This window comes from Homarus americanus, unplaced genomic scaffold, assembly GCF_018991925.1.
Source record: "Homarus americanus isolate GMGI-L3 unplaced genomic scaffold, GMGI_Hamer_2.0 scaffold56388, whole genome shotgun sequence".
Lineage (NCBI taxonomy): Eukaryota > Metazoa > Arthropoda > Malacostraca > Decapoda > Nephropidae > Homarus > Homarus americanus.
In genome coordinates, this window is record NW_024712990.1 from 287,028 (window position 1) to 359,116 (window position 72,089).

Consider the following 72,089-nt stretch of genomic DNA (forward strand, 5'->3'; position numbering starts at 1 on the left):
CGAGAATCATGTGTCTCACATTAGCGACGCTCCTTCGTATTACTACCAACCAAAACTTTCTAACTATTTTCATTAAGATCACGTTTTATCGCATATCTGTCCTCTGGTTTTTATGGCGAAAAGGAGAGAGAGAGAGAGAGACAGAGAGACAGAGAGAAACCTGTGACAAAATAATAACTTTTTCTGGGCCTTTCTTTCCCAGCCTGATACAATCTCCCGCCACGTAAGAAAAAAATGGGAGGGTGAGGGATTACGACTGGATGTCTGTGTGGCTGTCTGGTGTAGGTGATCCTGACCTAGACAGTCCCAAAGGAGAATGGTCAGACAGGTTCTGACTTTTCCAAAAGTCTTACAGCTACAGATTCTTTAGTGTGAGAGTGAGGAAGGAGATATCTGGTGAAGTGGCTTACGGGGTTTCTGTCCGACACACCTTTCTGGTAGAGAAGATTGGAGAATAATTGAACAAAACTTCCGTTGTCTGACAGCGGCTGAATGCTCCATATAGTAATTATAGTGACGGCTTCACTATGTAGGGGGAGGAACCGTCTGGAGGAGGGATTTAAGGGCTTTCAGATATAATGCCAGGTTGTGGTAGAGACTGGAAACTCATTGGGAAATCCCGTTCTCTGAAAGCTTCTGACAGCTCCGTATAGCCTTACAACTAAGACCTTTTATAATATTAGAGGGGAAAGATTTCTGTCGGTGTGGTCTAAGGGTTTCCTGGGATCTATTAAAGTGTTGTGGTAGATCGACTGGGGAGGCTAACTGGGGAAGACTGTTGAGTAGAGCTTTGAAGAGGAATGTAGAGAACAACTAACGTTACTAAAAATTGCACCATTTATATCAGAAATTTTTAATATCACTGACTTTACTATCATTATTGGCACCACTAACAGTACTAAATGACGTCACTGTCAGTCAAACCACCAGAGCCATTCACACTACAAGCACCAATGACATCACAACCAACGCGAACACCTCTGCTCTCATGATTAATTATGAATATCATCACAAATAAATTCAGCGTCACCATTAACTTTACTCTCGCTAACATCACCATCACCACTACCTCACTCGCTAACATCACCATCACCACCACTCCCCACCAACATCACCATCACCACCACCTCACCTCGCCAACATCACCACAACCCCACCCCGCCAACACCACCACCACCACCACACCCCACCCCTGCCAACACCCACCACCACCCCCACCCCACATCACCATCACCACCACCCTCACCCGCCAACATCACCACCACTATCTCACCCCAACATCACCATCACCACCACCCCCACTCGCCAACATCACCATCACCACTCACCCCCACCTCACAACATCACCACCACCACCTCACCTCGCCAACACTCACCATCACCACCACCTCACCTCAACATCACCATCACCACCACCCCACCTGCCAACATCACCATCACCACCACCCTCGCCAACATCACCATCACCACCACCACCCGTTAACACCATCACCACCACCCCACCTCCCAACATCACCATCACCACCCACCTCACCTGCTAACATCACCACCACCACCCCACTCACACACATCACCATCACCACCACCCTCACCTCAACATCACCATCACCACCACCGCCAACATCACCATCACCACTACCTCACCTGCTAACATCACCATCACCACTACCCCCACCCTGCCAACATCACCATCACCACTACCCCACCTCGCCAACATCACCATCACCACTACCCTCCTCCATAATCACCATCACCCCTACACCTCAACCCTCCTCAACATCATCACCACCACTACCCCCCTCCTCTCACCCCAACATCACCATCACCACTACCCCACTCTCCCAACATCACCATCACCACTACCCTCCTCTCCTTCAACATCACCATCACCACTACCCTCACTCTCGCCAACATCACCATACCACTACCCTCACCTCCCAACATCACCATCACCACCCTCACTCTCTCCAACATACCATCACCACTACCCTCCTCCCGCTAACATCACCATCACCACTACCCTCACCTCGCTAACATCACCATCACCCTACATCACTCTCATCACCCCTCCTCTCTTCTTATCACCATCACCACTACCCTCACTCTCGCTAACACATCACCATCACCACTACCCTCACTCTCGCTAACATCACCATCACCACTACCCTCACTCTCGCTAACATCACCATCACCACTACCCTCACTCTCGCTTCTAATAACACAGTCACCACAAACAACACTAACCACCACTCTTAACAACCCTCAGTATAATGATTTCCTTTAGCTTTGGAAATAAAACTTGTTCAGAATCGAGTCTGTTTTATTTTTTGAGTCTAAATAAATAAAACAAATATATAACTTGGTTTAACTAAATTCAGAGTACTGTACATAAAAAAACAACATGTAACGTGTGTGTGTGTGTGTGTGTGTGTGTGTGTGTGTGTGTGTGTGTGTCAAATAGACGCATTAATAGGTTGGTTGTCCCAACAAGGCAGATGAGGGAGCCGTTCTATGAAGGAAACCAGGCCAGCGTGTCAATACAAATTTAATGTCAACAAGTCATTCCCTTTTGTGTGTGTGTGTGTGTGTGTAGAGACGCGTATCTATATGAACATGTACTACTATGGGAGTGACACACACACACACACACACACACCTATATATAAAGACAAACACATATAAACTGTAAAAAAAAAATACATATCCCACAACGAAAAAAAAAATCATTAAACAAACTTTCATTCTACATTTACTGAGGACAACAATGACATATCTCCAGTCACTAACACGAGCACTATGGTCCAGTAAACACCATCAACAGTTTGGATCATACATGGGTGCTATTTCCCTCTCATGAAACTGATACATATGACACCAATTCTATAACACCGCCATAGGAAAATAGGTTTGAGTCCCCCCTTACAATGCAATAGCTATATAGGGAGGCTCACACTAATCTAAATTGCTGGAGTTGCCATAATATAACTTTAAATAAGATAGAAATATACGATAACTTTAGGGAGTTATTAAGTAGAAGCAATAATGATAAAAAAATTGATAAACAACAACAACAACAAAATAACAGGTAAAGAGAAAATTAAGGTGAAATAAATTGAAATTATTGACTAACAAAGAGAAACTAAGCAGTATGGAGAAAGAAAAAATGGTGAAGATAGTTAAGACAATAAAGGATGGCGAAGATGTAACACAGGATATAATATCAAAAACAATGAATATAATCAAATTTTACCATTAAAGAAGAAGCCCTTGACGCAGACATGAAAGGAGGGAGGAGGGAGGGAGGGAAGGAGGAAAGGATGATAAATGGAGCGTATAGCAAAAGAGGGAAGTACAATGGAGGAGAGTAAACGACCTGACACAAAATATAGGTTAATATAATGCATAGGAAAGTGGGGAGGACGGACGAGGGGCCACGGTGTGTAAGTATAGATGGATCATGGAGATATGTGATAGCCAATGTATATAGACTGATAAAAAATAGATACCTAGTTTGTGTGTGTGTGTAAACGTTTGTGCGTGTGTAAACGTTTGTGTGTGTGTGTGTAAACGTTTTGTGTGTGTGTGTAAACGTTTGTGAGATCATCCACTTCTAGGTAAAGGTATCATTAATATTATAGTAAGCGTCATTACCTATGATACGCGATACTAAATTTGCTTCGTAACTTCAAATCTTTTAAAGGTTTGTGCAGCAAGGTCCAAGTTTCGACGCTTATCATGTTTCCCAGCCAAACACGGGCCACTACCACCCTCTCCTGGGTATATTCACCCGAGGTTGGTGAATGATATATTGGTGATAAAATTGTTAGTAATGGTAGTGGTGGTGATGGTTAGTAATGGTATGGTGATATGTGTAATAGTAGTGGTGATGGTGGTAGTAATGGGAGTGGTTTCAGGATTCAAGTCAAACTCACCTGTAAACCCCAAGTAAGGCCTTCACGTACACTTATGTAGCTCCACACTTAACACTTCCACACTTAACACCTCCACACTTAACACCTCCACACTGAACACCTCCACACTTAACACCTCCACACTGAACACCTCCACACTTAACACCTCCCTGAACACCTCCCACATAACACCTCCTGAACACCTCCTTAACACCTCCACACTGAACACCTCCACATAACACCTCCACTGAACACCTCCACACTTAACACCTCAAACACCCCCACAACCCCACAAACACCACCCACCCCCACTTAACACCTCCACACTGAACACCTCCACCACCATAACACCTCCCACAGAACACCTCCACATAACACCTCCACACTGAACACTCCCTACCTCCACACTGAACACCTCCACCTTAACACCCCACACTTACACCTCCACATAACACCACCACCCACCACTCCTAACACCTCCACATAACACCTCCACACTTAACACCTCCACCTTAACACCTCCACACTTAACACCACCACTTAACACCTCCCACTTAACACCTCCACATAACACCTCCAACCCCCTTAACACCACCACATACACCACCATACCCACCACCTCCCTTTACAGTTTTTACATTTCACCTCCACACCTTCTGCAAGACCTTGGAAAAACACCAAGAGACATATGTGGTGTTTCCAAACATATGTGCTTGCTTTTTCCTTCTCTAATTTCTCTCATTATTTTCATTCTCTTTTAATCTTTGTTTCATTCTTATTCCAGTTTTACTCCCCCCTCTCTCTCTCTCTCTCATCGAGGTTCCACAGGTCACGCAACTATGAAAACCATTAATTTTCTAATCCTTTGTTCACTAATGAAACTAAAATTAATCATGTGGGTAAAGAAGTAAAAGAAGGTAAAATAAGAGAAGAAGAAAGAGAATGAAGAGATAACAAAAGGAATGGGAGGGAGGATGAAGAGGGGCAAGGGAAGGAAGGGGAGGAGAAAACTAACATCTACTATATTTAAGCAATTTATGTATTTCTCTTTCTCCCAAATGGAACACTAATTCTACTCAGAACTTGGAGAGGGAGAGGAGGAGGAGGAGGAGGAGGAGGAACAAGAGGAGGAACAGGGGATGGAAGCAAGAAAGGTAGTGAGGGGTGGACTTGCATGGAAGAGGATGATGAAGACGTAGGGAGGGAAGACTGTTAGATGGAATAGGTTCAAGGAAAATAACAGAAAGGGAAGAGGAAAAGCAGAGGTGGTGAAGATTGGAACGGAATAGGAGGAAAGGGGAGGACGAATATGTGGAAAAGGGGCGTACAAAAGGAGGTGGAGGAGTAGGGAAGAGAAGTGGGTAGAGAAGCATAAGGAAAGGGACAAGAATAGAGGAAGTGTGGTTGAGAGAGGAAACGAAGATTAAATGAGGGATAAGGAAAGGATGGGCGAGAGGAAGAGAGGCAGGGATCGGGTGTGATAAAGAAGGTGGGGGAGGAGTAAGATGAGGAGTGGGATGGGATGGAAGAGGAGGGTAGGGGTGGGGTGGGATGGAGGAGAGGGAGTAGAGGTGAGGGGTGGGATGGAAGAGGAGGGTGGGAGTGGGGTGGGATGGAGGGGGTAAGATGGGGATGGGATGGAAGAGGAGGGGGTGAGGAGTGGGGTGGGATGGAAGAGGAGGGTAGGGAGTGGGGATGGGATGGAGGAGTGGGGAGTGGGGTGGGATGGAAGAGGAGGTGGGGAGTGGGGTGGGATGGAGGAGGAGGAGTGAGAGTGGGGATGGGATGGAAGAGGAGGGTGGGGAGTGGGGTGGGATGGAGAGGGAGGGTAGAGTGGGGATGGGATGGAAGAGGAGGGGTGGGGAGTGGGGATAGGATAGAGGTGGGGTGGGGAGTGGGGTGGGAAACAGGTGGGTGGGATGGAAAGGGGTGGGATGGAGGAGGCGGAGGGGAGGAGAGTAGGGGTTGGGACGGAGGGAGGAGGAGGAGGTGGAGGAGGGTGGAGGAGGAGGAAAGGGAGATTATTGTTAAAATCTTTTGTTCTCTCGTCTGGGGTAAATGTGTTGTGCTGCGGGGAATGAAGTCCTCTTTGTGAGACCCTACTGAGTACAGGACCCGTGGAGGTGGGGTGGGGGGTGGGGTAGGGTTGGAGGGAGATGTGTGAGAAGAGGGTTGGGTTGGAGAGGGTGAGGGTTGGGTTGGAGGAGAGGTGAAAAGGTGGAGGTTGGAGGGAATGGGGACGAAGGAAAGGGTTAATGGAAGGAGGAAGGGTGGAATAGGAAAAGGAAAGGAGTTAGAGGAAAATTAAGAGACAGGTGGGCTGAGAGAGAGAGAGGGGTCATGATACAACTAATGTAAAAGGAAAAATCATATGTACGTTCTTAGCCTCGGAGTTAATCTTGAGTATGTACAAAATGTATTAAAAACGTACACCATGTATGTATCTTCATTATAGCTTAACTACTTTATTTCCACGTAACACAAGATACAAATTTACTCTTTCGATTACAATAATTTTGTTGAAGTTTATATCCATTGTGTAGACACATTGTAATGGGTTCGTCAGTTGTCAGCGGTGTTATTGTGTTTTTGTCGTGGTTAATATCTGTCCTACACGAATGAATCACTTGATTGAAACCCTGAGATGTGACCTCTTCCATGGGCCAGATAAACAAAATGAAAGCTAAAATTAGACTCTGAACCACATATGAATAACAAATGAGCACTTGGGAACTGGCCGAAATATACACATTTCTCCACCATTCCGCCACCGATTCTAAAATTTGACAAGAAGAAAACACACTGAAGATGATGGTGACGAGGATAGAAATAGATTAAGTTTACTATACCACAAATGTTATTATAAAAACAGACAGACAGAATCATAGGCTGTCTGTAGCGGGCATAAAATATATCAGGGAAATAATGGATAGAAATGCTAAAGAAATATGATTGGTGTTCTGTTGATGTCATTTGGAAAACTTTTGCATCTGTACATAAAAATCATTAGAGAGAGAGAGAGAGAGAGAGAGAGAGAGGAGAGAGAGAGAGAGAGAGAGAGAGAGAGAGAGAGAGAGAGAGAGAGAGAGAGAGAGAGAGAGAGCAACATGTAGAATTGACCCTTACAATACCACAATATTAAATGCTACGGTGATGTTGTATTGGGGAGACACACTTAAGATTATGTACTGTGTGTGTGTGTGTGTGTGTGTGTGTAAGTCGCACTGGGGAGCCGTAACCTACACTAATTACTGCACCGTGTAAAGTTTCAGAGCTGTTAACCTTTTAACTGTGGGTCCAGTCAGGCGCATTATCCCCTTCTTTCTCGTTGATTATCTCTCTTTACTCATTAGGTATCTTTCTTTCTCATTACGTTCCTGCCTTTCTCATTATGGTCTCACTTTTTTCTTTCTCTTACCTCTCTCTCTCTCTCTCTCTCTCTCGTGTTACACAGATAAAAGGAAAGTTAAACACATGAGAGAGATGTATTATGACCAAGACGCCTTCACAGCTCATGAGAGAGTGAGAAAGGGAGACAGACACACAGGCAGACACACAGAGTAACAGATAAACAAAGATAAAAGAGAAGGAAAAAGACAATAAATTGCTGAGAGAGAGAGAGAGAGAGAGAGAGAGAGAGAGAGAGAGAGAGAGAGAGAGAGAGAGAGAGAGAGAGAGAATAAAGAGAGATAAAGGAAGAGAGAGTAAAGAGAGACCTTGATATACCTGTCTATCACCCACATTCAACCACTTTCAACCAACAGCTTAAAGTCGTATCTTACGGTTCCTTCCCATCAGATTCTTTGCTCACTGTCCGCCATGATGTCACACAAAACTCTACAGTGTTACAGCCTAGAAAGCAAACAACAGAGAGAGAGAGAGAGAGAGAGAGAGAGAGAGAGAGAGAGAGAAAGAGAGAGAGAGAGAGAGAGAGAGAGAGAGAGAGAGAGAGAGAGAGAGAGAGAGAGAGAGACCTTGAAATGCATAATTTATTTTCCTTGCTCAGGTACAGACGTCAACAAATCATTGCACACACTAACTTTTTCCAAACTACTTCATATGTTCTTGATCTTAATTTTCACTGAGGACAGATTACATATCAGCATTAAGCAGTTCTTGTTTCTTTCTTACACTTGAGGTAGAAGTTCTGGGTCATCTTTTGTTTATTCCATCTTTATCATTTATTGAACTCAAATTCAAACGAAAAACAAAGAATCTTTGCCTTCTTCCATATGAGTAAATGGTTCAGTACCTTTCGTCTCCACCTATTCCTCATTCTCTAATCCGCCCTTTTCTTTCTCTCTGTCCTTCCTCCTCCTCCCCTTCTCTCTGATTTCTGCTTTTCTTCCCTCCTTCTCCTTCATCCTATTCCATTCCTCCCTTTCCTTCCTCGCCCTACGTCTCTTCCTTTACTCCGTCCTACCCCTCCAAACTCCCTTCACCGACACCTCTTCCGCCACTCTTCCTCCACCTCCTCAGCCTCTTTCCGTTTCCCTCCTACTCACTTCCTCCCTTTCCAAAGTTTGACTGAGAGAACTTGTCTGAGCCTGTTGGTGAAGGAAGGGAGTAAAGGAGGAGGAGGAGGAGGAGGAGGAGGAGGAGGAGGAGGAGGACACAGTTACTCACACAGCTCAATTACCTGCCAGAGTGAGGCTATTGATGGAGTTACCTTCTCTTGAGTACACGAATTGTCCAGTCAGAACCTCTCTGATAGGCCAGAATCCAGTGCCCACACCCTGATAGACCAGATACTTCCACACTCTGATAGGCCAGATACTTCCACACCTGATAGGCAGATACCACACCCTGATGGCAGATACTCCACCTGATGCCAGATCTTCCACACCCTGAAGGCCAGATACCTCCACAGTCCGATGGCAGATTCCCACCCTGATAGTGCCAGATACCCCACACTCCTGATGGGGCCAGATACTCCACACCCTGATAGACCAGATACCTCCACACCCTGATGGGCCAGATACTTCCACACCCTGATAGTGCCAGATACCTCCACACCCTGATGACAGACTTCCACACCCCTGATGGGCCAGATACTTCCACACTCCTGATGGGCCAGATACTTCCACACCCTGATAGACCAGATACTTCCACACTTCTGATAGGCAGATACTTCCACACCCTGATAGTGCCAGATACTCCAACTCCTGATGGGCCAGATACTTCCACACTCCTGATAGACCAGATACTTCCACACCCTGATGGGCCAGATACTTCCACACCCAACACCCTGATAGACCAGATACTTCCACACCCTGATGGGCCAGATACTTCCACACCCTGATGGGCCAGATACTTCCACACCCTGATAGTGCCAGATACCTCCACACCCTGATGGGCCAGATACTTCCACACTCCTGATAGACCAGATACTTCCACACTTGATAGGCCAGATACTTCCACACCCTGATAGTGCCAGATACCCACACCCTGATGGGCCAGATACTTCCACACCCTGATAGACCAGATACCTCCACACTCCTGATGGGCCAGATACTTCCACCCTGATAGTGCAGATACTCCACACCCCTGATGGGCCAGATACTTCCACACCCTGATGGGCCAGATACTTCCACACCCTGATGGGCCAGATACTTCCACACGCCTGATAGACCAGATACTTCCACACTTCTGATAGGCCAGATACTCCACACACTCCTGATAGTGCCAGATACCCCACACTCCTGATGGGCCAGATACTTCCACACTCCTGATAGACCAGATACTTCCACACTTATGGACCAGAACTTCCACACCTGATGGGCCAGATATTCCACACTCCTGATAGTGCCAGATACCTCCACACTCCTGATGGGCCAGATACTTCCACACTCCTGATAGACCAGATACTTCCACACTTCTGATAGGCCAGATACTTCCACACTCCTGATAGTGCCAGATACCTCCACACCCTGATGGGCCAGATACTTCCACACTCCTGATAGACCAGATACTCCCACACTCCTGATAGGCCAGATACTTCCACACTCCTGATAGTGCCAGATACCCACCCTGATGGGCCGATCTTCACACCCTGATAGTGCCAGATACCTCCACACTCCTGATGGGCCAGATACTTCCACACGCCTGATAGACCAGATACTCACACCCTGATGGACCAGATACTTCCACACCCTGATAGGCCAGATACTTCCACACTCCTGATAGTGCCAGATACTCCACACCCTGATGGGCCAGATACTCCACACCCTGATAGACCAGATACTTCCACACTTGATAGGCCAGATACTTCCACACTCCTGATACAGATACCTCCACACCCTGATGGCAGATACTTCCACACTACAGACCAGATACTTCCACACTCTGATAGGCCAGATACTTCCACACTCCTGATAGGCCAGATACCTCCACACTCCTGATGGGCCAGATACTCCACACCCTGATAGTGCCAGATACTCACACTCCTGATGGGCCAGATACTTCCACACTCCTGATAGACCAGATACTTCCACACTCCTGATAGACCAGATACTTCCACACTCCTGATGGGCCAGATACTTCCACACCTGATAGGCAGATACTTCCACACCCTGATGGGCCAGATACTCACACCCCTGATGGCCAGATACTTCCACACTCCTGATAGACCAGATACTCACACCCTGATGGGCCAGATACTTCCACACCCTGATGGGCCAGATACTTCCACACCCTGATAGACCAGATACTCACACTCCTGATAGACCAGATACTTCCACACTCCTGATGGGCCAGATACTTCCACACTCCTGATAGGCCAGATACTTCCACACTCCTGATAGTGCCAGATACCTCACTCCTGATAACAGATACTTCCACACCCTGATAGACCAGATACTTCCACACCTGATGCCAGATACTCCACACCCTGAGGTGCATCCACACCCTGATGGCCAGATACTTCCACACCTGATGCCAGAACCACCCCTAGGGCCAGATACCCAGTCCTGAGGGCCAGATACTTCACACCCTGATAGTGCCAGATACCCACACCCTGATGGGCCAGATACTTCCACACCCTGATGGCCAGATATCCACCCTGATAGACCAGATACTCCACACCCTGATGCCAGATACCCCACCTGAAGCCAGAACCACACCCTGATGGGCCGATCTCCACACCCTGATGGCCAGATACCCACCGCCAAACCCACACTCCTGATAGACTAGATACTTCCACACTCCTGATAGACTAGATACCTCCACACTCCTGATGGGCCAGATACCTCCACACTCCTGATGGGCCAGATACTTCCACACGCCTGATAGACCAGATACTTCTCACCACTGCACGAGAACCTTACCCGTTATCATGATGTACACCGCCTCTCCTCCTTATCAATTTTTCCCAGTATAAAACATGCATAGTGACACCCTTTAAAATATTCGTGATAAGATAACATAAATGGCTGGTTATATCACTGCAATTTGTGGGACCCAAACCAATCACTGATACATGACTCATATTAGAGTATTTCTTTATAGTTTGTTTTTTGTCTGTATCGTAGGTTATTATTACTGTAAATGACTTATACTGCCGGAAGTATAACAAGGGTCAAGGTTCAGTAAAGGTTATAACAATATGTTTACATAACCCATATAATAGAGAGAGAGAGAGAGAGAGAGAGAGAGAGAGAGAGAGAGTCAAAAGCTTTTACATGACGTGGTGTTAATTTTACAATGAATATATTTTAAATTTGTATCCTAATTGGTGCTTGGTGAATATGTCTGGCTAAAATAGGCTTTCAAGTGTAATTTCCGTGTTATTTTTATCGTTATTTTAGGCTTTAACATAAATCAGGAAACTAGATGTATCCCAACATCTCGTTACGATCGAAAATTTCAACTCACGAACCCTTCTAAATCTATCGTTGTATCACAGCTTAAATAAACCAGTTAGACGAATTCTTACATCTCAAATTACGAGGAAAACCCAACACGCTAAATCTTTAAGAATCTACCTTCGTAACTATACTTAAGTGGGACTTTTCAATGGGTTGGTGACGGGAGAAAATGTACCAGTGAACCTTAGTGAATCCGGGACTTGGGGGAGATCAGAACATACTAAGAACAAGGTCAGTAATTTTTTTTCTTTAGTAATTTATAAACTCCTACAGGGTGTGACCTTGAATCTCCCCAGGCGAGGCGTGAAGAAAATATATATAATGAAAATCGATACTTCAGTTGATCCTCATCCAAGTTGTTGGAGACTGAGGAGGAGGAGGAGGAGTGTGAGAAGTGAGAAAGATAGAAAACCTGTGAGAAAGTTTGAAAGTTTATAGGTAGAGTTAGGAAGGGCTGGGAGGAGGAGGAGGAATAGGAGTTGGAGTTAGCTGGAGGAGATGAAGAAAAAGGGAGAAGGAAGCAGGAGGAGGAAGTGTAGGCGGAGGAGAGGGAGGTAGAGAAGAAGAAGGAGGAGGAGAAGGAGGAGGAGGCGAAGAAGGAAATAAAGGAACACGAGTAAGCTTTTTACACTGTATATCACAGATAAAAATAAATAAAACCAAAGAAAACCAAAAGGAAGATCCAAGTACAAAGAAACATAAAAGATAAAGTCAGAAAGGTGAAAGATTATCAGTCATAAGAGAGAATCACCAGATACAGGTAGATAATTAATAATAGATCTCTTCCAACCTTCACCATAAAAGACTTACTAATACTTTTTTTCCTTTCTTGCAGAACCTGAAAAACCAAATTATGACAACGAACGTCTGGGTGGAACAAGTAAGTACGGTCTGAAATTTTCTCTAACCATAAAAAAAAAAATCATCTAAGGAATTTTGTTTTCAATATTCCTCGTAAGTTCATATAAATAGTGTATTTCGTTAACGTTAAATAATATGCCTATGTATTCCTAATGTATTAACCAGTCTATATCACTAGGCATTTGACATTAAGTTCAGAAACTCGCAATAACTCTGGACGTTGTGAGGTATCGATCCCAAATAGTTGCTTAATGGCCCACCTCACACACAATATATACGATGTAAAAAAAAAAATTCAAAATAAACTTCATCGTCATTGTCGTCTTAAAGTCTTTCTCTGCACACGTCCCCTAGATCTATTGTTCCTTCCTCTTTATCCATTGTTTTATTGCCTCTTACCTCACGCACCATTTACCATCTCTTATTTTTATGTCTCTTCATTCAGTTACATTTATCTCTCTCTCTCTCTCTCTCTCTCTCTCTCTCTCTCTCTCCTATTCCATACATCCTTAATCATCAACCGACTCTTAATTTCACTCTCACTTATTCCCTCTATATTATTGCCTCTCTCTTCATCTACGTTCTTTCATTGCCTTTACATTTATCATCTCTGTTCCTACCTCAAAATTCATTAAGAAAAAACTTTAAGTCAGAGTTTTTTTAGAAGAAACAATTATATATGCATAAGATTTATTATTGTTTTTTTACTCTCTCTTTACCAAGTTTCTATTTAAAAGTTAAGAAAGATTTAAAGGCATCCATGAGTTATTTTTCAAGTCAAATTAAATAGAAAATTTAATAGAAAAATGAAAAGACGAGAAAATAAAACAGTGTGAATTAATAAATAAAATTGCGAAAAAAGAAATACATAAGTGAATAATGAGGAAATGAAGGAAAAGAAGTGAAGAAACTACAAAAATAGAGTAAAGAAGAGAGATGAACAGATATAAAATGAATAAATGACAATTATGAAGAGAAATAATATACAAAATCATTGAAAAACAAAGAAGGAAATAATAGAAGGAAGGAAGGAAGGAAGGAAGGAAGTGGAAACTATTGAGGAAGAAAGAGGGAGAAGAAAGGGTGAAGAACAGAGAGAAATGGAGAATAAGAATAATAACTACACATCAGAGATTGAAATACAAACAAAGACAATTGAGGAAAGCTTAAACGAATGACGACAAGAAGAAAGAAATAACAAATAGAAAATAATATATGAAAAAAAACAATTAAAGACAAAAATTAAAAAAAAGAGAATAGAAAAAATATAGAAGAAAAAGAAAAGAAAGAAAAATATTGAATAAACAATAAGTTAAAGTAAATGATGAAGTAATTTTTTTTACCCGAATGAAAGAAAATCCTAAACGCACTTCGTATTTTTTTTTGGTGGGAGGGGGGGAGGAGCTGAGTATCGGCGGCTGGTATTGTACTAACTAGATGTGTCTTTCGCTGGGAATCAAGACCCTGATGTATGGACTCTCTCTATGACACAAGAAACACCAACAGCACTAAGACCCCTCTGTGTGGACTCTCTCTATGACACAAGAAACACCAACAGCACTAAGACCCCTCTGTGTGGACTTTCTCTATGACACAAGAAACACCAACAGCACTAAGACCCCTCTGTGTGGACTCTCTCTATGACACAAGAAACACCAACAGCACTAAGACTCCTCTGTGTGGACTCTCTCTCTGACTGACCCTCTATGACACACAGAAACACCAACAGCACTAAGACCCTCTGTGTGGACTCTCTCTATGACACAAAAACACTAACAGCATAAGACCCTCTGTGTGGACTCTCTCTATGACACAAGAAACACCAACAGCACTAAGACCCCTCTGTGTGGACTCTCTCTATGACACAAGAAACACCAACAGCACTAAGACCCCTCTGTGTGGACTCTCTCTATGACACAAGAAACACTAACAGCACTAAGACCCCTCTGTGTGGACTCTCTCTATGACACAAGAAACACTAACAGCACTAAGACCCCTCTGTGTGGACTCTCTCTATGACACAAGAAACACCAACAGCACTAAGACCCCTCTGTGTGGACTCTCTCTATGACACAAGAAACACCAACAGCACTAAGACCCCTCTGTGTGGACTCTCTCTATGACACAAGAAACACCAACAGCACTAAGACCCCTCTGTGTGGACTCTCTCTATGACACAAGAAACACCAACAGCACTAAGACCCCTCTGTGTGGACTCTCTCTATGCACACAAGAAACACCAACAGCAGAACCCTCTGTGTGGACTCTCTCTATGACACAAAGACCTTTTCCCTCTGTGGACTCTCTCTATGACACAAGAAACACCAACAGCACTATGACCCCTCTGTGGACTCTCTCAGCAAAGCACCACAGCCCTCAACCCTCTGTGTGGACTCTCTCTATGACACAAGAAACAAACAACAGAACTAAGACCTATCTCTGTGTGGACTCTCTCTATGCACTATGACCCTCTGTGTGGACTCTATGACACAAAAAACACCAACAGCACTAAGACCCCTCTGTGTGGACTCTCTCTATGACACAAGAAACACCACAGCACTAGACCCCTCTGTGTGACTCTCTCTATGACACAGAAACACCAACAGCACTATGAAAGCCCTCTGTGTGGACTCTCTCTATGACACAAGAAACACCAACAGCACTAAGACCCCTCTGTGTGGACTCTCTCTATGACACAAGAAACACCAACAGCACTATGACCCCTCTGTGTGGACTCTCTCTATGACACAAGAAACACCAACAGCACTAAGACCCCTCTGTGTGGACTCTCTCTATGACACAAGAAACACCAACAGCACTAAGACCCCTCTGTGTGGACTCTCTCTATGACACAAGAAACAGCGACACACAGTTTAACTCTTTGACTGCAAGTGACGGACGTGTTGCCTACAGAAAAAGGAGACTGGAGTATTAATGTTCTCCTCCTCCCCCCACGCAGCCTTTACAAGCAAACTCTTGGCTAAGTACATTACTCCTCACCACCGCACCTAGCATGGCTAAGTTGGGTTATCCATTCACATCAGCTGTCGTCGACGCTGTAGACTCCTCTTTCTCCTCATCCTCCAACTCCTCTTCCTTCTTCTCCCGCAGTCTCGTCAGCAGTGCTCCTCACGTCGTCAGCAGTGCTCCTCACGTCTTCAGCCTCCCTCCACCCCCTCCTGCTCCCCAGGCTAAGCAACCCTTCTGCACTTCGTCTCTTCTGATGAAACTTTTTCTATTTGTCTTCTTTCCTCAGCTCGTTCCTCTAATTTTTTTATCATAATTCTTTTTGACTTTCTTAATAATTTCTTCCTCAAATTTTTGTGTCTGTGGTAAGATTCCTTAAAAAACTACATGACTTTATTTTCTTACGTAGGTGGAAGTCGTCGCTAAAATTGTAAATTCAAGAGTTTTAAAGAATGATAAGTGCAGGTTTATTTAATAGGACAAATTTTCATATTTTAGTATATAAAAATGTGGGTGAAGTGAGTGGAGACATGTTGAGGCAAAAGAGTGGGATGTTGCGCAACTAATGTCATGCAATATGCATGAGGGCCTGGTGAATGAAGAAAGTGTACTCCATAAGTGGATAGTTGCAGTGATTGCATATTTGTGAGCCTCCGCTGTTGTATATATATATATATATATATATATATATATATATATATATATATATATATATATATATATATATATATATATATATATATATATATATATATATATATATATATATATATATATATATATACAGGGTGAGCATAAAGTCTTTCCCTGATTATGTTGGAGCTTTTCGTTGCACCTCAGTTAGAAGAGTTTCAGCCATGGGTAGTTTTCCAACAAGATGGAGCACCGCCACACTGGGGTTTAGCTGTCCGTCAGTTCTTGAACGCAACCTCTCCAAACCGATGGATTGGGAGAGATGGTCCAACACCAGACATTACCCTTCTTGATTTCTTTTTATGGGGGTATACGAAGGACAAAGTGTACAGTTCACCAGTTCCTGATCTTGAAACTCTGAAGGCAAGGATAACGGAGGCAATAGCGACGGTGACTGAAGAGATGCTGCAGAAAACATGGCATGAAATCGAGTATCGGTTAGATGTGCTCCGGGCAACAAACGGAGCACATGTTGAAGTTCACGAGTAACGAAACAAAAAACTTCTTGAGATAAGGTATAAGCTGCAAAAACTGTATGTTTGTACCTAGCATATGTTTTGTGTAATGAATGTTTGTAATCAGGGAAAGACTTTATGCTCACCCTATATATATATATATATATATATATATATATATATACTTCTACTGAACGACGAAAAATTATATATTGACTTCATTTTGTCCGCGGGTCAGTAACTTCTTCAGCATGTCGCAAGATGACCCAAGAGCCATGAGATGCAGTGTCGAGGGAAGGGAGGGGAAGGATGGATATGGGAGGGTGAACGGAGGGGAGGGGAGGGGAAAGGAGGAGGTGGTCGATGGATATTTTACGAGGTCGGGCATATAACCATTCCCTCCATGGTACAGCTTTTCCCCACTACTCTCTCCCCTTTATGGACGGACCCGCATGTTCCACTTCCTCTTGTTCTTTTATTTTATTTTTCATAGAGGGTGACAGGATTAGACAGACAGGCTGACAGATAGACGTTAAAAAGGACAGAAAAGCAGACAAATGGATGGATAGGCTGTCATAGACCTAGCCAATATAAAGAGAGAAAAAACGGAGAGAAAGAAAACGGTGCATAGAAAGTGACTAGAGAGAGAGAGAGAGAGAGAGAGAGAGAATGATACATGCCCCAAGAGACAAAAGCTGGCATTTGGCTGGAAATCTCAAATCCTCGCCACAAGACTTGCTAATGTATTTGACACAGTGTAAGCGTCGCCTTCCATGAATGAGAAAATATTAGGAGGGAAAAGACGAAAAGAAAACAGAATTCTCTCTCTCTCTCTCTCTCTCTCTCTCTCTCTCTCTCTCTCTCTCTCAATAGGGATCTCCCCGCTGGCCTCTCAGTATTCCGGTCATTGAAAGTCGATGAGGTTATTCAAGTGTAATTTAAAAATCACTATCGGCGATGCCCAATATGTTGGAGTCGTTCGTTTCTGTGGACGAGCGTGTTCCCTTATTTCTTTAGAGCCTCCGGGACTTAAAACTTCACACACGCTCCAAACTTTCCCGTTTTAGGTTTAGCGAGTAAGCAGTGTTTTAAGACTTCAAGTCCTTGGAGGTTTAAATGTGCCTGCAGGGTTTAAGCTTTCAATGCGGTTTAAGAGAACCTTGGTTATTAAATCCTCTTGTTTGGTTTAACTGCAAATTTTAAACCTTAAGGTAGAGAGAATTTCAATCCTTAAGCCTTTACCACAGTTGAGGATTGACAAAGTTCACTATAAAGTCATAATGCCTCGACCCGACTTAATGACACAAAAGTCTCCACCACACCTCTAATTATCCAGATTATGTACACCTGTATTATTATCTATTTATATGTGGCAGGAAATATAATCTTTAACAGAATTATTACCTGATTTTTGCCAATGATGTTAAAAAAAAATATTAATTATACAGTTTCCAGCATAAGTAAATGTAATGCTTTAGGTAGGAACTAAGTAAGTTTTAACATACATTACATACATCGAAGTAATTAGGATAACGAGCTGAAAAAAATACCGTTCACGTATCCTAAAAAATCTGATCTGTTCTAATTAATTTCACAATACACCTCTCTCTCTCTCTCTCTCTCTCTCTCTCTCTCTCTCTCTCTCTCTCTCTCTCAAACAGCAAGATAATACCAATGTGAGCCGTTAGCCACCAAGCACACAGAGTCGTAATTCCCGCTCATTTTCCCGTGTAAATCGATTTCTCTGTTCCTAGACTTTGCTGGTCCGAGTGTTTTCTCCTCCCTTGACGCGAGGTATTAGCTTGTTTACACTCGACCTTCCTGTATCATCCAGTATTGTGCCTCACCTCCTCATAAACTGTTGGGAGCCGCTAGGAGCTGCCGTACACCATCATCATTAGGGAGCACAAAGGTTACTGGAGTTTTTGTTGTTGTTTTAATCTGTTTAGGTTCTTCAGAGGTGAAGGTTTTTAACCTTTTGGCTCTTGGAGGTTTCTCTAAGCTGAATAAAATCGTCTGGTGGTGGTTAAGATAAAATTCTAAAGTGCAACAGTCGGCGTCAAGGGTTGTCTGCACCGTTAGTAAGCATAAAGAGAGAGACAACTTCTACACTGTTACTCTATAAAAACCACAAGACGAAGATTTCCAATAAAACAACAAACCTCTTGATCTCGAGCTTACACACACACACACTAAACAACCTTCAAATCTTCTCTAAAGACGTCGTTGTTCTGGTCATTCCAACAAAACCGACAAACTTTCCAAAAACCATAAAAATATCCCCGTAGCGACAAGAATTTTCCCCTCCGCCAGGAATACCTGGGAAGTTCCGAATTGTGATAACAACGTCACTCCTCGTTTCTCCCCCCGCAAACACCGAGAAAGTCCCATAACACCTTTTTCCCCTCTTCAACGAGATACTCTAGAAAAAAATTCTTATCTTTCGAAAACAATCCATAAAATCGATTCTCTGTCCCCGTCACATCTCATTTCTTCCCCAACAATACGGAGGGTTGTTTTCCCTGTCTCTGGTAACATCCTCGAAAACTTCCCTCTCCTGCAAAGAATTTTCCGCTTCCCTCCTTCCCAGCACCATAGAGACCTTCCCTTGGTAGTTCCAGATCCTCCCTTCCCTTTCTCCTCCCCTTTCCTAATACTCTAGGAAGCTTCTCGACAACATAATCTTCCAATTCCCCTTTCCTCTTTCTCTCAAAAAAATAAATATAAAATGAAATACGCGGTGCTGCAACATAGCACTTTCCCCTCCCATTCCCCCCAATGTCCTCAGTATTCCCCAATGGAAACTCACCCTTCCCTCCCCCACCAAAATCCTGAGCAGCTCCCTTAAAAGAACAGTTTTCTTTCTTCTCTTCCTCTTCTCCTTAACACCCCTCCAGAAATCTCCCTAATATACCACATTTCCCTCCTCTCCTCCCCAACACCCTAGGCAGCTTCCTCAGTGGGACGACATCAGCTCGGTGTGAGAGTTGAGGAGTGTGGAGGGTCGTGGGGGAGTTAGTGGTGGTAATCTCTGCCATTCTCCTGTCCAACTTTGTCACACTGGGAATTAACACGTCGGTAGTTACCCTTCTCCTGTGTCTTTGTTTAACTTGTCAGGCAGTTACAGTAAGTTACGAAGGTGAGACATTAATGATAAGGTGAGACACTGAATCCAGCCAATGACAGTGAAAGAAGAAATGGATACATTAAAACCAGCCAATGAGAATAGACGGAGAAGTCGATGCATTAAAACCAGCCAATGACAGTGAACGGAAAAACTGATACATTAAATCCAGCCAATGACAGAGGCCGGGAAAGTTGATACATTAAAACCAGCCAATGACAGAGGCCGGACAAGTTGATACATTAATACCAGCCAATGACAGAGAACGGAGAAATTTATACATAAAATATGGAGTCACAATCAGTATTTACATCGTGGCAGGAGATGAGATGAGGTGTATCTGAGTGTATTTTGTTTCAACCTTGATAACCCACACAAGTACGGCACTATACATATACACAAGTTGAATCAAATGACGATGCTCAAAGGCATCTCCACTATTTGTCTTTATTGATGACAGTAAATAACACACATATACCAATCCTCTACGACGAGTGTGAGTGAACACTGGTTAACATTTGGTGGTAGTCCTGGTACACTACTCCTCTGATATATTCACCAGCTGACGGAGAACATTGAGAATCAGTGTAGCCGAATTAGAGCGGATATGTTAAACAGTGTGCAATCAAGTTTGTATTACAGAATTGTTGAGTGTGGGAAATAATGATATACACATTCAACATTTGGTGAAATATACGAAAAAATAAACCTGTCTTGGAATCTCGATTTGTAGACGTAGATTTAAATTAAATAAAATTCTTTAAATAGATAACACTTAACTTTGGTTTATCTTCATTACGATATTTTTTTCCTCTTTAAAGATCAAATTGGCTAAGTATCATAGAGAATATTGATCAAATGATAGTTTTAATACACACACCTGTACTGTACCTGAACTAGAGGTTGTTACTATTATTAAACATTATTTCTAATTTCCTTATTATAATGTGTATTCCATTTATTGTGTTTGATGTTCCATATAAATTGTTTCTGTAACACATCAACAAAGACCGACAAGTGACAGGTATTTTGTTCAGGTTTGACACTTGCATGACGAGAGATAAAGTTCCCTTCTTATTTTGAATTCTCTCCGAAAGTTGCTTGACGTGGAGTGTACATCAACCGAAACTTGTGTCAAATATAGAAGAAATACCTTGTTATTGATTATAGATCGTTCAGGCACACATTATTGTTTCTCCCCTTGTCCACTACCCTTATCCACCACAACCCTTATCCATCAACCCTTATTCACCACCCTTTTCCATCCTCCAATAGCTACACCACCAGTATCTTTACGCCTTATCCTTCACCCATGCTCCTTTCTCCTTCATCCATCCGCTCTCCTCATCCCATCTCCTCCCCCCCCCCCTGGTCTCTTTCTCTATTCCCTCTGTACACTCTTTTATTTACGTTCAGTTCTCCCTCACCCTTCATTCTTCCTTGTCTATCCTTCTCCCTCTCTTTTGCTTTTTTGCTTCTTTTGAAATTCACTTCTTACTCTCTCAGTGCTACTTAAATTTCCTTCGACCCCTTCACTCTCTTTCTCTCCCTTATTCACTATCTTTCTCCTTTTCATTTCACTTCCTCCTGTTTTTTATTTACCTTATTTCTCAACACTCTCTCTCTTCGTCAACCTGGGTCACTCACACAAAAAAACGTGTGTTAAGTGAGCCCTCCTCCCACTACCACCACCACCTACACCCCTACACCACCTACACCTTACTGATATCTTCCCTGTTTGATTTCCGTTAGTAATGAGGGCCCTTTGTTCCTTAGCGACACACAGGAGACGTTGCCCCATTGTTTCTGTGACCCAGCTAAGGCCGTTGATGCTCTGGGCTGGCCTAATGGATGGCAGAATCTTTATACGCGGCTGACAAGGAAGTAAAGACGGTAGTGGGGGAAGAAAGGGTAGGTAGGTAGGTAGGTGGGTTCCTCGTTTGATGCATAATGGAGGGTTTCAGATATTTCCCCCGTGTCTCTCTCTCTCTCTCTCTCTCTCTCTCTCTCTCTCTCTCTCTCTCCTTATATTAAGGTATTTAGGTAAAAATAACGTTTAGCTATTAATAAATTACAGTACAAAAGATAATTTTCGGGAATATAAAGTGGAGGGGAGACTTCAGATGGCCACACTGTACCACCGTCGTGATGGTGCTTTGTATAATCTGGACGCAGTGACTGACGGCCATCTATTTCACATTTATTTATTCAAAGTAATCAGGAAAACTTGTATTGCACTGTAAATTCGTCTCTGCATGAATATCACACATATGATGCAGCATCGTCGTGTTTACAAGTCGCTGAAACTCGTCATCAATCTTTAATCAGGACGCTGTCAGCCGCCTTCGACACCTGGACACTTTGTCGATAAAATGTAAATTCTTTAAGATATTTTTACTCGTACACGATGAATTTTGTGTCTCAATATTTCTCGTCTTTCAGAGCAAAGATATTCAGTAGTTGCGGCGAGGGAGTTCTGTATCGCCCAATACGTCCACGTGAGCAGCAGTTGTGTCTCTGATAGTCGCAGGTCAACAAGTATCTTTACGTCACACAAATAGGCGATTATGACTTCGATAATCTACGCTCGTTGCAGGTACTGAGGGAGGCGTGTTAGGACAGGTAACATATCGGGAAGAGATCAATTTCAAAAACAATCTCGTAGGGCCGCTGCTGGAAGATAATGTCTTACGATCAAGTTTAATGTACACACACACACACACACACACACACACACACACACACACACACACACACACTACTACTACTACTACTACTACTACTACTACTACAACTTTGCTGTCACTCGGAATCGAGTATGACCATCATCCAGCTATGATACAATAATATGAGTTAATAGGGATGTCACCTAGGTTGGTGAGTGTTTGGGTGACTAAAGAGGCCGATAGGGGACCGGCAAAGCCGTTCACATCCGTTGCACATGTGGAGGGCTGCATCTAGTGCGGGAGGGGCGGGTGCAATGTTTTTTCCGGCGTTGGCGTTTGTCTGCCTCGGTTTACAGTCTGGCTAACTCGAAAGTATTGACACCTTCTCGTGTGGTGCTCCTCCAAGCGTTACGATGTGGAGTAATCGACTCCCAGGTGAGGGGGTCGATGTGGCACTTTTTCAGGTTTGTCTTAAGACTATCCTTATACCTTTTCAATGCCCGCCGGCGTTACGTTTACTATTCGTTAGGTGACTGTAAAGTAGCTGATTTGGCAGTCTACTGTCATCCATGCGGGTAACATGACCAGTCCAGCGTAGTTGTTCATGGATAATGGTAGCCTCGATGCTCCTAAAGTTGGTGTCAGCAAGAATACTGGCATTTGTTCTCTTGACTTCCCAGCAAACAAGGAGGAGGGAACGTAGACTACGTTGGTGAAAGTGCCTTGAGGTGCCTCCTGTATGTGACCCATGTCTTACTGCCATATAGCACGGTGGGGAAGACCACTGATCGATATACGTGTAACTTTGTAGATAATTTCTGCTCCCTACAGCTGAAGACACGGTTTCGAAGTCTGCGAAAGACTTGAGATGCACATGTAATCAGATGCTGAATCTCTTCATCGATGTCGGCAGTGGTGGACATTGGGAGCTGAGATACCGAAAGTGGGTAACATTAGAGAGGGTAGTACCGTTAAGCTGGATGGATGGTGGAGGTGTGTCTGAACCAGGTGCAGGATGAAAGAGAATGTGAGTCTTACGTACATTCACCTCAAGGCCGAAGTGTGCATAAAAATTTGGGTAGGTGTTCAAGATCTCCTGTAGGTCGTGTTCAGTGTGAGCAACACGGGTGAGGTCGTCTGGATACTGAAGTTCAGTAATGGAAGCTGCCGACACCCTTGCTCTTGCCTGGAGTCGTCTTATGTTGAAAAGACCCCCTTCACCCTGTACTCGATGTCCACTCTGCCGGCTAAACTTGCACTAGCACGAGTAAGGAAGGCAGCCAAGAAAATGGAAAAGAGAGTTGATGCCAGTACACACCCTTGTTTAACCCCCGTTTGGATGGGGAAGAACTCAGACTGGGTGCAACTGGACAGCCAAAACGGCTGAGGGTCCACCAGAGGGCTTCCCTGTTGACCGAGTCGAAGGCCTTGGTTAGGTCGATGAAAGCCATGTATAGGTCACGACGCTGTTCTTTGCACTTGTCACTCTATCTGGCGGGCAGCAAAGATCATGTCAGTGGTGCCATGTGATGGTCTGAAGCCACATTGAGGTTCTGGGAAGAAGTTTTCCGCCTCAGGAAGAAGTCTGTTTAGGAGGACTCGGGCGATAATCTTGCCAGCTACGGAGAGCAGCGAGATCCCACGGCAGTTGCCATAGTCTGACCGGTCTCCTGCTTTATACACCTCGGCTGGTATTCCATCATCTTTGTTACTTTTCATTCGTTTGATGGCAATATCTACCTCATCCTGGAAAGAGGATAGCTGAGGTGGGTCAGCTCTGGATGCTGAGGGACCTGCTAGGTAGTCAAAACATCCACATCGGTCTTTCGGTTGAGCAATGAATGGTAGTGCTCTTTCCAGCGCTGAAGGCAAGGCCTTCATCGTCTTTAATTATGAAGTTACCATCGGATGAGCGGAGCGGTGCTGCATCACAAGTGATTGGCCCATAAAATGTTTTAGTCGAATTAAAAAATTCGAGCACTCTTGTGCTAATCTGCAAATTTTTGTGTTTCACGTGCTTCATTTTTAAACCAGTCGTTCTTTAGAATGCGAAGTTTCCGAGGGGCCGCCGCTTTCTCTTTGCGAAAGGTATCAGCTTTGGTCCGAGACTGAGGGTTGTTCTGCCAGTCAGTAAAAGCAGTACTTTCATCATCGATGAGTACATTGATTGCCGGGTCATTTTCATCAAACCGGTCCTGGTGTATTCTTTCGATCTGGCCGAGGGTCTCTGCAGATTTTTGTCATGACAGTGTCGAGAATATCCCATTCGGCACTGGGATTTGCGTTGTTTGCTGTCAGGTTGTTTATCAGCCCATGTTCGAGCTGCTCTCTGAAAGCGTGCGCTACCGCTGGATCCTCCAGAGGCTTTATGTTAAAACCTCTTCTGGAGGCTTGATGCCTTCGCCGTTAGGGGCGACGTGAAGTGAGAGCTTGGCTCTGACAAGCCGATGATCAGTGTCACAGTGGTCTAAGCCACGCATGGCACGGGTGATGAAAACATCTCGGCGATCTCTTTCTCTGACAATGATGTAGTCACTGAGATGCCAGTGTTTGGATCGTGGGTGTTGCCACGAAACCTTGAACCTGTCGGCCTGCCTATACAAGGTATTGGTGATAGTGAGGTTGTGTGCAGCACACTTTCTGAGGAGGAGTAGGCCGTTGGCATTACACTTGCCTAGTCCATTTTTCCCTATGGTTCCTGCCAAATGTTAGCATCTCTGCCAACTCTGGCATTGAAGTCACCAAGGAGCACAACCTTGTCTTCTTTGGGGAAAGAGGTTAGCGCTCTGTCGAGGTCGGCGTAAAAGGCCTCCTTAATGTCATCATCTGCATCCAGTGTTGGGGCGTATGCACAGTTGAAAAAGGCTTGACGTGAGTGATTCAGTGGGACTCGAAGCGTCATGGGGCGCTCGTTGATCCAAATAGGAATTTCATTTTGCCTGTGTAGGATGCGTTGGCGGAGGGCAAAGCCAACTCCATAAATGCGGTTTCTCTCCGGTACTGGCTTACCTTTCCAGAAGAAGGAATTGCCAGACCCCCGGTCTGTGAATTGACCCTCATCTGGGAGCCGGGACTCACTAATCACTGCTATGTCGATGTTATACCTAGGCAGCTCTTTTGCCGCAAAGGCAGTTCTTCTTTCAGGACCATAAGAGGTTGTATAGTTTGTTTTTGTTTGGATCTGTGATTTTGATTGGATCTGTGATTTTGATTGTGTTTTCGACCGCATAAGGATGACATTATTGGGTGCGATTGCCCAGTCAGGTTGGTTCTTCAGGCAGTCTATGTTTAGGGCACCTTTTCTAGCCCCCTCCTCCCCGTGTGGGATCAGCAGAGTGGCGCCCCAATGGAGCTACTCAGTCGAACAGACAGGACCGATTGCACTGCTGTCTAGATCCCAGTGCATAAACGACCATCTTATCTGTGCCGCCCATGTGCAGAGTTGTGACTAGAGACTCCCGGCAGTCATCTCTGCCTGTCCCCGTCACCTCTCGTCTGTCACCATAGGACTTTTGGGGGTATAGTGGTTTTGATGATGATGAATGGTCTGATGAGCTGGAGTTAATTTACGTGGTGAGGCAGGAGCGCAGGCTGCATCCACACATCTTGGCTCTCCCTTTTCCTGATTCAGTGGTGCAAGTGTTGCAACGACTGAGGAGAGGGAGAGCTGCAATGGACTGCCGATAGCCCAGTTTGTTGGTTTTCGCCTTAGTATCCTGTCCATCATGCATTGCGTTCGTCTGCCAGTGTAGTCGTTGGGCTTCCACGGTGGTCACCTCTACCGCCTATACCGCCGCTGAGGTCTTGTTGGAGTTCTGTAAGCATGTCTGCCTGATGCGGGGCTCCACCACAGATTTTTCGTTCAGGGTTTACTCCTGTATGTTTATACCTATTAAGGTTAATCTGCACGCACGCACGCACGCACGCACACACGAGCGCGCACACACACACACACACGCACACGCAAACGCGCACGCAAACGCACGCACGCACACGCACACATTATAATTATTCTTATTATTGCTCTTTCTCTCTTTCTCTTTGACCTTTTGACCTCAGGATATATGGCAGGTCGAAGTGGTTGTCATAAGAAATATATAAAGACGTGTTAGTTCACCCTGGTCCCTACCTATGCTGCCAACACCCACTTAGCTGACCGGGCTGACATGGGTGGTACTCTCAGCCCTACTCGTAATAATAGAATAATAATGACTCTGATAACTGTTACAGACAATGATAATAACAATAACATACGAACATCAAGAACAATAACGACACCCAAACCCCTTTACCACATAGCCTCATAAACCCGTAGCCAGATAACACATAATCGGTACAGTATCTCTCTGACACAATAAGCCGGAGTGATCAGTATACTTAGCGGTCATAGCTTTCTTCAAGTAACAAGTGTACGGAAATTCAACATTTATTAGTGTTAAGTGTTTTGGGATAATTGTGACAGATTATTTTCGAATATTTCTGCATCTTAACTACTGTTAATTCGAATTTATATGTAACTAAAAGTAATAATTCAGATAAACAAATAATAAACTGACTGTGAATATATTTGTATTCGTGTAAAGAAACCAAACTAAACTAAACCAAACTAAACCAAACCAAACTAAACCAAACCAAACTAAACCAAACCAAACCAAACCAAATTTAATTTAAGTAAACTCTTATAATGTTTAAATAGCGGTTGACGTCAAATATCCAATAAAAACAGTTTTACCGTATGTGCACTAATTTTCATTAAGTTGTGTTAATAATGACAAAAGATTATTCCTGTCTCACAAGAATCCGTTTCATTAAAGTTTATTCTAGCGATTATCCTTTAAGCACAAGACATTAGCACCCCACTTCTCCTGCTTAGTAAGACTATAATATTAGGTCTTCCTCAAAAACCAGCCTAACGCTCCCTTCTCCCGCAACAGGAATGGAAAGACTACAAGTTGGTGTGGGAGCCTGAGGACTACGGTGGAGTCGAAATCCTTCATGTGCCCTCTGAACACATTTGGCTGCCAGATATCGTCCTCTATAACAAGTGAGCATCGTCTGTTTTACTTACTGATTCTGATGATTTTTTGCTATTTCTAGAAACAATAATATATGTATTTAAGTGCATTTAATTTAAGTTTTTTTTATTTTTTTTTCTGTGATTGTTAAATGATACAGATAAACAATTAAACGTTTAGAATATTAGTATTTTTAGATCACCCGACAGTGGAGTTCAATTCCAATATGTGCTACTTAAACACTTTAGACTGCCAGATATCGCGCTGTTTAACAAGTAACCATCATGGACAGCACTCGCTACTATTTACTTTAACATGTCAACAGCAAGCAATTCTATTTCATATGTTTTGATCCGTCGACCAGAAACATGTAGTGTGAGTAAAATTTTAACTTGTGATATAATATATACTACCAGTTGTAAATATTTTGCTTGCGATCACTTTCCTCACTACTGCTTTCCGCTATTCATTATCATTAACTATTCACAAATAATTCTCTTTCCTGGGTGTTAACGTGACTAGCTGATACACGCATTCCAGGTAATATTTGGACGAATTATTCAATATCTGCTGTCAATTGCCGATGATTTATTTCCAACAATTGGATGATTATTTTGGGTAGAGGCACAGCAGTGTCTGATATGTCCAGGTTGGGATAAGTATTGGCATGCCGGCGTAGCGTTGCTCTATACTAATTCCGTGAACGTCAGCTGGCTGGACACTCAGGTATTGTCAGGTGTGTGGCACCCAATAGTCACAATCACACCTGCCGCAACGGGGGAGAAATGGATATATATATTATAGACTGTATATATGTTAGTATGATTGGTTAGGAACGGCGGCTTTATGTGCGGATATTATTGAGTATTGCAGCTACAATAAGTATATACTGTATGGGACTATGGCTAGGCATTAATGGATATATACAACTATACTGCGTGTGTGTGTGTGTGTGTGTGTGTGTGTGTGTGTGTGTGTGTGTGTGTGTGTGTGTGTGTGTGTCCAGAACATTATCACAACACCATATTATCGGTAACTGGTAATACAAGAAATAATCCTCACGTTGTGCAGTAATGTACACACAATATTGGTTTCCGTTAATATCCAAATGTATTATTATTATGTTGTCGAATATTATATTTATTTTGGTCTCTCTCTCTCTCTCTCTCTCTCTGAACATCACTCACTCACAAAAATACCCCCCCCCCCTCGTGGTCCAGTACCGTTATGAAGAAGAAAGGAAATAGATATTTGACATTGTAGGGAATTATTAATCCCCGGGGGGAAGTGTAAATAGATAGATGGGTCTACATTATTGACTCTTAAGTAATGGTGTTCTAATTAGGGTCCTATGAGCTGTATCTTGTGGTTACCATGGTTACCGCTGGGGGTGGAAGCATGGAGGAGAAGGAAGGTACTTTTGTAGGTGTGGGACCCGAGTGATGAGGAGAAGAAGGAGAGGCAGGTGTTTTGGAAGGTCAATTGTGTGAGGTGTCTTCTATATAGACAAGCCTTGAAGAAAACAAAATGGAGTAACGGGATTCAAGTGATGAGTCCCTCAACACAGGCAATGCAGAAGAAGAGGAATGTTTTACGACAGGAAATTTATTTTCAACAATTACTGCAGTGGAGTCAGATTCATCAGGAGTGACTGAACATCTTATAGTGAAGGTCATACGGGTCATCGTAGTTCCAATATGACTAAACCACAGCTGAAAAAATAAATACTCTCCAATGGTAATGATCTGACTTTCTGAACGAAGCAGATGTCAAATCCACACGGACACAACACCCAACCCACATAAGGGTCAACACCACGACTTGTTACGACATAAACACGTCCTTGCCCGCCACTGTACCAACACCCATTTAAGCTGCATCAGTTTCCAGAGGACGAATGTTTTACTCGGCTTGTTGGTGTAGTAAGAAGCCGGAGTGGGGGTCCTTGTGGTGGTGTTGGAGTTAGTAATCGTAGTAGAAACTCTTATGGTGGTGACGTTGGTGGTGTTGGTGGTGTTGGTGGTGGAGGTGGTGGTGGAGGTGGTGGTGTTGGTGGTGGAGGTGGTGGTGGAGGTGGTGGTGTTGGTGGTGGAGGTGGTGGTGTAGGAAGTAGTTTTCGAAGAGGCGTTGATGGTGACGGTGTTCGTGGCCGTGGTGAAAGAATTAACAGATCTTGTGGCGGCAATGTTAACAAGGTCAACAGCTGTTGAAGTGGTACATAGCAGCAGAAAGAAGAGCTTCATTAGTGGTATGAGTGACCTACAGAGAATACAATGTGGATGTTGATGAAGTGAGGAAGGGGAGGGAACAACACACACACACACACACACACACACACACACACACACACACACACACACACACACACACACACACACAGCTTGAGCGCACCAGCCAAGTACTCACACACACACCGACAATAACGGTGTTAGCTTCACAAGAGTCTCACATGAATAGTAACCTGGATCTCGGACACCCAAAAGATTTCCACTCGTTGAAGAAAGTCGTACACTCTCACACCCTTAGGACACACCCCTTAGGACACACCCTTAGGACACACCCTTCAGGAGACACGCCCTTCCCTCACTCCCTCACTTGCATACGACTCTATACATTCATACTGTTCTCACACACTCATAATGTTCTGTCTCATACACTCACATTACTCATACCGCAATGGTCTTGTACACACAATTGCAAGTCACACACACACACACACACACACACCGTCCCTCACACTTTACAAATTCACAAGATACAGTTATCACACACACACACACACACACACCGTCCCCACACTTTAGCTGCCGTCAACCTCACACAAGATACAGTTATGACACACACACACACACACACACACACACACACACACACACACACACACACACACACTTACCCACCTACACTTGAAAAAAACTCTTACAGTCCTCTGGCATTCAAAAGCCCGTCACGCTTATACACACAGGCATGACTTTCACATATTCACAAGCACACAGACACACACACAAACACACTGTTTTCACTCGACTCCTTTAAGTATTCATTCAAGCAGCAGGACCCCAGCATCTGTGTGCGTGTTATATGGTCATCATCGTTATGCTGTGCCTGACGGTGACAATTACTGTCTGTCACTCTTGATGTCTGAATCAGTATTGCAGCCGCCCATCCACCTCAGAGATCCTCCCAGGAGTCCACCTAGGAACATTCGTCTAAGTCTTAGTCTCTTACAGGAGAAAACCTTTGAAAATGAGGAGAGGGGAAAAAAAGGACATTTAGAGGTAATGTGAACACCGTGTTTGGAAATTTGGGAGATCCTCGAGTTTTATTTGGCCACTGACCAATTCCTTGTTCTATTCTAAGGATCACATACTCCTCGGCACTTACTTTCCCATCAGTTAGCGGTAATTACCTTCCTCCCTTCTGTTTTTTTATCTACATTTTTCTTTTCCTTTTGTTCGTCGCATCCACGGTGCTACCTCGTCTTCTCCATTACCTCCTCCCCCCTTCGCCTCCTACCCTCGCACGTTTCCTGTTGGAGGTTGAGCAATAAAACAGCCGCGAGCAACAAGCCCTTACTTTAACTGTCTCCTTGTTTTGGTTCTTGTTCTTTATCTCCTTGTTATCTTATTCCTGTGTTTGTCACCTGAGAGATGTTGTTGAAGGTGTGGGTCGTCGGGTACACATGATGATTTTGAAGTCGCTTTATTATCATGTTATTTTTTAGTAAATAATTTGTTGCAGGATTTTGTCTCCAAGCTCCACTGTATGAATCTTTAGCTCAGGTAATAGTAAACTTCAAGTCATTTTATTTTTTAGTAATTTATAAATAAATACTTTTTAGGGACATTAAATTCTCACCAGTCATTAAGTTGATTTAAATTATAAACAATGTTTCAGTGACAGAAAATGAAGAAATAAAATCCAAATACATTATACGGGCATTATTTTGTTTTTTTTAGTAAGATAAGCAAAAGGAAAAATTAAGAAAAAAGATCAAGAGTGAGAAACAATATATGTACAGTATGTTGTGTTGTCAATAGTAAGAGAAACAATTGAAACCCTGCAATTGTGTGTAAATGAAGCAGAAAGTCAGATCAGCAATTTGGGATTTAGTCACAATTTTCGTGATGCTTATGGCAGCAGGGTCTACCATTAGAGCGGGCACGTTCGTGCCCTTGTGAGAGTTTGAACGCTCGTGACAGCGTACAGCGAATGAGTGTGTGCCAAGTCCGTAGACTTGCATTGTTAATTAGGGTGCGCCAAGTCCTTAGACTTGCATCATTTTCCATCGTAAATATAATGGTTAATTAATGCCTTCCTAAAGAAACCATCGACTTGGGACCAGGTTTGTTCCACTCTACGAATTTTTTGCGAGTTTTCCACCAAGTTTGATGAAAAACGATTGTGCCGTTTCGGCTGCCCAGAACAGACACACACACAAACAGACACATGGCTAGTCCTATAGTACATTAGATTGTGCCTCCAATATCTTCCCAGGCGGTAGTACCTTCCTGATTGGTAGCTGCCTACTACCTAATACCTGTTGATGTAAAAAATTAAGTAAATAGAATAAGATAAATAAATCAAATAAACACATACACACACACACACACACACACACACACACACACACACACACACACACAATATATAATAAATAATGGATGCCCCTCGTGTAATGAGGATGGCCGGTTCAAGGGCCACCTAGGCGTGAATTTGTCTAAGGTGTAGAAGCTGTCGCCAACACAACAACCACACCCTAAGTTAACAAGTTGCATGACCCAGTGTCAAGGAATAGTCCAAGAAGATCGGACAACTCGCCAACTGCACTGGCTAACCATTATCCCGGAACACGATCCGTAAATCGATTAACATCCAGGTTCCCAATTACTGCTAGGTGGACAGGGGCAAATGGAATAAAGAAACTTGCTCATAATTTCACCCTGCCCGACCCTGCCAGGGGATCGAACCCGGGTCCGCTCGCTTGAGATGCGAGCATGCTGACCATTACACCACAGGTAAACACACACACACACACACACCTCAACAGCCAATGGGAACCTCGTTGACGAGTCTCCCAGCCGCCGCTCGTGTCACTTAACGTGTGCTGTCTATTCAGAGATGTAGAAGGTAAATACCCGGAGGAGGTGGGGTAGGGGGTAACCCTCTGTCACCCTCACTTGTTACCTACTACCTGTCGACCTCACTAGCTGCTTGTAACTTGTTCCTAGAGGAGTCCTTTACCCCCTGATAACTCCATCTTGTTATCTGCTACTTGGGTTTTACGGATAAGGTGGCGTCGTTTTCTGCCTGTAACTTTTCGTTCAAGAGTCAGTTTACGGCCCTGCGAGTGGTTCAAGAAGAAAGGAAATAAGAATGAGAAGGACGAGAAGATGGATAAATTCAAGATACGATACAGAAAGACAAAGAAGACCGAGATCATGAGAAGTGTAAAGACAGAGAAGAGACAAACTTTAGCCAATTTTTACCCATCTTTTGTTATACCTTTATCATTTGTTATGATGATGAGGGAGGGTAAGGCTACAGGGAGGCTTAATACTGAAGTAATTATGGCTATTGAATACAACTCTCCATTTTGGTAAGCAAAAATAATGACTCGCCTCAAGATTATGGTCCAAGTTCTTCATGTGTCATTAAGGAGAATCTTACAAGAAAACATAAAAACGAAAACTCAACCTTAAGAAATTAAGAAAAAGATGACGTGACCTGTTAACTAAGATGCAACTTTTTATATATAACAATTATGATATCGAGTCTTTGTCAACACAACACAACACAACACATCGAGTGAGGTCAACCGCGGAGATTTACATTTAGGGATGAATATACAGAATCTAAGAGACAATATCCAAAGAATTTTCTGAAACTCATTAAAGAAGTTACCTCACGTTACTATACAGTCGCTCCAGACATGATCAAGGAAGTTGCCAGAGATCAGTCTAAACATTCTGTTTATCATTTATACAATATATTAAACATCAAGCCAAGGAGGTTCCCTGCTTGTATTTATACAACACTTCTATCCATCCAGACAGCGCTGAGAATTAATTTTATTTCCTCTGTTAACTAAATGTATAATTTCAGACATAAAGACAGATCCAGACATAGACTACAGACAGCTGCCGGCGTCACAGTAACCACCAGACAGACCGCAATATCTTCCCCTGATGAATATATGATCTCCACTGTATATGCAGGCGACGTTTCCTTTTAACTAAGCTGGAGTATTTTGTTAGGCTTTACTACACGCGCGAGACTCGTCGTGTTGGTCTCGCTGGACGCTGGGCCGTGAGAGGGAGAGTAACTGTCACCAACAATTACATCTTCTGGACACGACTCAATAAACTGAATATTAAACTCGCTTTATGGGGAATATATCTTGGGAAATATAACGTGCTTGAGCTGCCTCTGGAATATCTAACCAACTTCGGGTCCTGAGTCTTATCTGTGGGTTCAGTTGTAAAGTCAGATAGATAGTGACGTTAATGAAGAAGCTATATGGAAGTGATGGCAAAATGTTGCTCGTGTGTCCGCGTGTGACAATAGGAAGATAAAAGGTTATGAGAGGGATTGTGTTCTGATTACCTGCCTGGCTATATGTCCTTGGTATCTTCTGGCATTAGTTACGATGACTATGGGAAAGAGTTTGATGCTATTGTGGTCTGCTTTAGTATACAATTACGTGGCAGCATAAAAACTAAAAAAAAAAAAGATCTTTGAATTGTCGTTTACAGCTATTTTGTTTATAATTATTCTCTCTCTCTCTCTCTCTCTCTCTCTCTCTCTCTCTCTCTCTCTCTCTCTCTAATACAAAGTTACTAAATTATTACCGGAAAGATGCCTCAAACTCGGTCTTAATTCTGTTCGAGAGACTGAGAGACATAAGGAGGAGGAAATGCAGGAAAAAGGAGGGAAAGAGGACAGGAATGGGGGAGTATTGGAGGGAAGAAAGAGAGGAATAGGAGAGAATGATGGAATGAGGTGAGAAAAAGAGGAATAGGGGAAACTGAGACGAAAGTAAGAGGAGTAGGAAAAGGAGGAGGTGGGTAATTTGGGAGAGGGAAGGAAGAGCGCTGAAACGAAGGAGAAAAATGGATGGGAGGAGGAGGAGGAGGGAGAGGCCGGATAGTGAGGTGAGAGCTCTGAGTTAGGCAGTAGGGAGGGAAGATGAGGGGTGGGAACAGCTGACAGGAGGCGGATCGTGAAATCTTAGGCAAAACAAAAGATTAAGATGGGGAGGAACACCATAAATCTGGCTTTTTCTCCACTCCTGATTATCTCCCGTAAAGAGATCTATCATGTATTTTTTATTCCTGTTCTCTTTCATCATCTCCATCTTTCTCTTCTCTTAGTTCACATATTTTATTTTGATCTCTTTCTCTCTCTTTTGATTCATATCTATTCTCATTTTTTCTCTCTCTCTCTCTCTCTCTCTCTCTCTCTCTCTCTCTCTCTCTCTCTCTCTCCACATGGATGAGTTGTTGCCGTTTACTAAGGCTAATTTCTCGTCGTGTGAAATATTCAGGATCCAGATTCTAAAACATTCGTATGATAACTATTTACCTTCCTAATAATAAGTGAACAGCTGTAGTTCCTCCTCTCCCCCCTTCTCTTCTTCTTCCTCCTCCTCTTACTCTTACTCTTACTCTTACTCTTCCTCCTCCTCATCCTCCTCCTCCTCCCCCTCCTCCTCTTCCTCTTTCCCTCCTCCTCTTCCTCCTTGAACCAGAGGTAAACACTACACTACTCGCCATATTTTATAGAGAGTCAGGAGGAATTGTTGTTCTCAGGACTGGGTTGAAGGTCGACTGAAAGTGTCTGGTACAAGGAAGAGTCAACGAGAAGTACATAGGTTTCCATCGGTTTATATTGTGATGGGGAAGGAAGGAAGGAAGGAAGGAAGGAAGGAAGGAAGGAAGGATATAGAGAGAAACAAAAAGAGAGTCAGGAGGAGAATACAATGATTATAAAAAAGGAGGAGAAATAACGAAAGAGAGAGAGAGAGAGAGAGAGAGAGAGAGAAGGAAGGAAAATATAATAAAATGCTAGTCAATACATCATTTTTGTTTCAGTATGTCCGCCTGGACGAACACCGTCACCAACAACCCCAGTTATACATTCAGGCAAAATCGAAAATAAAAATGGATGATTCACTTAAAGCTACAAATAAATGTAAAAAAAAAAAAGGGACGTAGTTAATCCGATTTTCAGCAACATAGACTAAAAGCCTGTTCTAAATTAAGTAGTGAATGAGATAGCGGGTTTAAAGAGCTGTGGAAATATAACTGAAAGCGTGGGATTGATAGTGGGAACGATACATTTATTAGGAGGAAATTAAACTATATGTAAGTAAGGTAAAGTGGAGAAAAATAGACAAATAGACTGGCACACATAAACGGAGAAAGAGTGAAAGGTAAGAAGTTAGGAGGCAGACTGCAGGAAGAGCACGAGAGAGAGAGAGAGAGAGAGAGAGAGAGAGAGAGAGAGAGAGAGAGAGAGAGAGAGAGAGAGAGAGAGAGATGAAGGCAGAAGTGCTCGTAGATTGTGACAAAGATCTCTAATGAGAATATTATTAACACATGGAAGTCTCAGTGTTATAGAGCGTCATTATACCAAGGCGCCTCATTAGCCTGATGAAGTAGACGCAGACTCTACTCTGATTATTAAAGTTACTCATAACCATAATGTGTAATATATATATAAATACTCTCCTCTCAGCCCTCAGCTTGGCGAGCTTAACTAGCAAGCTCTACATCACCTGAATTCCAGCAGAAATGTTTCTGCCCGGTTCATGCTTTCAACTATTCTCATTACGTAATTTTGATTCCCGCTACAGCTCAGGGTACACCTCCTGTTGGTGGGGTCCACTGACGGAACGTTCATGGCTCTCACCACCGGCCAAACACCACATTTGCAAGATATCGTTTAATTTCATTAATTCTTGATGAAACGTTAAGCAGTGAGGGTCGTGAGTGAGAGCCGCTGTGACAACGAAGGTTCTCATTCCCGTAAACGTGCATGACTGCCGCTGCTCCCACACCTTCGTCACTAATGCAGGGGCCACCTTAATGCAGGAACCCTCTGACGCAGCTGTTAACTCTCTACATCTGTTACAGCGGTTAAAACCTTCACAAGATTTACAGTCGTGGAGGCGAAAATATACTCCTTCATCATCTTCCTCAGCCAATATCTGGTGTGATAGAGACGCGGGTTACTACCACACACACACACACACTATCCTGCACACAGCACCAACAGTATACCTGACGACAAACACAATAACAGAATATCGTTCCTTCACTCGCCCGGCACATAAATAACAGTTCAGATAATCTTACATTCTGTTTATGTATTTCCCACTGCAGGATATACTAAACTGCTGATGATCACACTTTATGAAGATTTAGCATGACTCTAGCTGAAGGACGAGGGAACGGCTTATTAGGGACGCACTCTTTACTTAATGGAGAATGGCAAAACACTGCATGGATTAGATACGTGTGTGTGTGTGTGTGTGTGTGTGTGTGTGTGTGTGTGTGTGTGTGTGTGTGTGTGTGTGTGTGTGTGTGTGTTTGTGTGAGCTAATAAATATAGGAAAGTGTCAGAGAAAAGTAGAATGGTGGTAAACTAAATCATTGCAGCACGAAGGGTGAGCAAGACTTAGTGAAAACCCCCCATTAGTCAGTTGAGGAGAAGTGCTCATTAGCCAGGCTGAACGAAGCCAAATCCTAGAGTTTAAATATATATCCATAAGAGTATTAGAGGACAAGTTTACGTTTATAACCTGGAATATAGTAGAAAAAATTGGAGTGCCTTTGAAAATAAACTCAAATAGAAAATATAAATTTTGACGGAAGACTTTTAAGGAAGGAATATATTAAACGGGAATAATGTCTTAGAACCGAATGTATAATGGAGAATAATAATAATATAACAGAAGTAATTTTATATGGATACAAATAATGACCAGACAAATGAAGAAGAGATTGACCGGACTGTTTTTTACCGAATCCTTCTACTCCTGCTCCTCTTCTTCCTCCTAATATCAATCACTGCTCCTTCTCCTCCCAGCTCCTATAATCTTTTCTCCTCCTCCTCTCTGCTGCGCCTCCTTTCCTCCTCTCTGCTGCGCCTCCTTTCCTCCTGTCTGCTGCGCCTCCTTTCCTCCTCTCTGCTGCGCCTCCCCCTCTCAACATTCTACACCTCTCCTCTACCTCTCGACCTCCTTACTATCTGAGTTACCTGCCATTTGCCTGATAATGTCGACCTACAGCTCCAGTGAGTGAGTTATGGTGGGCGAGAGAGGAGAGCAGAGGGGGCGAGGAGGAGGGCAGGCGAGGAGGAGAGGAGGCGGAGGCGAGGAGAGCGGGAGAGGCGGGTGAGGGAGGAGGGGGAGGCGAGGGAGGAGGGCGAGGAGGGGGAGGAGGCGGGCGGGGAGGAGGGCAGTGAGGGGAGGAGAGGGCGAGGAGGAGAGGCGGGCCGGGGAGGAGAGGCGGGTGAGGCGGGCGAGGAGGAGAGGTGGGTGAGGAGGGAGGAGGCGGGCGAGGGAGGAGAGGCAGGGGGAGGGAGGAAGGCGGGCTGGGCAGGAGAGGCAGGTGAGAGGGAGGAGGAGGCGGGCGAGGGAGGAAAGGCGGGCGAGTAGGAGAGGCGGGCGAGGGAGGAGAGGCGGGCGAGGGAGGAGAGGCGAGCGAGGTAGGAGAGCCGGACGAGGGAGGAGGAGTAATTTCAACATTGCTTAAGAGGTGTCCTAATGCTCAGACCACCGAGCATCTGCTGACGGCCTAAAGCATAGTTCAGGCATTACCATATGAAGGGTGTGTGTGTGTGTGTGTGTGTGTGTGTGTGTGTGTGTGTGTGTGTTGGGGACGTCTTAAGGAATAGGTGACGAATGGGAGAGACGCGACATCATTTCGTGTTTCGTTTAGTTCTCTCATCTCCCGTAAGTGTGATTCGTCACTCAGAAGTGCCACTAACTTCCCCATGAGTGTGTCTTACCTTCTTACGAATGAGTCTCATCTCTCAAGAATATTTTTCATCTCTCGAGAATATGTCTCATTTTTAAGAGTATTTCACACTCCACGGTTGCTTGGGATTGTATATGTTTCTCACATTTCAATAAACATCATCCTTACCCTTCAAAAGAGCCAAATATCTCAAAAAATCGCTATCATCATACAAAAGTCACTCTCTCTGTCCTATCTCTCAAGAACATTTTCATGCCTCTAAGAAGTCCTCCTTATCTCTCGGGAGTTTTCCTCGGGTCTAGACAGTGTCTCTCATATCTCGGAAATGTGTCTCAATACCGAGCTGAGTCTCACTACCCTCCGCGACGTTTCTCGGTGTCCCTAAGATAGGTCATGACTGCAGCACCAAAAAAAAAAAAATTATCCGGAAACACAAATTCTAATCTTGAAAATAATTTAGATAATAATAATAATAATAGCCGTGTTTAATTAACCCTGAATTAACGACAGGATAATTTTCTAAGACGAGGGATTTTTCTCTTCAATTACTGTCCAAGGAAAGACAACGACCATCTGATAACTTATAATACTAACATCAACACTAGAATATTAGCAAGACCAAACATCAAGCCAACCAGACCTAAACTTAACACTAATGAAACAACAATTGACATGTTTACTATACTAGATACAATTATGTACTTCCTGAGTAGTTTCCCTCGTGTACAGTAGTTAGTCTCTTCTTCCTATATAACTTTTACTTAATTAGTCTGTGTCGTATAGCTAATATATATTACATGCTTTTAATTTTTTTAGTTTTATATATTTCTTTTGGATTTACGATACAGTTTTAGCGATACTTATTGTCTATATTGTATAAAATCGTGTATGTAATGCTTAATAGTCAGAGTTTATTGTGCATAACTTAAGAGCTCAGTATGCGTTTATTGTTGTTAGTATTCAATTAATATTTTTATCTTAATATGTCATTCCCACACCTTGTATGTTGTGAATTTTAGGTCTGTCTGTCTGTCTGTCTGTCTGTCCATATATCAACTAAATTTAGACAAAGAGCGAACAACAATACTAAGAGCTCCAAGTAAACATACCCACCGAATAAATTACTGGACTCAGCAAGGTAAAGCTGGAGTCCATCCGTTTAACTTCGGGAACTAACGCAAAACATTTGGAGCAACATCCGGTGTGGGCCGAGGCTTACGCTGAGCTACTACCCTCCCTACCTCATTCGCTCCCTCCTTCCTTCCCTCCCTGTCCTTTCCATCATCTCTCCCTCCCTTCTTCCTTCCCTCTCTCCCTCCCAACCCACTCTACTTCCAATCTCCATCTTTCATCTTTCCCATTCTCTTTTCCCCCTTCTCTTCCTACCTTTCTCCCTAACTCTCCCCTTCTCTCATTTCTTTCCTTCATCTTCCATTCTCCCATACCATCCCACTTTCCTCCATCTCATTCATATTCCCTCCCTCCCTCCTGAAAAAAATACTCCCACCATAATAAATAAGGATTAGAACGCTAGAATCCCAGACTTATGGAAGAACTTAACCTGTGAGGAAGACCAACCTGAGGAAGACCCACCTGACGAAGCCCCTCCTCCTCCTCCTCCTCCAGGTGTTATTGTTTATTCAGGTAATGTTATGTGTTATTTATAGTAACTTGGTTTTTTATTCGCGTTTTGGGCCATATTTTTGGATTTTATTAGATATCCTGATTATTTTATCCCTCTTTTGTATTTTATTATGATTATTTATATTTTCTCTTTCCTTATATATTTATTATGGCTTGTGTTTTACTTATCGATTTTTCCTGTTTTATTTATTATTGTTTGTTTTATTTATCATTCGCGGACTTCTATATTCTTTTTACATATTATCCTTCTTCCCCTTTATCACTTTCTGGTTTACTTAAGGTTTTATTAAATTTTCCTTGTTCATTTTCCTACTTCGTTTCTTGTTCTTTTATCCTCCTGACGTATAGGAAGGAACACCCCTAAAGTGTGTGTGTGTGTATGTGTGTGTGTGTGTGTGTGTGTGTGTGTGTGTCTGTGTGTGTGTGTGTGTGTGTGGACGTTACTTAGTTTGCCAGAGTCCTCCCCGGGGTCCCATTTTCCCTGTTATAATATATGAGGAACTAAATATCGGCTTGAGGTAAGTGTGTCCGTGTATATTCCATTTTTCCGCCAAGTCTCCTTAGATTGTCGCGTGTATCTTCCCGATCCTCTCTCAACCTTTCACTTTTGTCTCCTTTTACTCATACAAATATTCTCATACCTAAAATCCTCTCAATTTCTTCATTATTTACCATGCGGGTGTTTTCTGATTTCCTTCTTTTTTGCTTTTTTTTCATATAAATATTCCTTATTTTTTTTCTCTGAGTCTGGAGATAACTTTATATACTCCAGTATTTTGTTCATAAAAATGTTCAATAACTTATTAAGTGTTCAAAAGACAACAAAATAAAGGAATTGGTCTCATAATCCCGTCATTTCTACACGTAATATAAAATCCAACCCAAGACAGCCTCACCAGATAGTTTTATCCATTAGAAAAAATCCCAGAAGATCAAGATTCTTTTGGTTTATATTTTTGGATTAAGGTGTTTGAAGAAAAGATATCAGTTAAGTACACATACACTGTATGTCTGTCTATCCTTACATGGACGTAGATAATAAACTTTACATGTGATCAGAGATAGAACAAATTAGTAATACTGTAAAGATATAATCTCTCCTTTACTGCACCTTCCCCCATACAGAGCGAGCCTTGTACCTCACGTTGATTGCCGAAGTTAGCCTCATATCTGCCTCAAACGGGACCCCAGGAATAGTGCCTCCCATGACCTCCTGCTCTGGAATCACAATCAGCAAGGTCGTAATTCCCGATTCCCCAATTCCCGGCGGCTACAATTCTGGCGAGGCACAATACCCGACGGCACAGTTCTTAATGGCAGTATTCCCTGAGGCATAGTTGTGTGTGAGTGTGTGTCGGGGAGGGGGAGGGGAAGGGGAGAAACGCACCCCTCCAGCCACACACTCCACCAAAAGTTGGGAATTCATGAGCGGAGGATAGCCAGCTCGTTATTGAAATTCTTGTCTTCTCTCTCACTCATACGTATATCATCTCTCTTTTAACTTTTCCCCCTCCCTTCCTCTACATACCGCCATTTCATCCCTCATGTGCATTCTTCTCTCTATTCAGCCCCTCGAAAATACCTGCAAGCATTCTGGATTTCAGGGATTTTTCATAACTTGATGCTTTCAGGGAAATTTCTCTGAATTATGCCCAAAGGGAGAATATTTATTTGGGGAGAAATACACATAAAAACTGTTACATTCATGAAATATATCCCTGTTACACGTATGAATATTTTTCCAAGTATTCGCTATATATTTCATTGAAGTCACAGGAATGATTATGCAAATTTTAAGTCTTATTTATGGTCAATGTTTTTTTTATCACTCAGGAGAATTGAATAACCTGGGAAAAATTACCTGTTGAGGGTTAAAAATTTCCCTAAACGCTATTAAAAACATTCCCCATTCACATCAGAGACATTTTCCCACCACGTCATAGGTATTTCCCTACCACGACCCACTACACTACACTACACTACACTAGTCTACAATACACTTATTCTCGACGAAATCACAAATATTCCCCATAACCACAACATATATTCAGTCACCACAAGAAAATCTTCTCATCATATCCACAAAGATCCCCACATCAAACAAAAATTCCCCACCTCAAATAAATATTCCCCACCTCACCACCACCTCCCTCGCCACCACCAATGGCCGCGCTGGGTGAGTCGCAGGAGCATAAATTCATTTCACGATTTATTGTTGCTACCGGAATACCTTATGGCGGGATATTTCACCCAGATGGTTTATTGGCCCAAGGAAACAAATACCCGAAACAAATACTTGAATAATTTTCTCCTGAATCGTTTGGTCTGGGAAGGAAATATTCTCAGGGAATATTTTCCTCTTGATTTCCTCAGTTTCTAGGGAATATTCTTAGTTTGACTTCATCAGTTTCATAACGATATCATTACCTGTCTGTCTGTCTATCTGTCTGCCTATCTGTCTGTCTGTCTGTCTGCCCAGCATCTTTTTCCTCATTTATCTCAGATGGAAGAGAAGGTACAGTAAACACATCGGAGGGAAGTGAGAAAGACTGGAGTAAAACAAGTATAGTTAGAGAGAGGAAAGAGTAAAGACAAAACAGTAAGAATATCCTAACATATTTATCGGTTTGATTTGCTTCAAAATTTTATCGGTTCCATATCAGGTGGTTTTCAGTTCTAATAGGCCCCGGTTTTAAAACAACAGTACCTAACCATTCAGACTAGGGCCCATTAGGATAGTCCCAATCTTAATGTTTTGGACTGGGACCCACTACTTTTAATCACCATTTTCCTCTACTCAAAGACCATTAAGGACTAAAATTATAACAAATTATTATAATGGAAATCCTAATTCACTTGTGTAGAAAAGAATGAAGCCTCGAGAATATTTCCAGCGATTCTCCGTATAATCATTAGCAATTTATGAGCCGAACTTTGATACCGTAGTTTTTATCAATAATAGTTTCTTGGGATATTAGTGTTTTTAAGGTTATATTAACACTTCGCTTTATCCCCAATAGAGATCGTGAAAAAATTATAAAAAGAACTTGAAGAGGAAGAAGAGGAAAGAGAAGAAGAATGAGAAGAATAGAGGTTCGGTTGAGATACCAGTCACACAAATTCTTATAAAAGCCTAAGTCACTACAATACGAACCAATTTAGTGAAGATGGTGATTTTTTTTTTACAAATGTAAAAGAAGTGAAAAGGAAAGAAATTACAGTAAGTATAAACTTGCTAGTGAAAGGAATCAGTTTTTGGTCTCTAATACAAAGTCAAAACCCAAGGATTTCGCACACACACACACACACACACACACACACACACACACACACACACACACACACACACACACGGCTGACCTCTGACCCCCGTGATCCAAGTGAACTCCACAACGTCACCAATGGAATTTAAACAGAATTCCCGTCACTTATATGTAGTCGCGAGAAGGTGTTTGTACGTATATTAATGTGCAAACTCCCCTGATATACGGTTATTGTGGCTGTAGAGTGGAGCAATATATACCTGGAGTCAGATATACCAGGAGACAGTTATACACACTCCTCCATGAACGTGGTATGTATGCCGTGTGTGATCTAGACTATGAGAGGCATTAATGGGTCGTCTCGATGTCGGCGCTTCTGTAGGTGATGTTCAAGACTAGTGTGCTCGTGACGTGATATAATGTCCTTTTACTGTAATATCTTTTAGAATTACTGATTTCTTCGGTAATATTCGTAAAATGAAATACTCTTCTCTGTGTATAGACCAAGATAAAAGAAGTGAAATATTTACACAGAAATATAATACCAGCAGAGTATTGCACGTTCAAGGAGGCCAATAGATATCGCTACCAATAAAGCCAAGACCTGGAGTTGATATTGCCTCTTGACCCCCCTACCCTCTCTCTCTCTCTCTCTCTCTCTCTCTCTCTCTCTCTCTCTCTCTCTCTCTCTCTCTCTCGCTGCCTCATCCTCAAGACCAGGAGGGTGATGATGCTTCAACGTTTATGATCCTACGACAGATATAATGGAGTTTGCATAGTTTGTCAGATACAGGCGTCTATAGGCTATCCAGTGGTCAGCTACCGTGTGTCTGCATCATGAATGGACTCATGTGTACAAGGTCTGAATGAACTAGAAACCGAATGTAATTATGAATTCGGATTTTTTCAGATTTATATTAGATGAAATACTCTCCAGATTTGAAAATAAAGTTAGAACGATTAACACTTCTTCTTTCATTTAGAATATAAATGATAGAATATAAACTTATGTTAATGAAGTGTACAAGGGGAAAATTCATATGTTTGGTTCATTTATCTCTTTTCTTCACTCAGAGGCTTGGGAGAGACAGAGAGCAATTATATTTAGTTCCTTTAAATTGAATACTACTTATGCAATTATTAGATAGAGCATTATAATTTACTGAGATTTACCAATAACCTGACTGTCAATATGTATATTTCATCAACAAGATACTTAATGATGAAGTTATAAACCTTAATCTATAAAGGTTTAAATGACTTGTCACTTATTACTAAAACTCCATCCTATTAATAAGAATTTTGAGTGGAATTTAATTCACTCAATATTTTACTTAGAGAATGAAAAAATATTAATATGAAGTCGCCAAAATAGGAAAAATAATAGGATATAGTGTGGAACACGCACACACACACACACACACACACACACACACACACACACACACACACACACACACACACACACACACACACACACACACACACACACACACACACACACACACACACACACACACACACACACACATACACACACACACACACACACACACACACACACACACACACACACACACACACACACACACACACACACACACACACACACACACACACACACACACACACACACACACACACACACACACACACACACACACACACACACACACACACACACACACACACATACACACACACACACACACACACACACACACACACACACACACATACACACACACACACACACACACACAACACACACACACACACACACACACACACACGTATAACTTTGGCGAACATATTATCATTCTCTCATATTTATCTCCCTCAGTGCCGACGGAAACTACGAGGTGACTATCATGACGAAGGCTGTGTTACACTACGACGGCAGAGTCACCTGGAAGCCCCCAGCCATATACAAATCCTCCTGTGAGATCGACGTCGAGTTCTTTCCTTTCGACCAGCAGACGTGTTTCATGAAGTTTGGCTCCTGGACTTACGATGGCTACATGGTAAGTCACTCATGGGGGAAGGGTAAGATTCTGGGGGAAAAGAAAGGTTATCCATTGGGGTTTCTCTGGGGGAAAGAGGGGAGCGAGTGTCAAGGGATCTCTCTCTCTCATCACCAACAACCAAAAAATTCGTCTTTAAACAATCCAATCCCACATTCCCCCAAACGACAAAGTGAAAACATCCCTTCGAAACATATCAACAAACTTATAAAACAAAAGACAAATATTTCCTTCACCAAAACATCCTACCAAAAATCTTCACGTGTCCCCAGAAGAATCAAGCATAATTCCCCTTAAGTCTTCCCGACAGGCAATCTGTACATCGGAATTGTTTCTTATGTGTGGGAAGGAGAAAAACGGTGAGAACTTGGGGGTTAAGACGACCCAAGTTGGAGGTGGGTGTTGACAGTAGTGTTAAGTCCTGGCTGCCACCTGCCACAACACTGACAATGTTGGAGAAGTAACAAGAACAGGTAGTCTGAGCCAAATTTTTATTTCCTGATAACACGAGACACTATTCTAATCTATCCTGTTTCACCCAACCTCTTCTAACCTAGTATAATCCAACCCAACCTAATTCAATCCTAACCTAACCTAACTTAACCGAACTTAAACGAGCCTAAAAGTAAACAAACCAACCTAATTTAACTCAACTCAAAAAAATCTATCCTAACCTAGCCTAATCTAATGACCCTTACACTAGTTTCGGTTACGTTAGGTTTAGTTGGGCTGGTTCATGTTATCTGAAAAAGAAACATGATTTCAATTGTCCCGTTCGTTGTTATTTTTGGAACATTAATTCTTGCACATTATAATGATAGAAAACGAATAAGGTTTTCTGGGTAAACTCTTCCATTACTGAACAAAATAAGGTGGAAGACGCTATTGTTACTCTCGTCCTGTATATATTTCAGCAATCGCGTTGATATTAGTAGCAGACGTGATTGAACTAGCATCAGCAGAGATAGTAGTAGCAGCAGTAGCAAAATTATTTGCATAATAGTACTAGCAGCAGCAGTAATATAGGTAGTTATATAGCAGTAGCAGGAAGGTACGGGACCCAGGTATGGTTGGTGACGGCCTCCCTCCACGTCCGCCTCCAGCAAGATCACATTGCCCTGATAACACAGCTAATTTCCGTTTGTGTTTCCGGCAGCGCGTTTTACCGAATACCGGGGTCATGTTCTACCACCGTCGGCACCTGTGACCATCTTTGTCTCTCTCAGTCCAGATGCCGTTTCTTTTCTCCTATCTTTCACAATCGTATTTATTTCTAATGTTTTTTTCTATCACGGTCTCTCGAATACACGTCTTTAATATAAGCAATTGCCCTGAAGCTTCACCTCGAAGGCTGTTATCGTGTGTCATGATGCAAAGAGATATATTTTGGCCGCGAGCCTACGGGCATGTCATATTCTGAAAGCTATTTAGAAAGGTCATTTATAGTGTGCCCGCCCTATCAGGTAACTTATTCACACAATAAACTATAAAGTTAGGCAATTTATAACTGACATATAATAAAGAAGATGGTAAACATACAAGACATTTAGGAAAATTTATGGCTCCCGGTATCAATTGATCGTTGTGTTTCCGTCTAAGTATCCTGGTATTTAGTTGCTGTACCCATTACCAGATGGGCGCCACCAGGGCACTTGGCAAAAGATTCAAAACAGGCAACTGATTGGAAAGAAAGACAAATGAAGTTTAACTTTTGCTGAGTCCTGACACTCGAGGAATGGGCAATTGTCTCAGCTCACCGCGTACCACTGATACAACCTCAGTATACCGCTCGTCGAGAACAACTGCTGTATACTTGAGAAACAAAGAAACAGGGAAAGTGAGACCAAGATATTTTCTCCACGAGTCTACGTCATACACTTATACATGGAACACATTGCACCAAACGCCCAGTTGGTTATAACGTTCTCCAGTATAAATAATAAACCCCGGACAATATATATTGGATGCGTAAGTGTCTTGAAAAAAGGCCATGGTGGGGAGGATCTCTGCTGCAGGAACAGAAGGTGGAGAGTCCCGCGGTGCAGGAGGCCGCTCTCAGCTCTAGGGTAGCAAGGCTCTGGGCCCTGGCTGGTACCCGGCGGTGTTGACGGCTTGCGGGATGGTGATAAGAACAAATTTACACCAGTGGCAAGGCAAGATAATTATTTTTTTCTCTTCATGTAAGACTTATTTTCCACTGGAAAATTTGTTTAACCGGAAGAATTATATATGGGTGTTTGTTGAACATTCACATAAACGTTTTATTTTGGCGAGTTAAGGCTCTAGGAAACTTTTGTTTAGGTCATTAACCTTTTGGTATACGACGCTGACATTCTTAATAACTTAATTGCTCCCCAGTTCTTATTACGCACGTTAGTATGCCCGCCTCTCCTCTAACCATACTGATGGATGTGTTTCGAGCATGAGGGATTTCATATTACAAATGGAATGTAAGACAACCAATGGCCATGTTTCTTCGTCACTCACTGTTATAACACAAGACAAGTCACATTTGCCTCACCTTAGTTACAAGAAAATAAATTTCTCGTGTCATGACAGAGGGTGTTTATTCCGTCAACAGTATTCCGGGAAGCGAAATGAAAATCGTTGCTGTGAGTCGACGTTCCTGGATAGTTTACAGCTTTAAAGTACACCAAGGAAGGGAAAAGCCACCCCTCAAAAAAATAACTTACGTTTTCTTTGGGGGTTGCTTTTATGCCTCGCCTGTCTGAGTAAGCTTTGTTCCGAAAATGGGGTTTTAGCTTACGGCTTTTGTGGCGCCCTAATAGCCTTCTTTTCACTATAAAAGTGAATCCACTGGTAATGCTATCATCATGTAATATCACAATTTATTCCCCTTTGTACCCGGAGCACTGTATAACGCCGAGAGAATTAGGGGGTTGACTCCCTGTACTTGCTCATCCTAGATAAAAGAGATCCTTTGAGGTGTAGCGACGTATACAGCTCACGTATACTGTGTAGTGTTGCTCAAGAGGAATATTTCCATCTCTCAAGAGGAAATAATTTTTCATTCTTAGAAGATGAGTAAAATTCTTCATATTTTAGTACGTAAAAGTACAGACGAGGAAATATTTCACCGCTTGAGACTTGAATAAGCAAAATTTACATAGTTACCAACACGAGCCGCAGTAAACAAGGAAGTGTCGTGACGTCAAAACGGCAGAATCAGTACAATGACCGAATTTCTTCTGTTTAAAAAGTCTTGGAGTCCGATTATCTTTTTAATTGGTTCTACATTAATTACTCGCTAGTTATGATACCCGATCACTTCCAGCACCCACGTCATCACCGTATCAGACATCCTGGTTAGTTACAAAACTTTAATATTAACCAGAAATTAAGAATGTGCGTCTCAGGTTTCCGGGAGAGAAAACGTAACTAATGTAACCGAGTCTTGTCTACCCTCTACCTTCAGTCTCTGTCGGCCTCATGCTGGTGGGGGTGGAGGGGGAGGTGTAGGTGAGTCAAGCTGTCCTTTAAGTCAACATGTTCTTTAAGTCAAGTTGTCCTCTTTGGTCAAGTTGTCCTCTAAGTCAAGTTGTCCTCTTTGGTCAAGTTGTCCTCTAAGTCAAGTTGTCCTCTTTGGTCAAGTTGTCCTGTAGGTCAAGTTGTCCTCAGTCTCCAGCACCCTGTATTTTTGTCAGTCATATTTTTCTCCTTTCTTCTTTGTGTATAAAAGACCTCTGAGTCCATCACTGTTTGTCGTCTCTTATTGGTTGAGATATACACTGTGAGGGAGTGTGGGAGACAACAGCCATTTCTTGGTATTCGAGTGTCTCGGTGTTTGCTTTCTATTATGGTTCGAAGAGACTGAGAAAGAGAAAGAGGAATAGAGAGAGAGAAAAAGAAAGATAAAAGCCATTCTTCGGGATTTGAATCTTTGTATCTGTATTATACGAATAAAGCAAGGAGAGAAAGCAAGTAATATATATATATATATATAGTATAATAGTAAACAATCCGAGTTATTGTGGACAATCTTTCTCACACGACCACAACACACTATACACCTGTCAATAAGTCTTGTTACATGTATTATGAACACATAAAAGAACTGACACCAACACTGTCAGTCTTTTTATAAAGCAGAAGAAAGGGCACAATAACACGGCACACCCTCCCTCTTTATGAAGAGTAATGGGAAGGAAGACACATACACGGTGTGTCTGTACCTAGCGAGGGGTCGTCCTTGAGTCATGATAGCAAGAATGGGAAAATGTAAAATTATGCCGACAAGATATAGCGGAGGGTTCAGCGTGTCTCTATAGTTAACAATGGAATGAGGAAATGAATGGCAGCAAATCCACTCCTTCTTGGAGAGGAACTACTGGAAAAAGTATGGCTCATTGTTGTGGAGAAAAGAACACAACAACACATTTGGTTATGAATGGATGAAGGCAACTAGCGGGGAGGGCATTCCTGCCGTGACGACACCAATAAAGGGAAACATAGCAGCGCCTGCCAGGAGAACCTCGCCCCTGGTGAAGCTGCTGCTGTTCTAACTACTGATGTTTCTTCTGCTGTGCTGTCGTCGCTTTAAGGGGTTAACAAGTGTCATCGGTGGTGGGGTCTTATGTGTGGTGTGGTGGCCCTTAGTGGGCTGCAGTGTTCTTGGTAGTGATAAACAGTGCACAGGTGTTGGTGTGGACACTCAGGTGCTCATGTTATTGTTGTTTTGACGTTAGTGTTCTTGCCATTCAGGATACAAGTAGTATTGCTTTGCATATATATATATATATATATATATATATATATATATATATATATATATATATATATATATATATATATATATATATATATATATATATATATATATATGTTGAATGCTAATAAATACTTTGTTATCTATCGTTGGTGTTCCTAACGACGCCATTGCAACTAAAGTCAAGACACAGATGTTCCTGATGGTGCTATTGATAACACTGTTCGTGGTGCCGGTGTTGTTGACGTACGTGTGTGTGTGTGTGTGTGGGAGGGAGGACGAAGGCACGAGACAAACAGACACAAGAAACAACAAAAACAAAATCATTTATGTGCGGAAGTGATGTAGTTACAACATAAGGCTCTGGAGAGTATGGTAGTACAGTACTGACATCATTTTCAGAATGTAAAATACTCGATCGACATCAACGTCAACACCAGGAAGACTCACATAATTCTGAAAATGTGCGAATGAAGTCTTTCCAACCTCGTGTTGTGTTATCTTGTCTCCCTCCAGGGAAAGACTTTGTTTTTTACCTACCCCTCACTCTCGTAATTTTATCTTCTCTCTCTCTCTCTCTCTCTCTCTCTCTCTCTCTCTCTCTATATATATATATATATATATATATATATATATATATATATATATATATATATATATATATATATATATATATATATATATGTGTGTGTGTGTGTGTGTGTGTTATATTTCACTTACTGCAGCCTTTCGTCCGTCTTCTCTTTATTCCTTAAACGTATATCACACACACACACACACACACACACACACACACACACCATCGTACTCGTAGGTTCAGGTCCTCTCGAGGAGGCTGCAACGACCCGATAGCGGGATCCAGTTGGCATTTTGGCACCCCGGCTCCTCGGCCAACAATATCTGGCCGAAAGGAAAGAATTTGGAGGACATAACACAATATCTTATTCCTAGACTCCAGACAATAAGGGTCACGTGTTTTGCCTGTGAGCGACGTGGGGAATATGTTGCCGAGTATCACACCTTCAGAATTGTATATGTGATCTTCCTTATTGTGAGTTCTCGTCTTCCCTCTGCTTCCGTGTGTGTGTGTGTGTGTGTGTGTGTGTGTGTGTGTGTGTGTGTGTGTGTGTGTGTGTGTGTGTGTTCTTTACGGCAACAGTGCAAGGAGTCAGTGGGTCCATTTTGCTAACACCCGCACTACCTGTACATTAGGTCACAACACAGATACCTCATCATCGTCAACAAGAATTAGCAGAATATGAGCTGGCAGTTTATATTTTGTGTTCTCTCTGTCAGGTCTTAAGACTTTCTGAATGAGTCGTAGTTGGTCAGCAGGTTAATGATCATGATATAACACTAGTCAATGAAGGTTCTTTAATCCATAGCTGAAATGAAAACTGAAGTAAAGTTCAGTAAAAATTAGTAATACTCGTCATTATTGTTATTGTTTGATGGTAGTATATATTGATAAACCAATTCAGGAATAGTTGTGTTAGCACGAGGATGGTCAGACGTCCAGCAACACCAACAATTTTTCTTCGTGAGTCAGACAGTCGGTAATTTACGCGGGCTTCTGTGAGCTACATAACTCAGTCACAAAGATTAATACTGAATATGTCGATACATTATATGGAGGTTCCCGATAAACATTTTCGTGTGTACATGTGAGATGGTGATCCATGTTAATCCCATTTTGCCTGTCATATTTAACACAGCAGCACTGCACAAAATTATACCTAAAATTCCTTCACCAGGTAGATGGTTTGTGCTGTCAGTACGCGCGTGTCATCAACTAGGACCTAAATTTTAGGTGAACTACTATCCTAAATTTCATACATGAGTTACGTTGCAAATCAAAAATTTTCAACGTGTATTTTTTTATGCTGTGTACTCAATGCCTATACCTGACAAAAAGTTTCCTTTGTTAATCAAGGTGTGTTGCCCCACAGGTGGACCTGCAGCACCTGCACCAGCAGCGCGGCAGTAACCTGGTGGACCCGGGTATTGACCTAAACGACTACTACATCTCCGTTGAGTGGGACATCCTCAAAGTACCCGCCCTCAGGAATGAGCGCTTCTACCCGTGCTGCCAGGAGCCCTACCCGGACATCTACTTCAACATCACCATGCGGCGGAAAACGCTCTTCTACACCGTTAACCTCATCATCCCCTGCGTGGGCATCTCCTTCCTCTCAGTGTTGGTCTTCTACCTTCCATCAGACTCCGGCGAGAAGGTGTCCCTCTGTATCTCCATCCTGCTCTCCCTCACTGTGTTCTTCCTCTTGTTAGCGGAGATTATTCCGCCTACGTCCTTAGCGGTGCCGCTGTTGGGGAAGTATTTATTATTCACTATGATTCTGGTGACACTGTCCGTCATGGTGACTATAGGAGTCCTCAATGTCAATTTTCGGTCCCCGTCAACGCACAAAATGGCCCCCTGGGTGAGAAAGGTCTTCATTGAGATGTTACCTAAGTTTTTATGGGTGGAAAGGCCGAAGAAAGACGAAGAAGGTCCGGATGAAGTTACAGCCGGAGGGGACACTTCCTTCACGCCTTCGAGCGACGGGTTCGACAAGTTTCCCTTCGAGGATCATCCGTATGACATCCCAGCGATACCTCCTTCCCCGTATGACCGTGATAGATACGGGGACGACCACCTAGCCCTGCCCGCCCCCGAGTGTCACTCCCAATCCCACGCCCACGAGGTCGCCTTCGTCCCTGAACTGGAGGAGCCCCGCCCATACCACGATCACCGCACCCTCAGGAGCATCGAGTATATTGCCCAACACATGCGCAATGTCGACTCCTTTGGGGAGGTGAGTGAACCCTTCTTTTGTTTAGTCAACTTAGTTTTACGTTCTAACTAAGGATGTTCACGATTCTTGTTTCACTTTTAGACTATAGAAATACCTCAGGTCGATAGCCTTCAGTTTTTTTAAATAAAAAGTTTTATCCTTATGCAAGTACTCACATATCTACAAGTGACTGTCATTGGTCATCTGTCTTGTAGAGACCAGGAAGTAATGTAAGCTATCAACAATAAGGAAAAATTATGCTGGTAACTAAAGCCAGGTTAATGGGTTATGAAAACACCTTAAAAGAGAGAAGATGAAGGTGAGAAGTGTACTAAGACTCATTGAGGCCACATCCTGATCACACCACCTTGTGAGTAATAAAGATTAAAAGTAGAATTTTTTGACGACGTCGTCCGCCAAGAGAACAAACGATTGACAATAATATTATCACCATGACCCGGGCAGACTCCTGGTGATGGCGGCGATTGAGTCTCATGCAGTAAGTCTAATGTCAGGATCCGGGTGTGTATTTAACCCTGTCCACAATCTGGTCCCCGAAATGACTGATTCCGCGTGGCAAAATACTCAATTTGCAGCTAAATGTGTTTAATTAGAATAAATCTGATTTCTAAATTCATCAAATCCTAAATTTTTCCCTTGGGTCTACACCAGGTTTTATATAACTTATATTTGGTGGTGATTTATTTAACCGTGTCAGTATTGGCTGTTGTGCTACGATACAAATAACTGGATTGTGGAATTTTTTTTATAGTTATTAGAGGTTAATGGTGGTTAAGGAGGTGAGCAGGTTACTGGTGCGTTGAGGTGGGAAAAGGGGTTGTAGGAAAAGGAGTGGATGGAGTGAGTAGAGTGTAGAGATACGGGAAGGGATGGATGCAGTTGAGGGAGACATGAGTACAGGTGGAGGTAAGAGCCGTGCAGGTACGGAAGAGGTAGATGGAAGAGAAAGCCAAAATGAGTGTTCTTTGGGAATCATCACTCATCATCCTAGTTTACTACTGTTGCTGGAACCACCACACGCCGTCCTGGGTCACTTGCTATATTGAGCTACGAGTTCCAACGATTCCATCAACACCTTGTGACCCAATGTAGGACTGTTGACACAAATTGAGTCATAATTAGAGATTCAGTGTTTTGGATCAATAGTTAAGATATTATTCTGGTTGTGTTAATAAACCAATACGAAATTTCCTGAGCGATACACTTTTTTTTTTCCAAGTGAGGGAATTCTCTTCAGATAGTCTCATTATACACAGTCAGTGCCGTATTAACGAAACTTTAAATAATGTTACATCATACTTCTTTTTGTGCGTTTTTGGACCAATGAAAGATCATAAATAACAGTTGAATTTTATTAACTCGTTTCATTTTGTCAGGATATGTCGCCAACAGCTGGTGTTTACCAACGCGTTCGTTTTACCAATGAATTTTAGCAACATTGTCAGTATATACGGAACAGAATTCAAACCAGCAAGAAATTCAACCTATTAATATGGATGATCTATCAGCGTTTGTTGATCACACACACACACACACACACACACACACACACACACACACACACACACACACACACACAAAAGGTCTGTGTAATCTTCCCTGGACTAACAACAAAACAATAATTAGGAGACCCTACACAAAATTTTCCTCAATTAGAGAGTCAGCCAGACTACTTTATAATAAACATTGGTCATTACCAGACAAACACACCCAAGCAAATTATCCTCCACTCCTAACTGGTTAATTGTGTTTCCTTGAGAAGAACCGGGGCCAGTGATTAGGGGTTAATTGAAATAATGGAATTAAAAAAAATTTGATTAGGAAAGGAAAGGAAAATGAGAAAGATGATTAGAAGACATCAGTATAGATTGGACGACGCCTTGATGATGATTATGCTGGAGAAAAGGATTTGGTTTTTAATATCGTTTTATGGGGGTTTTTTTGGGGGAATGTAAATACGATAAAGTAAATACGAAAACTCAGATTTTGTTGTAGGTATAGAAACTTTTAATTGTGTGTGTGTGTGTGTGTGTGTGTGTGTGTGTGTGTGTGTGTGTGTGTGATAAGAAGTTTACTCCCCAGTTAAAAAAATCCCAAATTTTATAAAAAACAGAAATAAAACACCGGCTTATAATAAAACCCCACAAATACCGAAACAAAATCCCCCAAAAAAAAATTCTCAGACATAAAAAAAAAAAAAAAAAAAAAAACAATTTCCTCTATTTTTCCTAGGGTCACTTAATCTAATTTTGTAGAGAGAAAAAAATTTGTTTGTCTTATCTCGGTGCCCAGCATGGTCTTAGTGGTGCGTAGTGAGGCCATAGGCAGGCCACAACCTTCAAGTCTAAACAACACAGTAAGTCCAACTAGGTGGGATGAAGGAATGATATGCAGTCAGAAGTAATTTGTTTTTTCTTTTGAAGGAGACGAGAAAGAATTTGGAATGAGTATATACAGGTAAAAGGAGGAAGGAATATGAAATGAAAACATGACTTGAGAGAATGGATTATGGAATGGGGATACAGTACTTCTAATTATACGGAATATGGACTAATATGGGTAAATGTATAGACGGACTTCGATTTTCTTTTTCTTTTTTTTTTTTTGGGGGGGGGGTGGCTGGGGGGTGGCTGGGGGTTGGCTGGGGGGTGGCTGGGTGGGCGACGGATAGTTTCTGCAGTGGAATATGGAATGGAAGTTGTCTCTCAGTGGAATAGGAGGCATATTGTAGGAAAGACAGGACATGGGAAGGGAAAGTTACTTTATGAGAAAAATACTTTATCTCTCTCTTTCTCTCTATCAAGTTAGCTGTTTGTATGTCTCTCTATGTCTCTCTATGTCTCTCTCTCTCTCTCTCTCTATTCATTCTTTTTCCTCTCTCAATTATGTCTCTCTCTCCAACTCACTCTTCGTCTCTTTTCTCCTTCTTTCTCTCCTTACCCCTTCCTTCCTTCCATTCCTCTCTCTCTCTCTCTCTCTCTCTCTCTCTCTCTCTCTCTCTCTCACCCCCCACACGTTAGCACTGACACCCTCAAATTAACAAAACCCCGAGTCATATAAATCCCACGTCAACCCTCACGGCAAATTTACGTTGTGGAGTTGATGAGTCCAGATCCTTCCCTCCCTCCCTCCTCTACCCTGCCCCCTCCCGGATTAGCCTCAAAGAGAGAGAAAGAGAGAGAGAGAGAGAGAGAGAGAAAAATGGAGGGAAAATTGCCCTATGCCTCACCACAAGCTGTCGCGGGTAACAGTAGGGTACTTCGTCTTCCCTTCAAGTGGAGTGTGTGGGCGGAGTGTGGACAGGGAGTGGGCGGGATGTTGGCGAGGAGTGAGCGGGAGTGGGCGGGGTGTGGGAAGGTTTTGGATGGGGACTAGGAGGGGTGTGGGAGGTAAGTGAGTTGGGTGTGGGCGGTGAGTGGGAAGGGTGTGGGCGGAGAATGGCAGGGAGTGGGCCGGGTGTGGGCTGAGTGTTGGCGGGAAGTGGGCAGGGTGTGGGCTGGGAGTGAGCAGGGTATGGGCAGGGTGATAGCAGGGAGTGAGCGTGGAATGTAGATGAACTTTAGAAATAAAAATTGTCGGTGGTGTGTGGACGGAATATGGATGTGAGGATCAAGGAATAATTTATATCTCATGTAGGATGGATTTCAGTAATAACGCGGAAAATGGATGAAATATACCCGGGGTTATAGGCAGTTATGTCACTTCTCCATCCATCTCTATATTCAACAGAAAACAACTCTCTCAACCGACCGCACTCATATACAACTTCCATCGATGAACCAAATAGACCATTATAACGTATCTAACTATGAGACGTAAGACACGAACGCACAAATGAATCAAATATGAAAGGCTGAAGACATATTGTAGGAGCCAGTTGATAATATAGACGATAGACGAGGCAGTGCAACACGATCTATGGGGGAGGAGGGGCGACAGAGGTGACAGTGTTCGAGGAAGGATGAGTTAGGGAGATTATAAAGGGCTTCTGTTGGATCGATTTGGTGAGGTTAAAGGCCAGGGAAGGGAGGCTAGGGTGTTGGTTAGGATCTTTTGGGGGAGTTGATAACCAAGAAACACCACTTATTTGGTTAGGATGATGACCAGGAAGAGTGACGTGTTTGGTTGGATTGGGTGACCGGGAAAAGTCAAGCACTAAGTCTGGGTTTAAAATAATGTGTCAGGATGTGGAGGTGTAGAACACTGACCTCCGGAGATAATCTAAAACTGAAATACTCTCATTTATTCTCCGCCTACACATATATTTTAATGAGGAGAATATTAAGAGTAACTAAATCTCATCTATGTTCTTCCTCATCGCGAGTCTTAAACAAATTGTGTTTATTTCGTGCTATAGGATCACCTGACTCGGTATATTTTAATTACCTGTTTGCCTTCATTATAATTCCAGGTATCATTAACCTCTTATAGTCCTCGTACACTTGGGATCACTGTCAGAGCCTCGTTGTGATTTTCATCCAACCTTTAATATATTTTTCTATACCACAACTTTATACAGACTCCTATCTTTCTCAAACATATCTTAATAGTTGTTGTTTATTTTTGTGATCATATTCCAGAACTGTGTCACTCCCGACGCCCCACAGTAACCCTCCAACCTAAACATTCATGAGGTTTGTTTATCCAGGCCGCTGCAACGTGCTTTATCTTCCATCTGTGTGATACGTCTCTTGGTTTCCAGATCGAGGATGATTGGCGGTACGTGGCGATGGTGCTAGACCGTCTCTTCCTGTGGATCTTTATGGTGGCTTGTGTCCTCGGAACCTGTGGGATCATCTTCAGGGCGCCGTCCCTATACGACACAACTCTCCCCATTGACATTCAGCTGTCCAAGGTCGCGCAACGCCGCCGTCTAGATCTTATGGGACCCGAAGAATAATGGCACCTAGTTCTAGACGACATAAAGGTGTTTCTTATGAAGTGTGTGGCACGTGTACAGACGCTGAGGGTAATGTGATAATGGATATTGATGATCATATGAGGTCACGCTTTGTTGATGACTGGAAAATCGGACAGGGAATATGCAGCGCTGGAACACGAATGAGGGTAGGGGGTAGGATGGACTGTTGTAGCAGGTGCCGTGAGTCAATAAGTACAACATACTCCTGAACACTGTTCCCGCCAGTTTCATATAATGGAATGACGAACTGGAGCTCAGTGACTGTTTTTAAACTGGTGAAGTCTTTGTTAGTAAGTGATGACCTAAAATCCTCATGTGAATGATATTATTCACTATCAGCCATGAAACAAGACTGGTGTCTCTCTGTGTAAGGTCATTTTATATAAGTGAGTGAAGGAACAAACGTGATGAGTGTGATGTCAGAGAGAGAGAACTGTACAACAAACTCACACCGGAAGACGCAGTCACCAGGACACTGTTGTCTGGCACTGCGCAGTGTATATGTGTTGTTTATAATCAAAAATGCTCAAAATTATTGAAAGAACAGTTTTAGCAGCTAGTTTTGATTTCATCATTTATTTTTGTAATTACTTCCACCACTCTACCTCTTTTCCTTCCCCTGTTTTTTCTCACATATATTAGTTCAGCTGTAACTCTGAGGTCCTCTTGGAGCATGGCGAGCCGATGGTGCTCTTGTTCTTAAGGCTACGACTCTTGATTCATTCAGGATAAAATTTAACATCAAGAAAATTATAAAACATTTCATAAGGTCTAATTAGGGTTGATATTACGTGATACGGTCGACTCATAGTTCCTCGTATAACTCTCCCATCCATCGGTCGTCATGTTATCTCCCTCCTCCTCCACTCTCCCCTTCTACCTAAATATAATAACTACTCTACTGTCATAATATAGTCCAACGTGCGCAATGGTTTAGATGGAACAGAAAAATAAAAACAATTTTTTTCGTCCTCGAGAATTTTTTCAGTAGTCGCCGTTACTTGCCTGACTCCTTGCTTGTTTACCTCCTAAGTGTTGCGCAAAGTATGATGAATCCAACAGGTGCACGCGAACGCTTCACACCTCCACACGAACGCTAACTTGAAGACGTATTTATTACCTTTCCCTCAATACTGTCGCTCTGGGTGTTGACATGACAAGAGAGAGTGAGAGAGAAAGAGTGAAAGAAGGCTTACCTGTTGTATGAATGAAGTGAAACTATTTTCTTTAGTCTTAAATTTATCTTTTTATACGAGAGTCAGGATTTTAACCATATGTTACCTCCCGTATGACGTAACCAAAACTAGATTCGCTAATCCTTAATATGACGTCAATATCACGCTTATAAAACATAGTTAATCCTCTGCGTGGCACAAAAAAATAGCTTTTACCTTTAACGAGGCCAAATGAGAAAGGTTAAAGACACTTAATGACCCCAAGAGAAATTAATGGACTTATCCTTATAATACCTCCATTACAACTGTCCTAATTATTTTTCTCAAAGTCATAAAGGATATTTTAATCATTTTATGGCCACAAGGGAGGAATTCACTCCCCTTGAGGACGTCAGTATGGTTAACTAATCACTTTGATGACGTCAGTAGGGTTAATTAATCCTTTTCATGACGTCATGAGGGTGTTATTCCCTTGGTGACATCTTTAATCAATACGACCATAATCCTTGTGTAATGCTAGGACATTTAGTCACCAACTTCAGAACTAAAAACCTAAAATAAACAAAAAGTCCATTATGACGTCATGAACGATGGGTCATTCTCTTTGCATTACATCAGGTTAGGTTAGGTTAGGATAGGTTAGGTTAGGTTAGGTTAGGTTAGGTTAGGTTAGGTTAGGTTAGGTTAGGTTAGGTTAGGTTAGGTTTGGTTAGGTTAGGTTAGGTTAGGTTAGGCTATGTTAGGCTAGGTTAGGTTATGTTAGGTACAGTATGTGAACGTGTCGGGAATAAACCGAAGGCCCTACATAACACCACTAAGGATAAGCCAGGCTGTATGTGTGGTCATGAGGCAGGTGTCATGTCATGTCATCTTTACTCTCTCACAAGTGTCATGATGAATAAAACTCACAGCTAACGTTACAATTCGTGAGGTTAAAGCTGATATCAATTTAATTCTGTAAAAGTATGTATATCTGACAAATTTAAGAATGAATCGTGTGTCTGTCTGTCTGTCTGTCTGTCTGTCTGTCTGTCTGTCTGTCTGTCTTTCCGTCTGTTTGTCTGCCTGCCTCAAACTAACATTAACTACAGTTTGTATAATCAGTGGTTTATGATGAGCAATATAAAGTTACCAGTGTTACAGTTTTGTTGTGTAAATGTTAGTTACTGAAGGATGTATAGGAGAGTTAGTAGGAAATAAACGTTGATATCAAGAGTCCACACACAAAGTTCCTGGATGTCTGCCTAATGTTTCCCGTCACAGAGTTGGATGAATGAAAGCTTTACCAAAATGATATCAGAGAGTGGCATTGTGTGTATACCTCAATATATTTTCATTTTCAGGGGGGAAGGGATTTATTTCGTTTGTTTATAGATATTGACAACAAATAATAGTTATAAAATGTGGATGCGAGTGTGTGTGTTTTGGGTGTAATGATTACAACAAAACCTAAATGCATTGAGAGGGGGACACAGAGGTAATGGGGGTCAACACCCCCCCCCCCCCTCTTAGGGAGCACTGCCCTCCTAGTTGTAAATACTCCAGTGTACGTTTTTGCTCACTCACACAAGGTTGTCATGTATATGTTTGTAAAAAATATAGATATATATTATAAAGTTAAAAGTGTTATTTATAGTTTCAGTGTTTGTAAATATATATTAATAACTTGTGAAAATATTCTCTGAGTCTTCAGTCACTTAGGAAATACCTCTTCTACTTTATAATGCTATTATGTCTATATGTTCATGATCTATATATATATATATATATATATATATATATATATATATATATATATATATATATATATATATATATATATATATATATATATATATATATATATATATATATATATATGTATATATATATATATGTATTTCATGAGGATTTGCAGAAAATTTTATTAATTGCTAATGTGTGCTTGAAACTGTTTTTGTATGTAAATCTGCCACATAGAGAGCAAGCATCACGTAGCACGAGACTAGCCGAGGACAGCAGGTCCAAAATATAGAGTTGGTACAAAAAGTGTTCCTCACATCTTCACTCAGAGGACCGTAGAGCTCCTCGTCAGCTAACAGGTGAGACGCCTCCAGCCCTCCACCACCTCACTCCCCGCTCACATCATCTGCTCTTAGAGTTGGGTTGGCCTCCGCTATCGTACCCTTCCTCACTGGGAGAGTTGTCTTTAGTCATATTTAGACTTTTCTCTCGTCCTCAGGGTCACATAATCGCTGGTTAGATCACCAAATTCATAATACGTTATCAGTGTAGGTCCTGGCATAGGGAGGCGTTGTCAGGCAGAATGATGCTATTCAAGTCGAGGATCTTTGCTTATCCCACATTCTCCTCCTCCTAAGGACACTGACGCCTATTAAGAATTCGGTAACCTAACAAACAAACTGATGTTGAGTAGATCTAACGGCAGTTAGGCAGCTTGCATTTTCAAAATAGCCAACTAGTCTCATGAATCTGAAGTTAGCTAGTGATTCCTTAGAACTCAGCTTAGCCAACCAGCTTGTAGATCTTAGATTATAAAAGCAGAACCCTCCTGCTCCCTACTGCAACAACACCTGTCTTTCCTGCGGCCTCCCGTTAGCTAGAGATCAACACGTGTGTTCCTACCTGGCTTGCTCCGACTTCTCTAAGTGGCTGGAGACTCGGTACCCTCGGTGTTTTATACTGCAAGTTTTATACACAACGAAACATCACGAGACGGAAGAACTATTTCCCTCTGTGTCTCTTGAAACTATATAGACATATATATATATATATATATAAAGACAAAATATATAGAAGGCCTCAACATTCTTAAGTTTGGGAATACAGCTCAATCAGTATGTTATTTTTGTTGCTAATCTGGATTTATGTAAATTCAGATTTCTGTTGTCACTTCTCAAGTTTATTGATTGCCACAAATGGACACGTCACAGAATCTGTTAATTCTTTGCAACAAAAAATAATAATAATAATTCACAAACTGTATCCTTCAACATCTTTGTTTACGACAAACAAGAACTTTACAATAAAAGTGTAAAACTCCCGGCAGTGTATTCTAGTCTTCCAAAGTGTCTGAGATGTCCATGGAAAATAAACCTTAAAGAAAAGAAATAAACACAAACTTCTCGCCAAAAATGATGTCAATGTTGTGGGTTTGCCGCCGCCGTTCTTCTTAAGCAGTGTGTATAATGCATCAGGTGTGGCGCTGTTGTCGCTCAGCCTCCACACACACTTATCCTTTCTCCCTCCTCAACCTTATCTTCTAAATAATTAAACTCTCTCTCTGCATTATAAAACGAATATAATTCCTCTTAAATCATTCTCCCTATTCATAATTAAACTGATATATTTCATTCTTAATCAATCTCACTTTCTATGATAATCCATGTTGGCAATGGCTTTTATTTTCATGACAATCTTAATTCATATTATTAATCATTATCACAATTATAATCCTAAACTATAATATGTTATTTGTGAGACAACGAGAGACATGATATGCAAGGATCTGTCTCTCGGAAACTCACTTCTAATACTAAGAAATGAGGGAACACAGAAAGCTTAAAATTTAACTAATAAAATAGATTGGGAGTAATTCTTTCTCACTGTAATGTGTCATTCATTAGTGTTTTCATGACATCTTGTGTTCAGAATTAACAGTGATTTTTAAGATATATTACATTAGAAAATCTTTGTGTTCGAGACTCACCATGCTTACTGTTCACTGTTCTCATGAGACACTGTTCACAACACATTTTGTTCGTAAAACCAATGTCCTCAAGCCACGCACTGAGTCCATGACATTATGATCATGAAACATTAAGTACATGACATTTTGGTTTGTGTTCATGACCTTATGTGTCATTCATGGCTCAGTACTCTCCTGATCTAACTGTGTTCATGACTCATTGCCCATTATATCAGGCGTACTCATGGCTCATTGTACTCATAAGCTATGGAGTCCGTAATGTGTTCTTTTGTTGAATCATGTAAGTGTATGTGAAGGCGGAGGCGTCGCTATGTTGTGCTCGTGTTTTTGCTGGTTTCTTCTCTCAGCTGTGTATGTTGTCACGCTTGCTGCACCTTCCTTACACGTTTGTCTTTTTGCCTCATTCTCATTCTCTCTATCTCCCTCCCCTCCTTTTCCTCCTTCTCTTTCACATCGTCCTCCTCTTTATCCTATTCCTCTTTTCCTTCTTCCCTCCCTCCCTCTCCTCCTCTTCATCCTTTCCTTCTTCACCTTTCGCCTCCTCCTCTACTCGTGTCCATCTGTATGAAACAGGTTCTGGACAATTAAAAAAAAACATCCCTCTCCCCTATCCTGTCCGTATGCGTTTAGTGATGTACTCATGATTGATAAAACGCTTTCCCCTTATATCCTGTATACTGTATGTGATCACTTCTCCTCCTCATCGTTTTAGATATTTTTTACAAATTATATTGATATATATATATACTTATATATATATATATATATATATATATATATATATATATATATATATATATATATATATATATATATATATATATATATATATATATATATATATATATATATAATAACCTCACCATAGAGGTTGGATGCGATGTTTTATTACCAAGAAACTTATTAGACAGTTGAATTTGACCACTAATTACTTCTTATTAAGCACTTCTAAGTCTCTTAGTGTATGTCCTTCAGCTAATTTATTTTGTTTTATCATAAATCTTATGTTATAAACGAAGAAGAAATTATATTGGTCATTCCCTAAACACCACCATAAATCACCTGGCTTGCTCTAAACTTTATAATTTAAACTTTACCCTGTCAATGTGATGTATCACATGATCTAAATAAAGTTGTTTTGTATAAAGCTTCTCCTTTTGAGTACTTTCTCCCCCCTGGTATTAGAGCCAGACCACCTCGCTCGCCCGACCTCCAGTAACTTGCCCCTTGACCACCCGGGTCTCTCTCACAACCCAGACGGACGTCTCTCGCTCCCTCCTCCCGGGCTGTCTGGTCCACGGGGCGTCTTACCCGCTGGTCCAGGGTCGTTCCTGCCAGCTGGTCCATGGGGATGTTGCCTGCTGGTATAGTGAAGTCCAGTATCCACTGTGTCTAAGGTCCAGAGTGGGTCCTGCTTGCTGGTGTATAGTCCAGAGTAGGTCCTACCTATTGGTCCGTAGTCCAGAGTGGGTCCTGCCTATTGGTCCGTAGTCCAGAGTGGGTCCTACCTATTGGTCCGGAGTCCAGAGTGGGCCCTGCCTATTGGTCCGTAGTCCAGAGTGGGTCCTGCTTGCTGGTGTATAGTCCAGAGTGGGGTCCTACCTATTGGTCCGTAGCGTCCAGCGTGGTCCTACCTATTGGTCCGTAGTCCAAAGTGGGTCCTGCTCATTGGTCCGTAGTCCAGAGTGGGTCCTACCTATTGGTCCGTAGTCCAGAGTGGTCCTGCCTATTGGTCCGTAGTCCAGAGTGGGTCCTACCTATTGGTCCGTAGTCCGAGTGGGTCCTGCTTGCTGGTGTATAGTCCAGAGTGGTCCTGCCTATTGGTCCGTGTCCAGAGGTGGGTCCTGCTTGCTGGTGTATGGTCCAGAGTGGTCCTGCCTATTGGTCCGTGTAGTCCAGAGTGGGTCCTGCCTATTGGTCCGTAGTCCAGAGTGGGTCCTGCCTATTGGTCCGTAGTCCAGAGTGGGTCCTGCCTATTGGTCCAGTAGTCCAGAGGGGTCCTGCTTGCTGCGTATAGCCCAGAGTGGTCCTGGGCCTCTATTGGTCCGTAGTCCAGAGGGTCCTGCCTATTGGTCCGTAAACCAGAGTGGGTCCTGCTTGCTGGTGTATAGTCCAGAGTGGGTCCTGCCTATTGGTCCGTAGTCCAGAGTGGGTCCTGCCTATTGGTCCGTAGTCCAGAGTGGGTCCTGCCTATTGGTCCGTAGTCCAGAGCGGGTCCTGCTTGCTGGTGTATAGTCCAGAGTGGGTCCTGCCTATTGGTCCGTAGTCCAGAGTGGGTCCTGCCTATTGGTCCGTAGTCCAGAGTGGGTCCTGCCTATTGGTCCGTAGTCCAGAGCGGGTCCTGCTTGCTGGTGTATAGTCCAGAGTGGGTCCTGCCTATTAGCCTAGATATTGGTCCCAACTGTTGTTCCTCGTAGCTGCTATTAGCAAACTCTCCTAGCTAACTGACCTAGCTGACTTTACAAGTACTGTACTGGACTTAGCGGACTCTCCTCGCCTGACAGAATCATATACTGGTACTAAGCGACCTTCCTATTGCTATTATTATCCTATCCGGTGGTTCCTGCTAATTATCCTAACTGGCTGGAATAATTGCTAGTTTTAACATCAGATGTAAAATTATCATGAACTTACACCAACTTGTGTCAGAGGAAGACTTCATATATTTTTTTTTTTACTGTGTACGTGTGATTTATAATTTTCTACATAATATAAAAGTGATAAAAAGATACTGCATATTCGTCAAATACGATGCCCTACATAATGTCTCGCCCTCTACCTCTCAAGTAGAAAATAAAACCTAGTGAACCATCCTTAAAAATCATGACTTGAAACACCTTTTAACAACAAACAACAACAACAACAAAAATAACTACAACAAGCAAAAAAAGACTGTCAAACCCACCAAGAGCACTATGCCACACCACACACCCACTGCCACACCACACACCCACTGCCACACCACACACCCACAGCCACACCACACACCTACTGCCACACCACACCCACAGCCACACCACACACCTACTGCCACACCACACCCACTGCCACACCACACACCCACTGCCACCACACACCCACTGCCACACCACACCCACTGCCATGCTACCACACCCACTGCCACACCACACACCCACCGCCACACCACACACCCTCTGCCACACCACACACCCACCGCCACACCACACACCCAAGATACATTGCCATACAGTATATAATGCAGTGTAGTATATAATATATTATCTGGTTCTAAAATATAAAGTCATTCTTGATTAATAACATGAATGAATCACCTTCCTTGGGGGACATGAAAGTCAGTGTAGTATATAATATATTATCTGGTTCTAAAATATAAAGTCATTCTTGATTAATAACATGAATGAATCACCTTCCTTGGGGGACATTCCATTAAGTTTGAAAGTTGATCCGTAACTCAATCTTATTCTTAACTAAGTTCTAGAAGACCAAGTAAAGCTACATAATATATTCCACTATTATCAATAACTTTCATGTGAATATTATACCACAATGCACCATTAAGTATCTGAGTGCGATTGTCATTTCTGATTGCAGCTACCATTTCTGAGTGTGATTACCACATCTGAGTGTGGTTGCCATCTTTGAGTGTGACTACCACCTCTAAGAATGACTACCACCTCTGTGTGGCCGTAATCACTACAATATTTCAGGTGTTTAACAGAGAACTGATGAAGAATTCCTCTTGAGATTTGGGTCATATTTCACCCTCCAAGATAATTCACACAGTCTTCACAGATACGACCACGGCGGAGTGATAGGGAATTATTTTCTTCTCTCGGTGGAAATAACAGGTCAAGAAGTCTGTTATCTGCCGCTTAATACTTTTCTCATTCATCTTCATCCCTTCTGTATTTTACAATTGCTTTTTTTCTTAGATTTCTTTATTTTTCTTTTTAAAGTTAACATCAGAAAACTTTATCAATAGAGGAGATGTACTGCTTCTGAGTCCTCCTGAGTTATGTTTTGTTGTTGCTAATAAATGTTTTGGCTCAGTGCCCGCCTCTCCTGACCGACCGACCGATCTATAATGCGTTTCGGAGAGAGAGAATTGTTTTTTTGTTTTTTTACGGCCTCAAGGAATAAATTCATCGTCCTTCGGGGATTAAGTCATCGTTTTCAAGGAGATAAATCATCGTTTTGAAGAGGTTAAGTCATCGTCCTCAAAGGGGTTAAATCATCTCGTATCACTGCTAATGGGGCGAGTGACATCCAGCTAACAGGTGAATCTGACTAATTAATATAGGTAATCTGTATCTAATAAACCTCACGTGGAGAGAGTGTCACTGAGGACGTCTCCCAGCTCACATAATAAAAACACTAAAGTCTCTCAGATCAAATACTAACCCCCACTCAGACTCTCAGTAAAAGCCTCTCAGTTTACAAACTCTTAGCTCACACACAGTCTAGTACCCACTCCTTTTCCTAGGTCACAAACTCTCCCAGTTTGCATACACACATAACCAACTCTTACACACTCTTCCAGTTTACACACTCTTCACACTTCAGCCCTACTACCTCCAGCTCACACACACACACACACACACACGTACGCGCATTCACTGACTCACTGACTGACTCACTCACTCACTTCCAGCTCACACACACACACACACTCTCTCTCCCAGGAACAAACCAGCTGAGAGTTCTTGGTAATGATAAGCAAACACTAGAGCCCATCTCTCCTTTGCCTTACTAGAGGCTGGAAGAGTGACTAAGGACTCTAGCTCTAATGTTTTCAACACGTAGAGGTGAAGGTGGAGTGTTACGACCCCTTCTTTCCCCTCCCCCATCCCCCTCTACCAGTGCATGGACAAAAGCTCTAAATAAGATGCTATTTTTATTTTGTTTATGTACAGTTAGATTAAAGGAGAAAATAAAAGAGGGGATGGGAGAGAGGAGAGACAGAACAGGCAGAGACAGACAAATAATTAAACAGACGAGGAGAAAGGAGACAATGGTGGGAAAGAGAGAAAGAGACCGAAGAGCAGCTAGCTAGATACAATGAAATAAAGAGAAAGAAATTAAACGACAGAAAGAAGGATAGCCGGAATGCAAAGAGAGAGAGAGAGAGAGAGAGAGAGAGAGAGAGAGAGAGAGAGAGAGAGAGAGAGAGAGAGAATGATATCGTAGAATCAAGGCAAGGGAGGAAAAAAATTAAACTGAATTTAAGCACCATTTTGTTTGTTTTGCAGATGAGAAATACGACAAAGATTGATGGTCACACAAGAACGACCCCGTATAAAAAATTACTCTCTCAAAGACGAATTTACTTATTCTCCTTAATCCTCCTTAAATAGAATGCTTAGATGTTCTTTTGTTTTGGGTACTTCTGGCCTGGACGATCTAATGATAAGGACGTGGTATTGGATGCAAATGGCTATTAGTATTGGGATTATGAAGCCACCACATGCCAAAACTACGCAGGGGTATTACACACACACACACACACACACACACACACACACACACACACACAGCAGAACATACAAACACATACACATACAAATCCATACACCTTCACACACAGAACACAAACCTATTATAACACAACAAGATACACATGAGCGTCTCAGCACAGTGGCGTGGCTCATGACGTGCAACAATGAAGGTTCCAGGCAACACACACACTCTTAATATACTCCCGCCGTCTTTGATATACATGACGTTCAGAGATGCCTTTCAGGACTCGGTGATATTTCTCCTTCGTGGGAATGCAATACAAACATGTGAGGTTTATGGTGTGTTTGTGTGTGTGTGTGTGTGGGGGGGAGCTGGTGTGTGTGTGGGAGGTGGGATGTGTGTGTGTGTGCGTGTGTGGAGGTGGTGAGTGTGTGTGTGTGGGAGGTGGTGTGTGTGTGTGTGTGTGTGTGTGTGTGTGTGTGTGTGTGTGTGTGTGTGTGTGTGTGTGTGTGTGAGGTGGTGTGTGTGTGTGTGTGTGGGGTGGTGTGTGTGTGTGTGTGTGTGTGGGGTGGTGTGTGTGTGTGTGTGCGTGTGTGGGAGGTGGTGTGTGTGTGTGTGTGTGTGTGTGTGTGTGTGTGAGGTGGTGTGGGGAGGTGGGGTGTGTGTGTGTGTGTGTGTGTGGGAGGTGGTGTGTGTGTGTGTGTGTGTGTGTGGAGGTGGGGTGTGTGTGTGATGGGAGGTGGGATGTGTGTGTGTGTGTGTGTGTGTGTGTGTGTGTGTGTGTGTGTGTGTGTGTGTGTGTGTGTGTGTGTGAGGTGGGGTGTGTGTGTGTATGGGGTGGGATGTGTGTGTGTGTGTGTGTGTGTGTGTGTGTGTGTCGTGTCCTCCTGCTTGAATGTGTTTTTAAGGGATGTTAGTGATGCTATTCCCCAGTTACCATCTGAGTTATATCGAATTTGGTCTCTCTTTTTTATTAGCATTTAAGCCATCCAAGCTCATCCTTTACCGATCTAACTAATGGATACTTTTTTTTTTACACTCGAGGGATGATTCTTTAAGTGAGGCGTAATTCATCTAGTGACCCAATTCTTCCTCACTTCTTATATACTCAAAATTGTGGTTTGTCGGAATAAATGTTGCACACTGTGATGCTTTCAATGTTGTTTTCCTGTGAGTTATGGCCACTGGAGGATGATAAAGTGGGGACATTTACCGGGCAACAACACAAAATGCATTATATTTGTCTTCTTTAATTTATGGACAATAGTAATGATTTAGTATGAAGGCTAAAGAATGGTTTTTCAGAGTAGTTTTTTTTTTCACCAGTACATGGCAGCCAAGGTCATTCAGGTTTTATAATTGTTTGGTCATTACTTGTTTTAGTCTAAGAATATAATCGGCGATGGAGACGTGACCTTTTTTTTGCGGGGGGGGAAGAATTTGTCTCTTTGTACATTAGAAATTTCCTTCCCCTTGCACACAGCCTCTCTAGCTCTTTTCTCTTTTCTCTCTCTCTCTCACACACACATAATCTCCTCCCGCCTCTTACCTTACTTTCCTTTCATCCTCTACAACCTTCCAGACCCACGTCACACCCTCCACCGTAAGAGCTTTAAGTACACTGCCTCTCCTGCATATTGCTGCCACCTGGGGAACCATTACTGTCTCTGGGTGTGTCCTGGTGAGCCCCGGGGACACTGCAACCTCTCCTCTCCTTCAATATCTGCCCTATCCTTTTCTTCCTCCAAATCCCTTTCATGTATACTTCAGTTCTCTTCTTTCCACTACTTCCTCAGCTTAGTCCCCTCCTTCACTTCTAATAACTAATTATTATTTTTATTTACTTCTATATGTATTTCTCTCCTCTTCTTGCACTTCCCATTCACCTTTTCTCTCTCCCGCCGTTCCAATGTTACAATCCCAGCATTTCGCCCAACATAGGATATTTATTGTCTCGGTGGGCTTGCGGCAAGTTAAAAGAGAGAGCAAGAAGGGAATAGAGAGCATCGTCTTGCAGGAGGCTTCTTTAGAATGTGTGGACGAGGGTGGCAGTGCCATGCATAAGTGAGTTCCCCAGTGAGTGGTGCAGTACGTCACCGCCCAGGCCTGCCGTGAGGGCGAGGCGCTACACGAACGCACTTACCACTCTTCCCACAAGACAGAATTTGAAGCCCGTGTGTTTATTTACCAGCAAGGTATGTGTGTGTGTGGGGATGGATGGGTGTATGCTATTTTTAGTGAGCCGCGTTCCCGTGGTGTCCGTTTATGGTGCAAGTAAACACTGTTGGTGGTGGCTGGTGTTCTACTGGAAGAGAGAGAGAGAGAGAGAGAGGAGGAGAGTGTTACACGTGTGTGTATGCGTTTACATGTACGTATGAAAAACCCATTCATTGGGTGAAAGTTGCATCTAAAATTTGCCTGCTGAGGTAGACTGTAGAGGAACAAGAGGTGTAAATACCGCAGACACTCCCTGAGGTGAGGTGTACTTGACATATGTAGGCTGGGCAATTTGTGTGGATACTTATACCAGAGGAGAAAGACAAGGCGGACATGTCACACACAAAAATTAAAACATACACTACCTTTCTCTCATACTCACGTACACGAAAACACACACACACACACACACACACACACACACACACACACACACACACATACACGCATTAGGATGCTAACACAGTACTTCCCATTCTTCTAAATCATGCTCACAGAGGCTCGGAAAAAGTGTCATTCGCTTGGTCGTAAATCATAGGATTTTAGCGATGGTGAGTAATCCGGGGATTTCCCATAGACATGATGGATAAATCCGCGAGTCCCGGGTCCCTGCTGGTGGTAGTGGGGGTGGCCGTGGGGATTGCAGTGGGGGTGGCAGAAGTAGTGGTGGCAGAGGCAGCGATGCTGATATTGATAATGGTGGCGGAAGTAGTGGCGATGGTAATGGTAGTGATGATAGTGGTGTTTGGCAGGTAGTGGTGGCAGAAATAGTAGTGGTGGTAGAGGTAGTGGTGATGGTGGTGTTAGTGGTAGTGGTGACGTGGTGGCGGTAATAGTGATGATGGTAATGGTAATAGCACAAATTGGTGGTGATTGAGGTGGGTGTGTTCACGAAGCGAAATGGTGATTGTTGGTAACAATTAAGGCGAAAATGGATATTCCGAACTTCACATAACAAGGCGGGAACAGGGTGAATAATTTACAGGTACCTCACAACAGAGACAGACAGACAGACAGACAGACAGACAGACAGACAGACAGACAGACAGACAGACAGACAGACAAACAGACAGAGATTTAAATCACATCTAAATGGAAAAATATCATCTCACGAAGTCAAAGGAAATATCCATTAATTTATTCTCTAACTTGTATCAGTATAAAAAAAATATCCAGTTTTTCAGAAAACCTCAGAGAAGGCGACTAGGAGAAAGATCACCAAGAATGGAATATCATTAGAAAAAAAAGTTTCTCAATGTTAAGGAAAAGTTTTGAGGAAGTTCTAAAGTACACACGGAGAAGGTTTACTGAGGATGAGATGCTATATAAAGAAGGAATTGTTCTCAGCATCATTAAACACAAAGAAAGATCACAGGTAACATTATACTTTCTCTCGCTCAAAAAAAAAAGTTACTTGTCACCGCCACTTTAGTTCCGGACTCAAAACAATATTTTTACAGAACTCAGTGGAGGATCCGACGCCACTCACCAAGGGTGGAATACCATTAGAAATATGCAAAGATTCTCAGAGCTATTGTGAACGCAGAGAAAGTTCACCAACGATTAACTACGAGTAGAAAGGAAAAAGTTTCTCAAGAGTCTGTGAGAGTCTT

General features: G+C 42.6%; 1 protein-coding gene across 1 annotated transcript; it reads left to right on the forward strand.

Moving 5' to 3' along the window:
• The first annotated feature begins 11,388 nt into the window (after window positions 1–11,388).
• On the forward strand, window positions 11,389–58,488 carry LOC121865452 (acetylcholine receptor subunit alpha-like 1). The gene is made up of 6 exons (XM_042364895.1): window positions 11,389–11,403; window positions 12,612–12,656; window positions 27,477–27,586; window positions 45,293–45,473; window positions 52,149–53,015; window positions 57,718–58,488. The coding sequence occupies exons 1-6, from the start codon at window positions 11,389–11,391 to the stop codon at window positions 57,913–57,915; spliced, it is 1,416 nt and encodes a 471-aa protein (XP_042220829.1). The 3' UTR covers window positions 57,916–58,488.
• Window positions 58,489–72,089: the final 13,601 nt, after the last annotated feature.

Bases quoted from the DNA above. Each gene is read 5' to 3' on its own strand.
- LOC121865452 (XM_042364895.1), top strand. The intron at 12,657-27,476 runs GTAAGTACGGTC...CTCCCGCAACAG, and splicing joins CGAACGTCTGGGTGGAACAA to GAATGGAAAGACTACAAGTT. The intron at 27,587-45,292 runs GTGAGCATCGTC...TATCTCCCTCAG, and splicing joins GATATCGTCCTCTATAACAA to TGCCGACGGAAACTACGAGG.